The 72,089-nt window shown below is 31.3% G+C and overlaps 6 protein-coding genes across 8 annotated transcripts in view; 3 read left to right on the top strand and 3 right to left on the bottom strand.

Annotated features, from left to right (window-relative positions):
• Nucleotides 1–8,781: 8,781 nt before the first annotated feature.
• LOC133029185 (uncharacterized) lies at nt 8,782–10,646 on the bottom strand. Its single transcript, XM_061101678.1, has 2 exons — nt 9,724–10,646; nt 8,782–9,616 (listed from the first exon to the last, which is right to left on the bottom strand). The coding sequence occupies exons 1-2, from the start codon at nt 10,598–10,600 to the stop codon at nt 9,588–9,590; spliced, it is 906 nt and encodes a 301-aa protein (XP_060957661.1). The 5' UTR covers nt 10,601–10,646; the 3' UTR covers nt 8,782–9,587.
• A 14,257-nt stretch (nt 10,647–24,903) lies between these two features.
• On the bottom strand, nt 24,904–29,195 carry LOC115711224 (myb family transcription factor MOF1-like). Its single transcript, XM_061106645.1, has 3 exons — nt 28,577–29,195; nt 28,398–28,474; nt 24,904–25,531 (listed from the first exon to the last, which is right to left on the bottom strand). The coding sequence occupies exons 1-3, from the start codon at nt 28,701–28,703 to the stop codon at nt 25,403–25,405; spliced, it is 333 nt and encodes a 110-aa protein (XP_060962628.1). The 5' UTR covers nt 28,704–29,195; the 3' UTR covers nt 24,904–25,402.
• A 14,587-nt stretch (nt 29,196–43,782) lies between these two features.
• On the top strand, nt 43,783–48,563 carry LOC133032620 (uncharacterized). Of its 3 annotated transcripts, XM_061106652.1 has the most exons (3): nt 43,783–47,762; nt 47,861–47,987; nt 48,131–48,563. In XM_061106652.1, exons 1-3 carry the CDS (start codon nt 47,590–47,592, stop codon nt 48,434–48,436), a joined length of 606 nt encoding a protein of 201 aa, XP_060962635.1. In that variant the 5' UTR covers nt 43,783–47,589; the 3' UTR covers nt 48,437–48,563. The 3 variants fall into 3 exon arrangements, 1 of the variants encoding a protein (XP_060962635.1); XR_009685211.1 differs by having other exon boundaries at nt 43,784–47,987; XR_009685210.1 differs by having other exon boundaries at nt 43,784–47,762; nt 47,861–48,563.
• An 8,650-nt stretch (nt 48,564–57,213) lies between these two features.
• On the top strand, nt 57,214–61,624 carry LOC115705098 (wax ester synthase/diacylglycerol acyltransferase 11). The gene is made up of 7 exons (XM_030632336.2): nt 57,214–57,650; nt 57,737–58,345; nt 58,762–58,828; nt 60,476–60,588; nt 60,699–60,908; nt 61,012–61,149; nt 61,237–61,624. Exons 1-7 carry the CDS (start codon nt 57,348–57,350, stop codon nt 61,408–61,410), a joined length of 1,614 nt encoding a protein of 537 aa, XP_030488196.2. The 5' UTR covers nt 57,214–57,347; the 3' UTR covers nt 61,411–61,624.
• Nucleotides 61,625–61,886: 262 nt separating this feature from the next.
• Nucleotides 61,887–63,934, top strand: LOC115706852 (uncharacterized). The gene is made up of 2 exons (XM_030634609.2): nt 61,887–62,235; nt 62,841–63,934. The coding sequence occupies exons 1-2, from the start codon at nt 62,167–62,169 to the stop codon at nt 63,549–63,551; spliced, it is 780 nt and encodes a 259-aa protein (XP_030490469.2). The 5' UTR covers nt 61,887–62,166; the 3' UTR covers nt 63,552–63,934.
• Nucleotides 63,935–64,654: 720 nt separating this feature from the next.
• LOC115705563 (protein REDUCED CHLOROPLAST COVERAGE 1) overlaps nt 64,655–72,089 on the bottom strand; it is an 11,976-nt gene continuing 4,541 nt past the window's right edge. Inside the window, exons 12-25 of the mRNA XM_030632930.2 lie at nt 71,758–72,089; nt 71,614–71,676; nt 71,422–71,523; nt 70,752–71,069; nt 70,487–70,579; nt 70,273–70,374; nt 70,098–70,202; nt 69,823–69,956; nt 69,312–69,495; nt 68,879–69,010; nt 68,587–68,699; nt 67,825–67,909; nt 65,222–67,452; nt 64,655–65,041 (exon numbers count right to left, since the gene is read on the bottom strand). The exon at nt 71,758–72,089 is cut by the window's right edge and continues 185 nt beyond it. Coding sequence (XP_030488790.2) covers nt 65,377–67,452; nt 67,825–67,909; nt 68,587–68,699; nt 68,879–69,010; nt 69,312–69,495; nt 69,823–69,956; nt 70,098–70,202; nt 70,273–70,374; nt 70,487–70,579; nt 70,752–71,069; nt 71,422–71,523; nt 71,614–71,676; nt 71,758–72,089 — 3,839 coding nt within the window. The 3' untranslated portion in view covers nt 64,655–65,041; nt 65,222–65,376. The remainder of the gene's footprint in view (nt 65,042–65,221; nt 67,453–67,824; nt 67,910–68,586; nt 68,700–68,878; nt 69,011–69,311; nt 69,496–69,822; nt 69,957–70,097; nt 70,203–70,272; nt 70,375–70,486; nt 70,580–70,751; nt 71,070–71,421; nt 71,524–71,613; nt 71,677–71,757) is intronic.

The following is a 72,089-nucleotide window of genomic DNA, read 5'->3' on the forward strand; positions in this document are numbered from 1 at the left end:
GTGCCGGTCAGCCTGAGTGGAAGTGCAGCTCGACGTTTTATTGGGCCCTAAACCATAATGTTCAAAATCCGATGAGAGACTCGCTAAAACACTTATCGGGGATTTAAAATAGAAACTAAACTTAACCCTATCGATAAATAGGATGCCAATACCCTAAATTACTTAAAAACGGGAAAAACTAGGGCTCGGGAAAAAGCCCCAACCGGCAGGCCGGTTCCCAACCGGAAGTCCGGTTCCTGGGACCAACCGGTCGACCGGTTGCAACAGGGCCCCAGGAACCGGAATTCCGGTTCTGAGCTGGGAACCCCAAAAATTCCTCCCCTTTACTCAAATCAAAACCAAATCTTCTAAAAACTTCCAGAATACCTGCATACACTATTCTAAACCAAACCCAAGCTACAAATCACAACAATTCATTCAAATTCCAAAAACACCATTAGAGAGCTAAGTTTGAGTTCTCAAACTCTAACTTTGCTCAAACCTCAATTCAATTCATAATTTATGTTCAAAATAGCTCAAATTACATCAAACAATCTCCAGAATACTAAATTAAACCACCATAGACCATACAACAACATAACACCCAAATTTCTTCAAAAAAAACTAACTTAGGTTAAGGAAAGCTTAAGGAAGAAGAATAGGGGAAATTACCTTGAATTGGAACCTTAGAACTCAATTAGAATTCTTGATATTCAGCTGAAAATTCACAGCCCCATGCTGCCTAGGAAAATCGAGAGAGAGAGAGAGGGAGAAGAAGGTTGAGGGAAAAGTGATGGCTTTCTCTAGTATTTTCTAATTTTCTCAAGAATAAAGGTTAATGACTCTTTTCTATAAATGTAATATTTTTATAATCAGAATAAAAAATAAAATAAAATAAAAGAATAAAGGTTAATAACTATCCCTTAATTAACTACCAATAACTTAATAAAAGGGTTTCTAAGGCATTTTAATCACCAAAATATCCCAACTAATAACCAATACTATTAAACCTACAATAATGCCCCGGAATAAAACAATGCTATAACATACAACATACAACTCTCTAAAGGCCCAACGCCGCTTTCCACCGCTTCCGAACACCAACACAACAATTGAGAAATTTACATAAATAGCATAATAAATATATACGAACTCAGATAAATTCCCATAATTGTATTATTATTAATAATAATAAAATCTCATACATAAATCCTAACTATTTAATAATTCAAGGTATTAACCATATGCGGTCTTTACATAAGGCCCCTAAATGACCACTCAGTGATAAAGGAGGTAGGGGTGCAGAGACAGCCAGGAGCAACCACCCTTAAAAGAGTGCGTAATAGCTCACTGATGGAGCGCTCTTACGCCGAAGATGAACGGGGCTAAGCGATCTGTCGAAGCTGTCGGATGTAAAAATGCATCGGTAGGGGAGCGTTCCGCCTAGAGGGAAGCACCTCGCGAGCAGTGGTAGACGAAGCGGAAGCGAGAATGTCGGCTTGAGTAACGCAAACATTGGTGAGAATCCAATGCCCTGAAAACCTAAGGGTTCCTTTGCAAGGTTCGTCCACGGAGGGTGAGTCAGGGCCTAAGATCAAGCCGAAAGGCATAGTCGATGGACAACAGGTGAATATTCCTGTACTACCCCTTGTTGCACCCGAGGGACGGAGGAGGCTAGGTTAGCCGAAAGATGGTTATCGGTTCAAGGACGCAAAGTGCCCCTATTTTTTCAAGGTAAGAAGGGGTAGAGAAAATGCCTCAAGCCAATGTTCGAGTACCAAGGCGCTACGACGCTGAAGTAACCCATGCCATACTCCCAGGAAAAGCTCGAACGACCTTCAACAGGATTTCTATATAGAATTTCGTAAAAATGCAAAGAAAATTATTTTGAAGTGTAAAAATGAAAAGGCCCCTTTATTTTATACATTGTGTATTAGAATATAATTATAAATAGTGAGCTAAATATAATATAAATTAAATTTTTATGTCAAATTTAACATAAATTTTACATCTTAGGTGTAACAAATTAGTGTATATATTTTTACCTTAATTCATCTTTATGCGTAAATTAAGTGCTCCAAAAATTAATAATTTACCTTTTTTTTGTGTGTGTTAAGACAAAATGATATTGGGGACCTATTACAGTTTAGAAATTAAGAGTGAGAATCCAACTCATAAGAAAACAGATTTTGGGATCAGATTAATATGGTTTGAAAATTATGGTTGGGAACCAACTCATGAAAAATAGATATTTTGGGATCTTATTAAGTAAGTGTAAAGGATGGAGCTGAAATTTTTCAATTTTGTAAGATGAACTTTCTCATGAGATAATAATATTGATTCCATATACACCATTATTGTATCAATTAATTCATATAAAGAGTAGCATTAACTTCTGCTAAAAAAAAAAAAGAAAAATATATATTTTTCATTTTTCAATCCTTATCACTCCTTTTTTAAAAAAAAAAGAAAATCAAAAAATCAAAATCACTTGATTGAAGCCAGGACCATAGATATTGAATAATATATAAATGCAGTTGCTAGTTGCAACGAAATAGAATAGGTCCTCATTAAATCATATTAAATGACAAAAACAAAAACAAATTAGCCCATTTATAATGTGCTGCTCATTTCTTGGTGTGTATAGACGTGTTTCAAATAAATAAATAAGAAAGTATTATGACTGAAATAACAAGAAAAGTAGTCATTGTGGGATTAATTTTAAAATTTCGTTCTACAAAGTAAGAGTGTTAAGGGCCCGGTTGGTACGCAGGATTGGACTGAAAAGGATTGGACTGGACTGAACAAGATTGAATTATGCTGAAAGTAATCCTGTGTTTGGTTTAAGAATAGACTGGACTATTTTATTTAGGGACATTTTTAATTACTAGTTGGGTCTAACGTGCTTCGCACGTGAGCCCATAGTTCAAATATTTTTTCAATAAATTTGCAATATGTTACTTTTTTAGACCATCTCTAATGAGAGATGTAAAAGTTGATTTATATTTGGTACAAATAATGATTTCGTAATATTTTTGTATCAATTTTTACTAATATGCTCTAATGTATTATTATAAATTTTAATGCAAAATTTAATATATGATTAAATATTCATCTAACAATTTATTAAAAATATAAAATAATAATGCAAATAAACATGCTAACTAAACTTTTATAATAAAATATTGAAAATAGCATAATAGTAATTATAAAATCATAGCATTCATTGTAATACAAATTTTACATTATACTATATTGTGATCTAAATTTAGATCACTTTTTGTTATGTGAGATACTTGCATTATAATTTGACATACCATTAGAGTAGACTTTTGACAAAGTATGCTACATTTTATATTTGCATTACTTATATTTTGCATCTCCATTCTAGATGTGTTCTTAGTCTTCATTGTTTTTTGTAAATTAACAAGGGCCAAAATTATTTATTAATTTTGTGGCTCTTAAAAATATTTAGGATCTTTTACACATTCTATTTTTGTAAAATCGAATACTTTAGATTTTTTTGAAGAGAGAAATAATCAATACATAAAATACCTAATTAATTTTATAAAATAAATAATACATAAGGTTTTTATCAAGTTTGATTTTTTTTTTAAGAAGTATACATGTGTAAATAGAACTTCAAAATTATTAACAATTTTATTACAATTATACATTATAGATAAATATTGTCTCAATTTAATTATACATACTAATAAATTCATTTATTATATGGTATGATTATTAGTATATATATTGGTTATATAATTATCAAATGCAAAATATTCACTTCAAAGCATAAAGAAACCTTATTAATTTAAAATTTATTTATAACTGAGAGACTTTGATAAAATAATCACCTCCACAAATATTTCACATAAGATAAAATGTCAATTAGATGACAAACTTATTTAGCATTAACCTTAAGAAGTAGTATAGTGTAATGTGGTACTTGTTTTATCAATTTTTTTTTTTTTTTTGTAATTTAATATGTGTTGAAGGCTAATTATGTAATTCAATTAGAGGATGTCCAAAAATATTTTCACTTTTTATGTATGATATAAATATATAGTGTTCTTTTTTTAAAAAAAAATTAACATCTTATATACACTAATTATACATGTATAAGCAAACTTCTATTTTTTTTAATAAAATAATAAATAAACCATTTTCTAATTAGATGTAATTGAGTTAGATGATTATAATATAATATTTTTTTTTTGAAAGATATAATATTTTTTTTTTGAAAGCATAAAAAAATATTAATGGGTTTGTTGTTCATCAAAAAAAATAACATTGTAATTTAATATTTAATGAAGGTTAATTATGTAATTTATATAGAGAAAGCCTAAAAACATTCTCACTTTTATAGTAGTTATAGATGTACGTGTATTTGTAAATAATTACAAAAATATCTTTAACCTAAATAATCTCTTATGAAATACCGCTAGTGCTGCTCTGCTTATGCCGAAATCAATGTTTATGCTGAAAGTACTGTTTCGCAATTTGATTCTCAATTGTTTCTTTTTTTCTTCTTCTTTTTTTTTTAATTCGGGTAAATACCATTTCGGACCCTGTGTTTTGCAAAAGTTACAGATTGGATCCTGTGTTTTGTTAAATGACAAAATGGACCCTGTATTTTTTAAAATAGTAAAAGTAGGACCCTGAGCTTAATTTTTGATAACTTTTTTTAATACAACCAACTTGAAGACAATGCTTATTACGAACAGATACAAAAAATGTAAACAGTTTTGTCATATAGCACTTTTAGATCGGATTATAATTAAACTTTATTTTGACAAAAAATCAATTCAGGGTCCTCTTTGTACTATTTTAGAAAATACAGGGTCCATTTTATTATTTAACAAAATACAGGGTCCAATTGGTAATTTTTTTAAAACAGAGGGTCCAAAATGGTATTTACCCTTTTAATTCTTTCTTATAATTTCTATAATCTCGATGGTTTTTTTTTCTCTCTCTTGTGTGTATTCTTCCTTTTCTTTTCTAAAAATTGTTTCCCCTCTTTGCTCTCATTACACTCTGTACTTCTTATTCTTATTATTTTTATTTTTATTTTATTTTTTTAAAGAAATATGAAAAATAATTCCATCATGTGTTAAACTTTCTACATATTATGAGCTAACAAAAATACATTAAATGCTAATCTTTATTGTTAGACATTTATATGTATAAACTGAAATATATATGTTTATGTATAAAATGCGGAATTAAATCAAACATATATACACTATATGAATATAGGATCGAAATACCTCCAGCCATTGAATCTTTGGCTTTAGTCCCACATAAGCTTGATCTGCAAAAGAAACCGATTGATGTGGGTAATCGGGCTTCCTCGCTCTCTCAACTCTCTTTAGATGGAATTTGCTGTTATGAACAGAATGAGTGAGGAGCTCGGGGACCGAGACCCTATATTTATAGGTGAGATACTCCATCAGTATCTGCGCCACATTAATTGTCAGAATATTTTGACAATTAATTCAGGAAATCAAATCAGGTAATGAATATAGAAATCTGACCATATATAGAATATTACGTAATTGATTCTGTCCAGATTCAATGAATATAAAATATTCATTTATCAGAATCAATAATATTATTTTATTTCCTTAATTAGAAATATTCTAATATTTATTACTCATAATCATCAACCAAGATCAATATTTATTTAGAGCATCAAATTCATAAATACACATACCTCCCAATCCATCCACATGAGTCATTTTGCTTGAATGCCTCCAACAAGAATCACCAACAAGTTTTCAAGATTGAACCCAAACCCTTAGAGCCACAATGTGGAGCAATCCCCTATTTTCTTATTACCATACACCTTAAAACCACTCTACCATCAATGACATATATATACATACATCTCATACCCTTATAACCCTAAGGGGTTACTCACTAATAGGGCTTAAGTGGTCCTTTTATGGTATACTATAATTTAATGGGCCAATTATAATATAAAGGGTGCTCTCATGTGCCTCTAATACATAATTAATTTATCAACCATCCCATTATGGTTATGAACAAATATTGGGCACATAGTTAATGATTGTGTTTATGGTATTAAGCTTATGATTATATTAGTCCACAATATTAATTCTAACATTCTCCCACTTGGACAATATAATTAATCACCATAACATTGTCTACCACACATAAGGTAACCAATTAAAAACATACATAGTATCATATCGACGGGATATATATTATGTATGAATTGACCTTGAAGACATTTTAATTCAATAACAATCATTAACAATCAAACCAAACATGCATGAGGTACAACAAAATTGAGACTATGCGCATTCATCTCCATTTGTACCTGTCACTTCAATAAACAACACATATATGCATGTATATGTCAACAATAACTAGAAGTGACTACAATATCATTATGCATGTTCAAAAACGCAAATCATAAGCATTTCATACAAGATACTAGCATGTTCAATACATAATAGAAAAACTCCCACTGAGCTCAACAGCTAGGCTCCTAATAATCCCATTCGAGCAACATGCTCCAAAAATACACATATGGGTAAGCCTTTCGTTAGTGGGTCTGCTAACATGCCAGTGCTAGGCGTGTATTCAATGGAAATAAGAGACTCTGTAACTTTCTCTTTAACAAAATAGTACTTTATGTCAATGTGTTTCGAACGGAAAGTACTTCTAACATTTCTAGAGAAAGCTACTGCTGCGGAATTATCACAATACAATTTCAGCGGTCTCGAGATAGAGTCCATAACACCCAATGCTGAAATCTGCAGCCATATTGCCTGACAAGTGCCTCATAACACGCCATATACTCTGCCTCCATTGTTGAGGGTGCTGTGAGTGTCTGTTTGACACTTTTCCACGAAACAGCTCCTCCAGCCATCATAAAAATGTAGCCTGATGTAGATTTCTTATCATCCACGCATCATGCATAATCGGCGTCACTAAACCCAACTATATCAAGAGTGTCAGCTCGCCGATAGGTCAACACATGATTCTTGGTACCCTGAAGATACCGCATGACCTTCTTAGCCGCTTTCCAATGGCTAAGTCCAGGATCACTCAAGTATCTACCCAACACGCCAACAACAAAAGCAATGTCAGGACGTGTGCATACTTGAGCGTACATCAGGCTACCCACAACTGACGCATAAGGAACCACTTTCATTTCATCTCTCTCTTTGTCATTTTGTGGACATTGGCCCTTTGAGAATTTATCACCTTTCACTATTGGCGCCATTCCAGGTGAACAAGTATGCATATTGAATCTTTTCAAAATCCGATCAATGTAAGTTCTCTGAGACAACCGAAGAATACCTTTAGTTCTATCCCAAAGGATATGTATCCCAAGTACATATGAAGCCTCACCAAGATCTTTCATATCAAAATGGTCAGATAATAATTGCTTTGTCTCAGACAATAGATTTTTATCATTAGAAGCAAGCAAAATATCATCAACATACAGTACCATGAAGATGAAGCTGCTCCCACTGACCTTCATATATATACATTGATCAACTTTATTCTCCATGAAACCATTTGCAGTGACAACTGCATCAAACTTGAGATACCACTGTCTTGATGCTTGTTTAAGTCCATAAATAGACTTATTGAGCTTGCAAACCATATGCTCCTTGCCAGGCTCCTCAAAACCAACAGGTTGAGTCATGTAGATATCTTCATACAAATCTCCATTTAGAAAGGCAGTTTTTACATCCATTTGTTCAAGTTCCAAATCAAAATGAGCAACTATAGCCAAGATGATTCGCAAAGAATCTTTGGTAGAGACAGGTGAGAATGTTTCTTTGAAATCAATACCTTCTCTCTGGCTATATCCTTTAGCAACAAGTCTAGCCTTATACTTTACTGGCTGCCCACTTGAATCATATTTAATCTTGTAAACCCATTTGCACCCAATGGGTCTGCAACCTTCTGGTAGGACAACTAAATTCCATACTTTGTTTCGGGACATGAAACTTGACTCATCTGTCATTGCATTCAACCATAACTTAGATTGAGGACTCCTCATGGCTTCTTGGTAGGTAACTGGTTCAGAAGCGTCTCCCACATCATAATCATGTTCTTGCAAATAAACAAGGTAGTCATCATGAATAGCAGGTTTGCGAGCTCTCTCTGATCTTCTCAATACAACTTCATCACCCTCAATATCAGGATTTTCATCTTGGATATGATTCTGAGGTTCGTCATGAGCTTCTGTTGGAATTTGTTCAATCACAGGATCAATAGTAGGAGCGGAAGCGGAAGCAACGGGTACAGGGACATAAATACATTCTTCCCTGAACACAATTTCTCTTGACCCTTGACTTGAACCAAATTCATCTTCAAAATAGACAGCTCTATCTGATTCTATCACCCTGGTGGTGTGAGAAGGACAATAGAATCTAGAACCCCTCGAACCAATAGTGTAGCCTACAAAATAGCCGCTAATAGTCTTCGGATCAAGCTTCTTAGATTGTGGATTACAGAGCCTTACCTCAGCTTTACATCCCCAAACATGAAAATGACGCAAACTCGATTTCTTGCCTGGCCACAACTCGTATGGTGTCTTTGGGACAGATTTGCTAGGTACTTGATTCAAGATATAAGCTGCAGTCCTTAATGCCTCACCCCACAAAAATTCTGGCAAGCTAGAATGAATCAACATACAACGTACCATGTCAAGAAGTGTGCGATTCCTTCTTTCAACAATTCCATTTTACTGGGGTGTCCCTGGCATTGTATATCTTGCATCAATACCACATTCTTGCAAGTATTTGGCAAAAGGCCCGGGGTTCCTTCCAGTTTCATCATAACGCCCATAATACTCACCACCTCTATCAGAATTGACAGCTTTAATTTTCTTTCCCTTTTGAAGCTCAACATTCGTCTTGAAAATCTTGAAAGCATCTAAATATTCAAATTTTTCACGAATGAGCTCAACATGGCCATATCGGGAAAAATCATCGATGAAGGTGATAAAGTATTTATAACCACCCATAGCAGGTGGAACAAAAGGCCCACAAATATCAGTATGGATAAGCTCTAACACATCTGCACATCTGTCTGACTTACTTTTTCTAACCTTGGCAGTCAACTTTCCTTTTATACAATCAACACAGGCAGTAAAATCAGAAAAATCAAGATCCTGAAGCACACCATCTTTCACCAATCTTTCCATTCTATCTCTAGAAATATGGCCCAAACGTTTGTGCCAAAGCATGGAAGATTTCAAATCTGATCTTGCACGTTTAGAACGAACAACAGCATTAAGAGAAGAAGAAGATGGACAAGAGGGAGAAGTAATAGGAACAACATCATGTAAATCAAGCTTATATAAGTTTCCACATAAAGTTCCATTTCCAATCAACATAGAGTCACGATACAAAGTCAGTTTTCCAGTTCCAAAATGAAGACTATAACCTAGTCTATCCAAAATAGATACAGAGATCAAATTCCTCCTCATAGAGGGTAAATAAGCAACATCATGCAATTCCAAAAAATGCCCAGTATTCAGCTGCAGATTAACAGTCCCAAAAAATTCAACTCTGACTTTAGTATCGTCTCCCATGTACACATACTCCTCCAACCTACTCGGCCTTCTTCGACTTGTCACTGCCTACAAAGAATTCGTAACATGAATTGTAGCACCAGTATCTAACCACCAAGTGTTTGAGGGCACATCAATAATATTGGATTCCAAACAAACCATCACAAGACAATTACCTTTCTTCTCTAAGTGAGCTTTGAGCTTTCGGCAATCAGCTTTCTTATGCCCGAAGCATTGACAAAAGTTGCACTTCCCTTCGAAAAATTCATTCTTATGACCAGATGAAGAAGAGCTTGCTTGTCCATTTCCCTTAGGATTGGTGGCTTTCTTCTTATGAAACCTTTGGTCACTAGAGTTGTTGGGAGCGAACTTTCTCTTGTGAGAATTGTTTGGATTGGTCACCATGGAGATACTTCTTGCTCTCCCCTTTTTCATGTCCTCTTCTTCTTTGGCAAGAATAGAAGTCATCTCCTCAATGGTCCACTGCTCCTTTTGAGCATTGTAGCTTGATCTGATCGAATCAAATTGAGAAGGAATAGTTTCCATCACAAACCATACCATGTAATCCTCACCAAGATCCAATCCCATGCCCTTGAGCTTTTGGTAACAACCCATGAGCTTGTCAATGTGGGCTTTAATATCACCCGTATTGGCATAATTAGTGCGATGGAACAAAGTCAAGCACTCATTTTTCTCATTCTTTGAGAACTTTTTGTACTTTTCCTTAATGGCAGCAAGAAAATCCTTTGCATTTTCAATCTGAGGAATACTATCACGAATGGACTCATCCATGTGATATCTCATAAGCATCAAACAACAGCGATTGGAATGCTCCCAATCCTCATAGGACTTCTTGTCCTTTTCAGTGGCATCATCAGCGGGTTTAGGCGGTGCATCCATTCTCAAGGCCAAGTCCACTCTCATAAGAGTCAAATTTAGCATGAGGGATTCAACCCACTGCTTGTGGTTGGTTCCATTTAGCGTCAACATGGCAGAGTTTCTTGGAACGCTCAAAGCTGAATGAGAAACAAGAGCAATAACCATTAAATGCATGTTACAACAAAATCATGTCATTTGTGCTCTTTCTCTCATAAATAAATGATCGCAAAATAACAAATGATCATCATGTATGCTAGAGTTCTTAGAAAAAATTAATAAAGTAGAACTCATATACAGGTAAGAACAATCTATTAAATATTATAATCAAATACATTAATTTACTATCGAAATGATAGATAAATTGTGATTCATAATATTTAATAAAATTTTCTTCACCATATTAAGCATCCTTAGCAAACAATTATTATCAATAGGATAATTAATTATTTATAAGGATCTTAATTATTATCCTCATTACCAAATAATTTTCCATACTTAATCTTAGTAAGAAAATAAGCATTAATTGTTTAAATAAACATTAATTTATGCCATAACAAGATAATATTAATAACTAAGATTATGAATAAATTCATGAATTAATATTATGCATAAAATAATGATGTGAGAATGATAGAATGCTAAAAAATGGAAAAAAAAATTGGTGAAAAATGGTCCAAAAAAGACCCTGCACGCGCCCCCACGCTCCTGCCTTTTTTCCTTTTTTTTTTTTGAATCTGACGTACGACGTGTCGTTTATGAAAAACGACATGTCGTTTGCTGAAAACGACATGCAGCTGGGTCATAAACGACCCGTCGTTTTTCGCTGCAAAGGGCTGAGTCTCCCGTTAGTACGACACGTCGTTTTTTGGAAACGACATGTCGTTCAACGCGAACGACAACCAGAGCCCCAATAAAACGACATGTCGTTTTTTGCTCGTGGGGGGCTGAACCGAAGGGCGTACGACATGTCGTTTTTGCCCGACAGTGGCAAACGACATGTCATTTCTGTCGTCCCTGTCACCAAAAAAACCCACACTCGGGTCCGCGGGTCTGCAAGCCGGATCGGCGCGACCCGGTTCGTGACCCGAACGGATATACCACCTCCGGCCACCAAATTTGACGCCGTTTGAGGGGTTTTGTTCCATTTTCAACCCTCTATTATTTTCCAACACCCATTTAATTCAAAAAACACAAAATGATATACCAAAAATGGTAAATCTGAAATGGGTTCCTCCATTGTTAAGCTTCCATGTACCTCCATGGAAAATATATAAAAAAAAAGTTCCCAAAACATATATGAACACATTTAAAATCACAGAACTCATATTTATACAACATTAACACATTAATCCGAAAATAATTATCACAAATTTCAGATTTGAATAAAAAAGGGTTTATGAAAAATTTGAGCTCTAAAATCAATAATTTGGCTCTTGATACCAATTGTTAAACTTTCTACATATTATGAGCTAACAAAAATACATTAAATGCTAATCTTTATTACTCATAATCATCAACCAAGATCAATATTTATTTAGAGCATCAAATTCATAAATACACATACCTCCCAATCCATCCACATGAGTCATTTTGCTTGAATGCCTCCAACAAGAATCACCAACAAGTTTTCAAGATTGAACCCAAACCCTTAGAGCCATAATGTGGAGCAATCCCCTATTTTCTTATTACCATACACCTTAAAATCACTCTACCATCAATGACATATATATACATACATCTCATACCCTTATAACCCTAAGGGGTTACTCACTAATAGGGCTTAAGTGGTCCTTTTATGGTGTACTATAATTTACTGGGCCAATTATAATATAAAGGGTGCTCTCATGTGCCTCTAATACATAATTAATTTATCAACCATCCCATTATGGTTATGAACAAATATTGGGCACATAGTTAATGATTGTGTTTATGGTATTAAGCTTATGATTATATTAGTCCACAATATTAATTCTAACATCATGTTCTACTTTTTAAAATATGAAAAATATAATTTTTTTTAATTTACAGAGAAATATGATCAATATAAACAACTTTTCAGTTTCTTTAATAATTTATTAATAAACAACTAACCAAATTATTCTCTAAGAAAAACAATTAGCCAAATTATAAATTTAAATAAAATTTAAAATGCAAATTAATTTTATAAAGAACTATACAAACTTTATTATTTTATATTTAAAGTTATCTCTGTAAATAAACTTATTTTATAGAACAATGTATTTTCAAAAATACTTATAAAGAAACTAATGGTATCTTAAACATTTTGAAAATAATATATATTACAAAAACTTAATTTTAGCCTTTTAGGTATACTATGTTATCTTTTATTTAAGATACTTTTACGTTATCTTTTTTCATTAAGAATAGTGTTTTACTTAAATAAATTATTAATAAATATAAGCACTTACTATATAATTTATAAAAAAAATTAGTATATGTTATAAATATTAATAATTATGTGGATGTCCAAATCTTTTATTTATTACCATTAATTGTAATCAACATTCCTCTTTTTTCTGGTTTCCCTTTTTCTTAAATTCTTAATATCTCACTCTTGTATTTGTATAAATAGGGATTCACCCCATTGGAATAAACAACTTAGAAATTCTCATTCTCATTCACTTTCTCTTTCTCTCTTCATCTTCTTCTTCTTTCTTCTCATCTATTCTATATTATGTTATATTATTTTATAACACGTTATCAGCACGAGTCTCTGCCCAAGCTTCAAGCATGAGTCTCTGCCCAAGTCCCAATGTAAGTATTTTGTTAAAGTTCTTGAATTGTTTCAAAGTCACGATACACTAAATATATATTTATATATATACTTATCTGACTGAAACAATTTCAAGAATCTTTGTTTACTTTTTCTTTTTATCTATGTATCTATATATTATATATGTATGTATATATTTTTATATATTTATTATTGATGTCATATATATATATATTATGTTCTTATCATTCATAATATTTACAATATATGTGTGCCTATGATTAGAGATGGAAATTTATACCGCGGGGATGGGTAACCGCGGGGACCCGCCCCTAATGAGGTGGGGATTCTCCATAGGCTATGATATGATAGAGAAAAATCTATATAAATTATACATATATCCAGAAGATTATGTATCATCGATAAAATATTGCATATATCCTAAAGATTATGCATCATCGATAAAATATTGCATATATCCTAAAGATTATGCATCATCGATAAAATATTGCATATATCCTGAAGATTATGCATCATCGATAAAATATTGCATATATCCTGATGATTATGCGTCCTCAATAAAATCTTGCATATATCCTGAAGATTATGCAAACGTAATATTCATTATATAGTTGATGGATATATAATGAAAGAGATGAATACATATTTATATATATGTTCTTGTATTCTTTGAGGACAATGAAAAGTAATCTAATATCGATATACATTTTGACAAACATTTCCTGAAGTAAATGTTTTATATTTGTCAAAAAAAATGATTGTATTTATGTGAATACAACTAAAGAATCATTAAAAATGATTATTATTGATGCAATTTTATAGTGGGTTTTGAATACCTAAAAGGAATATTAAGAAAATTGCATTGAAACATCAAAGTATAAGAATAATAGTGAATTCAACTACTTTTAAAGATTGTTTGTATTAGTCATGTTACTATACATTGTTATTACTTGCAATGTTGGAAATTATTGCATGTGACATATATTAAAGATCAAATTTTGCATACATCTTGTAGATTATGCAAAAATTGTATTCATATATTCTTTGAAATATTATTAAAGAAATTGTTGAGTAATTTTTTTTTATATATGAACAAGTAATAAATTTTTAAGAAATTTATAATAATGTTCTACTTGTTCAACGTCATTCCCCGAAGTGAATGTAATGATTTAAAATAATCGATGGCATCATTTACTACTCAAATATTTCCAAAAGAAAGTGGAAACAACCAAAAGATGAGATACCACACACAATCAAAGTGTATAAAATCTATATATCATGTGTGGAATTGAATAATAGTACTCGCATACCTGTAGTACGGACACACTTATAATCAAGATAAAAGTATATTTGATTATTGAATAGAATGTGAATTGTGTACAAACTTATTGTACATTTAGAATATTTAAATATCATTCCCTAAAGAGAATGAATAGACATGAAATTCTATTTCAAAGAATATAGATTTCACATATATTGGCAATGCCAAAAGTAAATTAATATATATGTTATAAAATAATATAAAATAATATAAAGTAGATGAGAAGAAAGAAGTAGAAGATGAAAAGAGAAAGAGAAAGTGAATGAGAATTTTTGAGTTGTTTATTCCAATGGGGTGAACCCCTATTTATACAAATACAAGAGTGAGATATTAAGAAACTAAGAAAAAGGGAAACTAAGAAAAGAGGAATGTTAATTACAATTAATGGTAATAAATAAAAAATTTGGACATCCACATAATTATTAATATTTATAACACTCCCCCTTGGATGTCCATAATAACTGCCTTAATAAAAATCTTGCTGAAAACTTAATCAAAAGAAAAAGAGTATAGTGTAAACTAACTCCCCCTCATTTGGGCATTTGTGGAGATCTTCTAATCGACAAATTTCGATCTTGTTTGCCGTCTTCTCAAATGTTGATGTTGGTAATAACTTTGTGAATAAGTTTGCAAGATTGACACTTGATTGAATATGTTGAACACCAATATGCATTTTCTTGAAGCGTATAAAGAAGAATTTGGTGAAATGTGTTCTAACTCTATCTCCTTCAATGTACCCTCCTTTTAGTTGAGCGATGCAAGCAGTATTATCTTCATAGAGAACTGTTTGGGTTGATACTTCTTTATTGAGTGCAATCCATATGTTTCCCAAATATGCTATGTCAATGATCTCACTCACACACATTCTCTACTTGCTTCATAAAATGCAAGTATGTTAACATGATTTATAGTTGCCTCGTTAAAAACCTTGCCAGAAAAACCCAGTGGGACAAAATCTGAGCTAGGGAAAAAGATTACAATATATATTTCATATTCATAACTATTTGTAAGTTGCCTCATTAAAAACCTTGCCAGGAAAACCCAGTGGGACAAAACCTGAACTAAGGGAAAAAGAGTGCAACATAAATATGTCTCCCCCTCATGCACATATGATCCATAACTCTTTTGGTGATAATAGATCTCATGAGATTATTGTTGTCACTTTCAAAATATCATCATATACAATCTTTGATCATATATTTTCTATAACTCTTCCAGAGTATGTATGGACTTCTAAATTATAGATGAGGGGTCCGTGGAACATTAGTCTTTATCCAACTAATTGTATCATTCATGTGTGTACACAACTTTGTTCATACGAAAATTTAAAATTTCAAGTAGATATGAACATAACACATTAATGGTACTATAAATTTTCATTTGTGACAATGATGGTACTCCAAGACCATATATTTGTTCCATCTTGTTGTATGATCTTAATTTCCATATCAAAAGATCATATATCTATAATTCTTGATACATATGAAGTACTTTAGGACTTCAATACTAATGAACAAACTTTATACATTAATATTTCTCGAAATACAAAAGAAATAAAAGTTTGTTCTTCAATTAATCAAAAACTCTTCAAGAGTCTATCACAACGTATAATTTACGAATTTATATTGCATAGACAACCATAGGTATTTTTCAAATAATAATTTACTTACATGTCTTTATTTCATACAAAGATCTTTGTCATATAGTGCGCGCGACTTTGAATTTATATCACTTAAGACATATATTAAATTCTTCTGGAATTTTTAGATAAGGCTTATTTCAAATTCTCACTATATTAGGAGCTCCAAATAAATAACCTTTTGTTGCAACATTTATGTGACGCTTATAAATCCTCATAAAATATATTCCAGGTTATAATTAAATCATGATTATATTTTTTCAATATTTAAGCCTTACTTCAATCAATCTCATGTCTATGCAAACTTTGTACAAGAATTCATTATGTACAAATACATATATGCAAATTTCTCATCAGAAATATTTATTTGCACACCCTACAGGTCTTACTTCACTTTATGTGAGTAAATTTGCCTGGACTGCGTCATAATATTTTGGCCAAAAATTAAAATGTATGTCGATAATTCTCGACAAATCTAATACCATGATCCTTGCTATCTCATGTTAGTTTATTGCATATGCAAACATTCAACATCTATTGTATACAAAAATTTCATTATATGATAATTTCCTCCCATATTGACATAACTTATAGAGATCTCTTTAAATTACATATTTTTCAAATATGTTTATCATTTATAGGTACCTATATAGAATCACTTCAGGGATTTAATTATGATCAAATGTGTTATGTCTAACTTCTCTTGGGAGTCTCTTCTAGAGTACCGTTTCATCACGGTTATCATTTTTAAATCATCAATACTTTATAACATTAAGGTATCTTCATGAGTACCTCTAGATTTAACAATTTCAGGACAAATCAAATGAACATTTACTAATAATTTCTATATTGTTCATTTACGCTTCAGGCGTTTTCAACTCATTCTATCTCAACTTTGAATAATATTGATTTGCAGTTGGTATATATCATTTTAAACTATATTGTTCTTATATACTTTGTGCAAGGATCATTTTCAAAAATTATTATCGATCCCAACTGCTTCTCTCCCCCTGATCGAGAGAATTTTTAAAAATTGTGATATCTAATAATATTAATATACCTGTAGGGATTTCAGTATATCACAATGAATCAATATTTATTTAAACTCATATATACTATATGACATTGAACTTCAGGTTCAATAAACTTTAGTTTCAAGTTCAATCCTTATGAACTTAATTCATTTCTAAGAATGAGTCATACATGTATAATTAGAAATACATAAATTTACACATTTTGTAAATACATGATCATATAATCTTATCACATCGATAAGAAACTATGCAATACAAATCTAATAATAGCTCAAGACTGTTAAAGAAATATAATTTAAATATTTTCTGTGTGCAAATATATGCACATTCTTCTTTTGAGCCTTATAAATTAACAATGAGAAGAATCTTCTGGTTCTTCAACAAAATTTAGTCAAATTCTTTGACAATTTATTGCATATGATTGATCATGTCAAAAAAATTCAATTCATGAACTTCAGGTTCACTATAATTTGTATTTCAATGAAACTTTCAAAAAGTAATGTAAATTCATTACAACATAATCATTACAAGTTTCATTTTTATATACACGAATAATATAATTATATTATTCTCCAAAACATATACACTCTTCAGGAGTCACTATTATGTTTATCAAACTTTATATTTCTTCAGGAATCACTATCATCAATTCAATGATGTGTATAATTTGAAAAATACATGACAACTTCATCATGTTATTGTAATTGTCAAATAGATATAACCGTAATATATCATTCATTTTTCCTGGTATCTTTTTAACAAGTCGTCTAATTTATTAATAGACTATTCATCAGTCTAATTATCATGACTTGATATATTACATATTTAAATGTACAATAAGTACATATAATAAGTTATTTCTTATTACTTTCATAACTAGATAAAAGTTATACATCTAGGTACGTACAAAGATATTTTACTACTCAAAGTAGCAATTGTATGTAAGACTTCTTCAGGAAGCTTTTCAAATAATCATTTTGTGATTCTTTATCACTTTGATTATATTGGATCACTAACAAATATTAGTAAGTTATATATTCACTTCTGGGAATATGCAAACTGAATTATATAGTAACTATATATATACATATCCTGTACCAATAATAGTTTGAAACTATTGATTTCAAGAAATAATAAAATATGTATATATAAATTTACTTCTGGCATTGCCAATGTATGTGAAATCTATATTCTTTGAAATAGAATTTCATGTTTATTCATTCTCTTCAGGGAATGATATTTAAATATTCTAAATGTACAATAAATTTGTACAATTCACATTCTATTCAATAATCAAATATACTTTTATCTTGATTATAAGTGTGTCCGTACTACAGGTACGCGACTACTATTATTCAATTCCACACATGATATATAGATCTTATACACTTTGATTGTGTGTGGTATCTCATCTTTTGGTTGTTTCCACTTTCTTCTGGAAATATTTGAGTAAATAATGCCATCGATTGTTTAAAATCATTACATTCACTTCGGGGAATGACGTTGAACAAGTAGAACATTATTATAAATTTCTTAAAAATTTATTACTTGTTCATATATAAAAAGAAATTACTCAGCAATTTCTTTAACAATATTTCAAAGAATATATGAATACAATTTTTGCATAATCTCCAAGATGTATGCAAAATTTGATCTTTAATATATGTCACATGCAATAATTTCCAACATTGCAAGTAATAACAATGTATAGTAACATGACTAATACAAACAATCTTTAAAAGTAGTTGAATTCAATTCGTATCATTCTCTGCAGGGAATGATGAACAATAAATACATGTCTCATGTATTTAAATAACATTAGTCATGCTCACTGTTATTCTTATACTTTGATGTTTTAATGCAATTTTCTTAACATTCTGTTTAGGTATTCAAAACCCACTATAAAATTGCATCAATAATAATCATTTTTAATGATTCTTTAGTTGTATTCACATAAATACAATCATTTTTTTTTTACAAATATAAAACATTTACTTCAGGAAATGTTTGTCAATATCTATATCGATATTAGATTACTTTTCATTGTCCTCAAAGAATACAAGAACATATATATAAATATGTATTCATCTCTTTCATTATATATCCATCAACTATATAATGAATATTACGTTTGCATAATCTTCAGGATATATGCAAGATTTTATTGAGGACGCATAATCATCAAGATATATGCAATATTTTATCGAGGATGCATAATCTTCAGGATATATGCAATATTTTATCGATGATGCATAATTTTTAAGATATATGCAATATTTTATCGAGGATACATAATCTTCAGGATATATGTATAATTTATATAGATTTTCTCTATAATATCATAAGCAAGCATATATTGTAAATATTATGAATGATAAGAATATAATATGTATATATATATATGAAATCAATAGTAAATATATAAAAATATATACATACATATATAATATATAGATATATAGATAAAAAGAAAAGAGATTCTTGAAATTGTTTCAGTCAGATAAGTATATATATATAAATATATATTTAGTGTATCTTGACTTTGAAACAATTCAAGAACTTTAACAAAATACTTACATTGGGACTTGGGCAGAGACTCATACTTGAAGCTTGGGCAGAGACTCGTGCTGATAACGTGTTATAAAATAATATAAAATAATATAAAGTAGATGAGAAGAAAGAAGTAGAAGATGAAAAGAGAAAGAGAAAGTGAATGAGAATTTTTGAGTTGTTTATTCCAATGGGGTGAACCCCTATTTATACAAATACAAGAGTGAGATATTAAGAAACTAAGAAAAAGGGAAACTAAGAAAAGAGGAATGTTAATTACAATTAATGGTAATAAATAAAAAATTTGGACATCCACATAATTATTAATATTTATAACAATATACATATTTTATTATTTCTTGAAATCAATAGTTTCAAACTATTGTTGGTACAGGATATGTATATATATAGTTACTATATAATTCAATTTGCATATTCCCAGAAGTGAATATATAACTTACTAATATTTGTTAGTGATCAAATATAATCAAAGTGATAAAGAATCACAAAATGATTATTTGAAAAGCTTCCTGAAGAAGTCTTACATACAATTGCTACTTTGAGTAGTAAAATATCTTTGTATGTACCTAGATGTATAACTTTTATCTAGTTATGAAAGTGATAATAAATAACTTATTATATGTACTTGTTGTACATTTAAATATATAATATATCAAGTCATGATAATTAGACTGATGAATAGTCTATTAATAAATTAGACGACTTGTTAAAAAGATACCAGGAAAAATGAATGATATAGTATGGTTATATCTATTTGACCATTATAACAGCATGATGAAGTTGTTATGTACATTTTATATAATACACATCATTAGATTGATGATAGTGATTCCTGAAGAAATATAAAATTTGATAAACATAATAGTGACTCCTGAAGAGTGTATATGTTTTGGAGAATAATATAATTATATTATTCGTGTATATAAAAATGAAACTTATAATGATTATGTTGTAATGAATTTACATTTACTTTTGAAAGTTTCATTGAAATACAAATTATAGTGAACCTGAAGTTCATTAATTGAATTATTTTGACATGATAAATCATATGCAATAAATTGTCAAAGAATTTGACTAAATTTGAAGAACCAGAAGATTCTTCTCATTGTTAATTTATAAGGCTCAAAAGAAGAATGTGCATATATTTGCACATAGAAAATATTTAAATTATATTTCTTTAACAATCTTGAGCCATTGTTAGATTTTTATTGCATAGTTTCTTATCGATGTGATAAGATTATATTATCATGCATTTACAAAATGTGTAAATTTATGTATTTCTAATTATACACGTATGACTCATTCTTAGAAATGAATTAAGTTCATAAGTATTAAACTTGAAACTGAAGTTATTGAACCTGAAGTTCAATGTCATATAATATATATGAGTTTAAATAGATATTGATTCATTGTGATATATTGAAATCCCTACAGGTTTATTAATATTATTAGATATCACAATTTCTTAAAATTCTCTCGATCAGGGGGAGAGAAGCAGTTGGGATCGATGATAATTTTTGAAAAATGATCCTTGCACAAAGTATATAAGAACAATATAGTTCAAAATGATATATACCAACTGCAAATCAATATTATTCAAAGTTGAGATAGAATGAGTTGAAAACGCCTGAAGGGTAAATGAACAATGTAGAAATTATTAGTAAATGTTCATTTGATTTGTCCTGAAGTTGTTAAATCTGGAGGTACTCATGGAGATACCTTAATGTTATAAAGTATTAAAATGATAACTGTGATGAAAACGGTACTTGAAGAGACTCCCAAGAGAAGTTAGACATAACACATTTCATCATAATTGAATCCCTGAAGTGATTCTCTATAGGTACCTATAAATCATAAACATATTTGAAAAATATGTAATTTAAAGAGATCTCTATAAGTTATGTCAATATGGGAGAAAATTATCATTTATTAAAATTTTTGTCGACAATAAATATTGAATGTGTGCATATGCAATAAACTAACATAAGATAACAAGGATCATTGTATTAAATTTGTCGAGAATTATCGACATACATTTTGATTTTTGGCCAAAATATTATGACGCAGTCCAGGCAAATTTATTCGCATAAAGTGAAGTAAGACTTGTAGGGTGTGCAAATAAATATTTCTGATGAGAAATTTGCATATATGTATTTGTACATAATGAATTGTTGTACAAAGTTTGCATAGACATGAGATTGATTGAAGTAAGGCTTAAATATTGAGAAAATATAATCATGATTTGATTATAGCCTGGAATATATTTTATGAGGATTTATAGGCGTCACATAAATGTTGCAACAAAAAGTTATTCATTTGGAGCTCCTAATATAGTGAGAATTTGAAATAAGCCTTATCTAAAAATTCTAGAAGAATTTAATACATGTCTTAAGTGATATAAATTCTAAGTCGCGCGCATTATATGACAAAGATCTTTGTATGAAATAAAGACATGTAAGTAAATTATTATTTGAAAAATACGTATGGTTGTCTATGCAGTATAAATACGTAAATTATACGTTGTGATAGAATCTTGAAGATTTTTTTATTAATTGCAAAACAAACTTTTATTTCTTTTGTATATCGAGAAATATTAAATGTATAAAGTTTGTTCATTAGTATTGAAGTCCTGAAGTACTTCATATGTATTAAGAATTATAGATATATGATCATTTGATATGAAAATTAAGATCATACAACAAGATGGAACAAATATATGGTCTTGGAGTACGATCATTGTCACAAACGAAAATTTATATTATCATTAATGTGTTATGTTCATGTCTACTTGAAATGTTAAATTTTAGTATGAACAAGATTGTATATACACATGAATGATACAATTAGTTGGATAAAGATTAATGTTCCACGAACCCCTCATCTATAATTTAGAAGTCCATACATACTCTGGAAGAGTTATAGAAAATATATGATCAAAGATTGTATATTGTGATATTTTAAAAGTGATAACAATAATCTTATGAGATTTATTATCACCAAAAGAATTATGGATCATATGTGCATGAGGGGGAGACATATTCATGTTGCACTCTTTTTTCCTTAGCTCAAGTTTTGTCCCACTGGGTTTTCCTGGCAAGGTTTTTAACGAGCCAACTTGTAAATAGTTATGAATATGAAATATATATTGTACTCTTTTTCCGTAGCTCAGATTTTGTCCCACTGGGTTTTTCTGGCAAGGTTTTTAACGAGGCAACTATAAATCATGTTAACATACTTGCATTTTATGAAGCAAGTAGAGAATGTGTGTGAGTGAGATCATTGACATAGCATATTCGGGAAACATATGGATTGCACTCAATAAAGAAGTATCAACCCAAGCAATTCTCTATGGATAATACTGCTTGCATCGTTCAACTAAAAGGAGGTACATTGAAGGAGATAGAGTTAGAACACATTCCACGAAATTCTTCTTTATACGCTTCAAGAAAATGCATATTGGTGTTCAACATATTCAATCAAGTGTCAATCTTACAAACTTATTCACAAAGTTATTACCAACATCAACATTTGAGAAGACGGCAGATAAGATCGAAATTCGTCGATTAGAAGATCTCCACAAATGCCTAAATGATGAGGAGTTAGTTTACACTATACTCTTTTTCCTTTGATCAAGTTTTCAGCAAGATTTTTAATAAGGCAATTATTATGGACATCCAAGGGGGAGTGTTATAAATATTAATAATTATGTGGATGTCCAAATCTTTTATTTATTACCATTAATTGTAATCAACATTCCTCTTTTTTCTGGTTTCCCTTTTTCTTAGTTTCTTAATATCTCACTCTTGTATTTGTATAAATAGGGGTTCACCCCATTGGAATAAACAACTTAGAAATTCTCATTCACTTTCTCTTTCTCTCTTCATCTTCTTCTTCTTTCTTCTCATCTATTCTATATTATGTTATATTATTTTATAACAGTATATATAATAATTTTCATAGTGTAACTAATTCTATTATGTGTAAGATATTATTTGGTAACTTTAAAAAATTTTATATTAACATATCAAAATTGTTTTATTAAATAAATTTTTTATTAGTGTACCATATTGTAACTTTCAAATATAACATAACGAAAGACTTTATAGTAATTTATAATGTACTTGATATGTTGAATTTTATGATTTTTGTTAAAAAAGTTATTAAAAAAGAAATGAAAAAGTTACTTTTAATGTTGGTCGTCCTTTTTAAGAGACGGTAAAAAAATATATACTTCCTACATATATTAATTTTATTTTTTTTTAAAAAAAAAACTTTATTTCAAGATAATTTTGTCTTAAATATATTTGGCTACTTATTTCATGGTTAACTTTAAAATTATAGTTTTAATTTAAATTTTTTTAAGTTATATCATGTTATTTTATTGTTTAAGATATCTTGGTGTTACTTTTTTCAAACATCGTTTACATTAATTTTAAACATAATTAAGAAATAAATAAGTTATAATAAAGTATAAAAAATTATTATAAAGTTTACAAGTAAAATTAGTGTAATTTTTTTAATGTAACTCATATGATGTTTAAACTATTTTAGAAGTCTATCAAAATTAATTTATAAAATAAGTTTAATTGGAATACAATACTTATATTTTCCAAAAAAATATATATATATTTATTACTTATTAGTTAACTAAATAAAAAAAACTAAAATGTCACTTTAAATTTTGGTCATTTTCTACGATGAAACATATATACTTTTAATACATTGAAATGATCATTTTAATGAGTAGACTAAAATAATAAAAATTTTGAGACCAACTAATTATTTATGTAGTCAAAAAAATATTTTAAATTTAAGAAAAGAAAATATGAAAAAAAAAATATCTTTTTAATATATAAATTTAGTATTGTACTAGTTAGAAGTTACGTGCCGAGGCACGTAAATATCCGTTTTAGTTAAGTTTAGTTCTTTATTTTTATTTAAATTTTTGTAACTAAAGGTATGATTATGCGAATGATTTGTTTTATTAAAGTAATATTTGTGCTATTATATTTAGTTAATAAAATATAATTGGGTATGTATAAGTTATAACAAAATAATATTTATTATTTACTTATAGAAAATTTAGAGGAACAAGATATAAATTTTGCAAAATTTAAAGCAAACATTATGTAACAAAATTAAAGAAAATATGCAATCTTAAAATAGAAAAAAAAATTATTAAAAAAAGTCTTAATATATGGAATATTATTAGAAAAACTAAAAAGAGTATAGTGAAACTTCTTCCTAATCTTCCATTAGTTCAGCTGCTTGAATGGTGAATTGATTGTACTTTGAACTCATCATTCGTTTTGGATCTACGTACAACTTATTAGGGATAAGAATTGGAAAAGTCTCTAGGTAGTATTCAAATTTTGCATTAGACTACACATTCTCTTGAAAATTCTAGGTAGTATCACCTAACAACAAATGCTGCAATCCAAAACGGAAGAAACTAAGGCAGGAGCGGAAAAGAACGTATAAGTGTGTGCATAAGTTTACAACTCAATCTTATTGTCTATTGTGAACTTAAAAATATAAAATCATCAGTCAAAAAAGGAGATATATGAGCAACAAGACTGCACAAACTATGGTCAAGAAGAGAATGACATTAAAGTTTCTAGAATATAATGCCAAGTTGATAGAGAACGCTTTAAATTTAAAATGAGGATGTCATATTGAAAATGCACTGCAAGAAAACACCAACATAACTGATAACAAGCTTGAAAACCTGCAGCCTTTTCAAAAGTGGCAATCTTGTGCACAAACATATGGAACTCAGAGTCGACTTCAAGAATATATACCCCAAAACAAAACAAAAAAAAAATAGAAATAATACAAAATTTGGTAGTAAAAATAGAAGAAAAAAAAAACATTTAAGAAATTAATTAATATTAATAAATAATAAAGATGGATGTGACTGAGGATGTAGTTTTCATCAATAATGCTAATATTAGAAGATTTAAATAGAGATATTGATCTTTTTCTCTCACCTAATTTTGGCACAGTGTAAATATTATTTCAAAAATGAACCAATAATAAATAAATGAAGCCAATCTTATATATGCAAAGATGGGAAAGGTCATAGGATTTAATTTTAAGCTTTGTAGAAGCACTTTAATGGAAAGTACATATATATAATAGGTATATCCAGTCTATATATGTAAAGCCTGCTTAGTTAATTTGGAAATTATCAGTTGTTTATGATTAATTATGAAATTATTTATAGCTATTTAATAATTTATTATACTGTTATTTATGGATTTCAGAAATGCATGATTATGTCATCAGTAGTTTTTCTTATGTTGCATTTCCGGTGCCCGGTATTTGGAACTCGGCGTTTGGCTCAGTAGAAATCACAACTTAGTATGTTAGTAGTTTGGAGACGGGTTTTAGACATTGGGAATGTCGGGAATGGCCGGGAATTTAGAATTTCCCAAAAATACCCCTTTAGTATGATTTATGTGATTTTATGGTGGAGGGGCAAAATGGTCTTTTTGCCCCAATGACTTTTGTCTTTTAGTGACTTTTTATTTGGAAATTAAATGTTTATTTTAATTGTTATTTGGCTGAAATAAATGAGATAAATGGCTTTGATTTATTCCCCATTTTTACAAAAATTAGACTAAGTGTTGAAAATAGAAACTTTGAAAAAAAAAAAAGAAACTCTCTCTTTCTTTCCCTTCCATTTTCGGCCAAGCTTCGAGCAGCAAGGAGTGGGTTTTTCTCCTTTGATTTTTACTTGTTGATTCATCTCATCCTAAGATCCTTTGCAAGCTAGGTTAGCTCATCTTCTCCTTTCCTTAATTTCTTGAGTTTTTAATGAAAAAATATGAGTAAATGCATGTTAATTTGGATGTTGTTGCTACTGCTTGTGATTGTTGTTTTTATGTTCAAAATGTTGGATTATTTATGTTTAGTTAGGTTGGAATGCATGCTAGTTGTGTTGTTCAAAGCTTTGAGATTTTTTAAGCTTAAATATGTGATTTTGGTGAAAATATTGTGAATCTGTAGCTGGGTTGTTGTGTATGATTTTACTTGATTTCAGAGGCTTATTCATGCATATTTGCGTAGAATTAACTAGGTTTGAATGCATGTTTGTGGGAATTGCTCAAGTTTGAGTTTAGAACTCAAAGCTTGAGCTTTAATGGCATTTTGTGTATCTGTGAATTCTGGGTTAGTTTGATGCCTTAGATTTGTTCTTTGGGGTATTTAGAGCAGGTCTGGAAGGTTTGGAACCAATTGGGTTTGATTTGGTTGAGTTAGGAATTTTTGAAAAATTCCTGCGAGGAACCGGAATTCCGGTTGTGCAACCGGAATTCCGGATGGGTGTCCAGTAATTCCCAGAACCGGAATTCCGGTTGGGCAACCGGTCTACCGGTTGGGGAATTTTCAGAAACCCTAGTTTTCCTCGTTTTTATGTTTTTAGGGGTATTGCCATGCTTTTTATCGATAGGGAAACTTTTAGTTCCTAGTTTTAGTCCCCGGGAAGTGATTTAGCGTGTCACTTATAGCGTTGTGATTTTTATGGTTTAGGAGCCAGTAATCCGCCGCTCAGCTTCAGTTCCAGTCAGGTTGACCGGCACACCTGAAATCGGAATCCAGGTAAGATTAGTATAACAGTATGCATATGTAGATTACATGTTTAGCGTGCATGTAGGAAGCCTGCTAGATTACATTAGTTATGTATATAGGCTTCGAACCATCCAACCCTGTCACGTCGGTACAGGCTGGAGTATGACCAGCAGCCGGAGTATGACCGGTTCGACCGATCAGGCTGACATTTGGTTGGTGGTTCCGTGCTATTGACCTATCCCGTCGGTACAGGCTGGAGTATGACCAGCAGCCGGAGTATGACCGGTTCGACCGATCAGGAGGATACTTGTCAATAGTACCGTCCCTGTGAACGTTCAAAACTCAGTACCATGTTGGACATGGCAGTAGTGGCTCAGTACCATGTTGGACATGGCAGTAGCGGGACTCAGTATCGTGTTGGACACGGCAGTTAGAATTATGTATGTTATTATTATGCTTTTCTTACTGAGTCTGTCGACTCACAGTTTACGTTTATGTGTAGGTAAAGGCAAGGCTATAGCTGATGGACCGTGAGCGAGCTTATGAGATTGTACATGTCGGGGCGGTTAGGCCTGGAGCGTACGATCCTCGGGACAGCAAGGCTGAATTTTTGTAACTGGTCGTTAGACGACTTTTATTTTATGTAACAGTTAAACAGTTGAAACTTTTTGTAAATGATTTTATAATCGGGATCCCGAGTCTTTTGTAATATGGTTTATAAATTTAATTAAAAAGCAAAATTTTAATTAACCACGTTTTTCCATAAACTTCGTTGATTAGCAACGAGCTGCACAGTACGTTTGAAAATCACGTAATACGCCTAAGTTAGTTAGGGTGTTACAATATATATAGATATATGTATCATATAGCTCTCTAGGTCTTTATAAGAAAATTATTGTTTAACCAAATCGCCTCTTATGCTTCTATACATCTGATTTAAACAAAAGAAGAAAAACCCTAAAAACAAAAATATAATTAAAGAAAGCCAACAAAAACAAAAAGAGTAAAATATCCCAAAAAGAAAAATAAAATATAATAATTAAATATTTTTAGGAAAATTAAAAAAGAAATGAATGAACCTGGAGATGGCTTTTGACATGTGAAATGGTGAGTTCTTTAACATCCATTAATTGAAGAACAAGCTTAGGTGTAGCCTCTACACAAATTAAAATTAATTAGAATATAATCAAACAATAATTAAATGATAAATATCTTGTATATTATATATATATATATATATATATATATCTGAACTAACTTTTATGGCCACCAAGTCTTTCAATTGCATGAACAAAACAGTGATGAAGCTCAGGAGTCCATCTCAGACAAGGCACCTTCAATCTTATATACTGTCTTACAGCACCACTTCTTCCACAACTACTCATATTTTTCTTTCCTTCTCTCCCCAAACAGAAAATGAAAAAAGAAAACACTCTTCTCTAATTGAAATGGGTTTTCTCACTATCTGTGGTGTTTCCCATAGCCTTCAACAAAATACACAATTTTCTCTCCATATATTGGGCTACAACAACACCTATTCTATTTAATACCGAAGATCTATATTAATTAATTAGGTGGAGATCTATATTAAGTGCAAAGAACATATGAATAATCCATAAGATCTTTCACATTATTCTAAAAGAATATTCCACTATTTTAGTGAGAAAGGACAAGTCTTCTATCAATTAAGAACAATCAATTTTAAAATCTTACACATAAATAAGACAGATGAATATATATATATATATATATATATAATTTCTTAACTATATTAAAAAGAAAAAAAAATCTAATAGTTATTCTTGTAGCCATTTTTACAAACACTTTGAGTGCAACTAAATGATTCCTCTCACTACTTTTATTTAGCTCAGTGCACAACTAAATTATTTCTCTTTTGTTTTGTCTCAGGAAAGATTTGAGAGGAGATTCTCGATGCTTGAGTACCGCATGTTTAACCAAAATCGCACTATCAGAAAAAATTAATGAGCTTCGTTCATAATTACAAAAACTTAAAATACCAATTTAAGAAATTCATAATACTCACAATTATTTATCTATTTATGTATACAATGAAAATTGAAAGTTATGGTTTTTTTTTTTAAAAAAAAAATATAAACTGAGAGAGAATTAATCTCAAGGAGAAGTTAATGTATCAGTGATCATTAACTACTTTCCAAAATTTTAGGTTGTAGCTAAATTATATATTATTTTTTTATCTTTTCAGTTAACGATTGAAAAGAATATGTATAATTTTTATTTTTTTATTAAAATAATATAAAATTAATTATGGATATTCTGTTAAAGAATGGTATATTCTGTTAAAATAAACAGATAACCCAAAAAGAATTGTTAAACCAAGAATTGTCGTTAGATAGACACTTTTAATATATAAAGATACGTAAGAAAACGAAAAGTAATAAAAACAAAATTGGAGTACTGTGTAGTGATGGGAATTTAATAAAAAAATAAAAAATAAAAAGGCTTCTCGTGAAGCTTTCAACGTGTATGCGTGGAGTGATGGAAATTCAATTACTTTGGTATACGTGTCTAATATATATTTAAAATAAATCGGTATTTAAATATTCAACAATAAATTTGTAAATAACTTCAATTGTCTCACCTAAGTAACTCTTTTATTTATTTCCTTTTAGAAAAAAAAAAACTTAAATTAAAACAAAAATATATAATAATAAATTAAAACTAAAATATATAATAATAAATAAATAAAAATAAATAATTCAAAACAAAAAATAAAAAAAAATTATAAAATAAAATAATATATCATATATATAATTAATTAAGTATATATCATAAATATATAATAAAATATTTTATCATATTTGTTATTTAATAAATAATTAAATAGTAAAATAAAAATACTTGAATAATATAAAATTATTTATCTTAAACACTAATTTAATATAAATATTAATTTTTTAAAATATTTATATAAATTTTTTAGTAATTTAAAAATAATATATAATTTTAATTTTATTGTCATATTGTTTTTCTTAGAATCAATTTAAGTAACTATTGTTTAATTAATAATATTTTAAATTTTAAAAACTTATGTATAGTAATTCAAAATTATACATTTTCACTAATTTTAATGAATAAGTTTTTGATAAAAAAAATATATAAAAAAATGTGTGATAATTCCTTTAAATTCTTATTAAATTTAGGGGTTTTTTTAATATTATACCAAAAAATTATTTTATTTATAAAAATACCTTTAAGAAAAATATTTGCACAAATACCGTTGTGCCACGTCAGCATACATACCGAATTCCAAAAAAATTACCGAAAATGGAATAAATTAGAAAATCTCGTTTCCAAAATTTTTCGCTTTTTGGGTTTTGAAAAAAGTAACATTTTAGTTACTTTTGATGTGAATAAGATATCAATTGGTTACTTTCCTATTAACAAATTTATTTTAGAATTTTATACATTTATAAATTATAAAATAATCATTTTAAAATGTGAGAAATATATGTTTTTCTGTCTCCAAAAAATGACGACTAATATTAAAAGAAACTTTTTTGTTTCTTTTTTATGTTTTCAAGCTATATTATGTTATTTTATTGTTTAAGATACATTGAGGTTATTTTTTTTTTAATGTAACTCATATGATGTTTTAGATAACCAACAACAACAATTTCCTAAACAATTTGATATTTCCATGTTGAGATGTAATTAATTCTAAAAAATATAGAGTAACTTGTGATGGTGGTTGTTGTATTGAATTTTAAGTACTATGATTGCCATATATTTATTTTAGAAACATATCAAAATTGTTACAAAATAAGCTAATTGTATAAGTTTATTATTTAGTAACTTATAAAATTGGTTGATATATTAAATTTGGTTTAAGTTAAAAGTTTAATTATTTTTGTTAGCTAGATATATAGAAAAGAAACTTAAAAGTTACTCTTTCCGGTCATTTATTTTTGTAGCGGCAAAAAAAATATATGCTTCTCACATATCAAAATGATCATCATAAAAAATAGATTATAATTGTGCAATTTTTGAGTCAAAATAATAAATAGTTTAGCTGAAAAAACTTTTTAAAGTTTTGGAAAAGAAAAAATATATATATATATATATATATATATATATATATATATATGTGTGCGGTTTACCTCTATTTACACAAAAAACAAAATGGTTTTAGCTACTAGCTAGGAGAGAGAAAAAAGAGTAGAAGAAAAAATATAAAAAAAAAACTCAGGGGTTACTGTAATAGAAGAAAAAAATATTTTTTAATTTCAGTATACGTTTAAAAAATAATACAAAGATATAACGGTATTTGAAGCAATAAAATGGACAGAGTCAAATTCATAAATACTTTGAAAATGATGTTGGTATGTGCAATTAATTCTTAAATTTAAAATATATTAATAAAATTAAATTAAAAAAAACGATAAAAAAAAAAAATCTCACCTGCATGGGATTATTTATCCCACCCTGCTGGATGGAATAAATAATCCTAGACAGATGAGCTGGATTAGTTATTCAGACTTCTAACATACCCAAACACTCAATTGGATAAATTAGCCTGTCTAATCCAATCTAGTCCTGCGTACCAAACGGGCCCTAAGGGAACTCTCTATCCCACTTTCTTTTGCACTCTCTCTTTAATATGATGACAAATGTCATATTTTTAGCAAGAATTATTTTTACTTAATAATTAGTTATGATATTCTAATGTTATTACAATAGTGTCATTACTACTTCTAATCTAATTATTACACTAATTTTTTATTTATAAAATAATTAACCACGTTAAAAATAAAAATAAAAAAAAATATATACATATATTTTAAAATAAAACAAAGTAACAATTAATATTTATACAAAAATTATAAGTTTTTTTTCTTTTTAAGAAATTATGCAGAATAAAATTAATACAACCTAAATCTTTTTTTTTCTGAAAAATTAATAATTTTCTTAATGATTATTATAATTATATTATTTATCAATATAAATACACCAATAAACTATCTAATATATTTATATATGTAATTAAATACTTTTATTTATTTCTTTTGTGGTATTTACTTGTATAATATTTGAACAACAATTTTTATTTTATTTTAAATAATCAGTTTCTGACGCACATATTATTTTATTATTTTCATAACTGGTTTTTTTAAGTAACTAGTTTTCATAACTGGTTTTTTTTATTGTTGTTCATAATTGAGTTTTAAGTTTCAATTTTTTATTTGATTATTTCAAGAAACTAGCTTTTATTTGTTTGTTGTTATTTTGGTTGTTTTACTAATTGGTTTCTCACATTTCACTGTTTTTTTTTGTTATTCTTTTATAGTTTTTATTACAATTTCGTCTCTTTAATTTTCTTTGTTTCTTTTTTTCTCTTTGATTTTAATTTCTGTTTCTATTTGTTATATTTGCTACATAATGTATGTTTAAATCAATTCTACTTTTTGAGCAAGCAAATAAAAATTAAATGCCAAAATAAAGAATGAAGTTAGAAGTTTGGTTATTAGGTATTCATATAAAATTTATATGTTCAAAACTGGTTTTTAAATTTAGTATCGTTTGTAAAAGTTTAGTTATTAGGCATTGTGTATTTTTCATTATGTTTTTTATGAAACTATTTTTTTTTTTTTGCCTCTTTTAATGAAATAATTAGTTTCTTTTAATATTGATGAAACTCGTTTTTAAAGTTAATATCGTTTTTAGATTGTAATTTTTTTCATTATCTTGTTAATGAAATTATTTTTTTTATTATTTTAATGAAATCATTATAGTTTCTTTCAATGTTGATGAAACTAGTTTTTAAAGTTTGTATTATTTTTAGATTGTGATTTTTTATATTGTTTTTTTTTTTCATAATGATGTTGATGAAACTTGTTTTTTTTTTTTTGCTGTTTTTAATAAAATAATTAGTTTTTAACAAAAATAAATAAATAAATAGTAGCTTAAATATAAAAAAAAAAAAAAAAAAGTTTAATTCCGTAAAAAAAAATAAGATACAAAAATATACACTTATTATATATATTTATATATATACAAAGAAAAAAAAAATAGTTTGAGAAAAAAAAATTTAAAAAAAAAAAAAGACACAAAGAGAAATTAGAAAAAAAAAATAAAAAAGAAAATTAGAGAGAGAGAAGAGAAATAAAGAAAAAAAAATCAGCAACTGACTTAAAAAATGAAAAGAAAAAAGAGAGTCAAAATTGACTAAAAAATATATATGAAAAAGACAAAAATAAAAGTTTTTAAAGCTTTAATAAGTTAAAAACAGTAAAAAAGGAAAAAAAATTAAGAAAAGTATAAATGTAAAAATTTCTTTGTCAAATTATAAATGTAATGTTTGAAAAAAAAAATTAGTATTTGGTGTAAATTTTCTAAATAGAAAGAAACCTTAAAATGTAAATGTAAAATAAACTAAAAAATAACAAAACTAATTTAGTTAGGAACAAAAACATGAAATATGGGTTTGGATAATAGGTTTACAAAAATATAGCATATCAAATACCATAAAAAATATTAAATGTGAAAAAATATCATAGAAGAGTGGCAAACCTATAAATGCCATATTTTTGTAACTTTTTTACAAAATCTCATATTTAATGTAATTTTCACAAAGATATGTCATGCTGCAGGCCGCTGCCCAATCCTTCAGGCTTTTAGTCCAGGGCTAAATTGAAAATTATCATTTTTTATTGGAGTTTTTTCTTAAATATAGGAAAATGTGGTTGAATTTATTTTTTATATGTCATAACTAAATAATGCAAAAAAAAAAAATATAGGATTAAAAAATAATTAAAGTTTAAAATGTGAAAAAAAAATTATAAATAAAGTCACCGAAAAAATTACTAGAAAAGTCGTCGGGAAAGTTATTGTCGCTGGAAAGTCACCAGAAAAGTTACCGAAAAAATCACTAGAAAAGTCACCAGAATTGAAGTAGATTTATCAAATATAAATAAAAATAGAATTGGTTCTATAACATAATGAATAAAAACAAATATCTGAAACAGATTATAATTGAAATATAACCAGTTCCGTAACATAATAAATAAAAACAAATAACACAAAATAACTTAAACTAGTTATAATTAAAATAGAACCGGTTCTATAACAGTGTTATAATGAATAAAAATAAATAATACAAAATAACTCAAATCGGTTATAACTAAAATAGAACCGGTTATATAACATAATGAAGACAAACAAGTAACACGCAATAACTCAAACCGATTACAATTAAAAAATAATAAAAAAATCAGTTCCTAAAACACTGAAATATAAATTAAAAACAGAACTAGTTCCACGATAAAACACCTCATAACACATAATACCTCATAAAATCAGTTATATTTTTTTTAAAAAAAAAAAAAAGTAGGGATCAATTCCAAAAAATATTGAGACATAAATATGAAAAGAACTGGTTCCATAACAAAATAAATAAACACAAATAATAACACACAATAACTCAAATATAATATAAAAAATCAATAATATTTATCACCTAGTTAAAAATTTGAGACAAAAACTAGTTCTGTAAAGAACAAAGATAAAAATTCACACACAAAAACCAGTTAAATAAAATAACTCAAACAAAAATATCCATTCAACATGTTCTAACCTAATAAATAATTACACTCATACCATATCTACCCCAATAATACCCATTCACTATGTTATATAAGGTTGAGCATCGGTCGGTTTGGTCAGTTTTTTTTTATATAAAAATCCAAAAATTCGGTTTTTGGTTTGGATTGGTGCAATACGAAAACCGACCGACCAATCTAGAACATATCTTAAAACCGACCGTTTTGAACCTCAGTTTGGTCGGTTTAAACCACCCAAACTGAACTTTTTTTTTTAAAAAAAAATAATCCAATTTATTCTATAAATACATTATTTAATATTTTATAACTACAAACATATAAATTAATTGTTCAAAAACTAATTATCTTATTCTTTTAACTTTAATATTAATAAAAAAAATAATATATTATTTTTATATATTATTAGTAACTACAATACATGAAAAAAAAACTTCATAAATTAATATATATATAACGGTCGGTTTCGATTTTTTCAGTCAGTTTATTACCAAAAAAAAACCAACCGTTTAATGTCGATTTAAACCGTTAGCAGTTTTTTCGGTTTTCAATTTTGTGGGTTTCGGTTCCAACGGTGTTCGGTAGGTCGGTTTGAACGGCTTTTTCGGTTTTCCGGATTTTATGCTCATCCCTAATGTTATATTGATACTTAATTTTACTGCAAGCGTACAGTGTTGTTATAGCAAAGTTTTAATACTAAAAAAGTTGTCGAACCCACAGGGATTGATTATTAAATTTTCCTAATTATTATACTTTTCAATTTTATACTTTAATTAGATAACACAAAGTAAATTATAATTAAGAAATAAATAATAAGATAAATAGACAAATAACGATTTTTAATCAGAAAGTAAAAAAACTTGGAGCATTGATTTCCCTATTTCAAACTATGAATCTCAATTTACCGATTATCCCAATTTATCCTATAATTTGTAGTTTCAAGAATCCTAATGTAACATATTAACCTCTCTCGAACGATGATAGATTTAACTTAGAATAACTAACACGATATCTCTATTCAATGTTAATCAAATAAGCACTCATAAAGCAATATGATTCTCTTTAAATGAAACTCATAGAATTAGTGAAATTTTTTCAATCTCACACTTTTTCCTAATGTCATGTAATTCTAAGTCCGATTTTAGATTACCTCTCTCAAGTGTAAAACTTAAATTCTCTATACTAATTAATGGTGATCAAGCATTAAGAAGATGATAATTAGCACAAAATTGCAGAAACAAATAATAAGAACAAATATGGGAATAATCTAAAAACTTATATTCATAATCTAAAATAGTTCCACCAACACTCTAGAATGAGTGTTTAGTTCATAATCACAAACATAATAACCAAAATAATCATGTTCATAATTAAATAACTAAGCAAAAGAATAAAGAAGAAGAAGAAGAAGAAAAGAACTCTAATGATGATATTAGTTGATGATGATTGCTTGAAGTCTCTTCTCTCTTGCTCTTCAATGTGTTTTCTAATCGCATAGTTGCTTGTTTCTATCTCTCTAGTCGTCTCTTTTAATCTGAATTGCATCCTTCTTTACATAGGTCAACAAAGATAGATCGATCCTCTTAGAATAAGGAATTTTTAAAAAAAAAAAATGATACGTGCTGCGCTATAGCGCCTAAGAGAAAAATTTCTGAACCCGTGTTGAAATTATCTTTTTTTTTCCGTAAAAAATCATTTTTTTCCAGCCGGGCGCTATAGCGCAGACCCCCTGCACTATAGCGCACAACACTAATTTTTTCTGCTTCGATATTGCTCAGTAAATCATGCATAACTTTTGCGTCTGGACTCTAAATAAGATGAGTTAACATGTTTTGGAAAGTTGGGAACGAGCTCTATCATTTTGGGTTTCATAAACTCTTCGAGAAAATGATGAAATCATTGTCAAAAATGGGCTCAAAAATCTCAGTCCATCACAAAATGTCTTTTCAGCACAAACCTACACACTTGGAGAAAACACATCAAATCTATACAAAAATAAATACTAATTCATCTAATAATTGACTAAGAATGAGTGTACAAATGTGGAATCATCATATATAATCGATTTTATTTTAGTTATAACTGGTATGAGTTATTTCGTGTTATTTGTTTTTATTCATTGTAATACTGTTATAAAATCGATTCTGCTTTAATTATAATTAGTTTGAGTTATTTTGTGTTATTTATTTTTGTTCATTATGTTACAGAACAAGTTATATTTCAATTATAACCGGTTTGAGTTATTTCGTGTTATTTGTTTTTATTCATTATGTTATAGAATCGATTCTATTTTTATTTATATCTGAGACATCTACTTCAGATGACTTTTTCAGTGATTTTTCCGGTGACAGTAACTTTTTCGACGACTTTTTCGATAACTTTTTCAGCGACGGTAACTTTTTCGGCGATAATAACTTTTTCGATAACTTTTTCGGCAAAACTTATTATTGTTTTACAAATATGGGATTTCCATCTTTTTTTACAAAAATATATCATAAAAAAGTCCACATAAATGTAAAAAAAAAAAAAAAACCCATGATATTATTTATTTATGCCATAAAAACGTAAACTCTTATAATTTTCTCATATATTGTGTAATTTCAACTTTTTTATTACATATTAATCAAATATAACTACAAAATAATTTTAATTAATAAATATCCTCTTTTATAATCAAAGTACCAAATATAACCTCACATAATTTTTTAAAATTAGAATCCCTAATGCACAAATGGGATATGACCTATAAAAATGGGTAAAGAGTGATAAAAAAAAATTAAAAATAGGAAAAAAAAAAATTAGTATAAAGTGTCATGAACTTTTTTTTTAAAAACTTTAAGAGGGGAATTCGAACTTGAAACTTTCACATTGTGACAGAAGTGTGAAACAGACTTAAAAAAAGAAAAAACATAAATCTCTCTTATATTAAATATGACTATCTAACAAAAAAATTTCGTTTAATAATTATTTATTTTAATTTTTCGTTAAATTTAATGGTTAAAACTAACATTAATTAATTAATCAATTAATTATTTATTTTAAAAAAAAATAATTTTAAATATTAAAATTTAATTATTTATTAAAATATAACTTAAATAATTATTTAAAAATATCAATAAAATTAATTTATTATTTTTTATATAAACTTTAATTTAAATATCAATAAAATTAATTTATTATTTTTTTATATAAACTTTAATTTAAATTTAAATTAAAAGTTAATTTAATTAATTTATCATACTTTATAAAAAAAAGGGAGTATCGCTACCCAATCGCTAGGCGACATATCTAGAGGTGCTAGGCACCACTAGTACCCAATAATAATACTCAATTATATGGTGGAAAATGCTCTGAAATTTGCAGCTGCCTCCGCGGATGAAGCTTTTTGGGTGGCAGTTATGCCACAACTGGCTGCCAGCAAAGACCAACCTGATTCATCGAGGCATGAAGGTAAGTCCAATGTGTTATCTTTGTGGAAGAGATGCTGAAACACTTACTCATGCTATGTGGAACTGTGATAAAGTTAAAGTAGTTTGGAAAGTCCTTCCTTGCTATAAACATTATGGGAATTTGGGTACCGGTTCCATGTTCGATTTGTTCATGATGGTCTTACGGGTGAAGCTCTCAAAGAGTGAATTCGAAGATGTGATAAGAGTTTTGTGGGCTCTTTGGGAAAATCGCAACAGGAAGTGGAACCATTTACCTGTCATGAATGGAGTTCAGTTGTTAGATTGGGTCTTCACTTCTTATCCGGCCTCGACGAGAAAAAGTGGTGAAGCTCTGAATCCTCTTGTGACCTCCCCCCCAATCCCGATGTATTGGAAGGCCCCCTACAAGAAGAATCTGTGCTGATTGTGATGCAGCTATTAAACTAGGGCAGGCGGAGTGTGGGCGTTGGGTTTTTATGGCGTGACTGGGAAGGTAATTTGATTTCAGCTAGGATGGTGTACATTCCCAGCCAGTGTTCGGTGGCTGTGGCGGAGGCCTGGGTGATCCTGGAAGCTTTGAAGGTGCTGCCTAGGACTGAAACCAGACCTTACGAGATACAACTGGACTGCAAAATGGTGGTGGAGGCTCTCGAGAACCCGAAAAACCAGCTTAGTGCAGTGGGCACTATTCTACACCAGATAAAGTTTCTAATGGAGGACTCTAATTTTTCAAACATTACTTTTGTAAATAGAAACTATCAAAGTTAGTTGTTCAGTTAGAAGAATTTGTTAGAGTTAGTTTGATTAGTTTCATTGTTGGTTAGAGGCAGTTAGATTGCCAACTGTATGATTGTATTTCTTGAGCTATATAAGCTTAGTCACTGTACACATTCACAATTAATGAAAAATACTCTGTTTTTCTCATTCACTTTCTCTCTGTTTTTCCCTCTCTTTCTTTACACACTTCCGCAACTAATATGGTATCAGAGCAGGGCTCTAAGTAAATTCCATTGCATCAGTCACCTCCATGGCTCGTGGAGGAGCTCAGACTCGAAGTTCATCAGAAAATTCCAACCGGTTCTCGGCTCTCGACAGCAATGTCAGATCTTACTCTGATGAAGCTTGAAATCCTTACTGTTTGTCCAATAGTGACCATCCTGGAGCTAGCTTGGTTCCAAAAGTTCTTACTGGCTGTGAAAATTATAGCTCATGGCGAAGAGCTATGACAGTCGCACTTGTTGCGAGAAACAAACTCAAGTTTGTTAATGGCAAACTTCCTCCTCCGGACGAAGATGATGAAGATTTCGAGCTATGGAATCACTGCAACAGTATTGTTATCTCATGGATTCTCCATGCGATTTCGAACGAGATAGCTGAAAGTGTTATGTACATGGATGATGCCACTCAGATCTGGTTGAATCTTGAAGAACGATTCAATCAGAAGAATGCTCCTAGGGTTTTTGAAGCTATTCGTACGAAGCAGTCTCTTGCACAAGGATCCAATAGTGTTACAAGTTACTTTACTAGACTCAAATCTCTTTGGGATTTGATTCAAGAGTATCGACCACAACCGATTTGCACCTGTGGAGCTATGAAAATGATTCAAGGTTACCAGGAAGAAGATAGAGTCCTTGAGTTCTTGGTTGGCTTGAATGAATCTTACGCCAGTACTCAATCTCAGATCTTGATGCAAGATCCATTGCCAAACATCAATAAGGCGTATGCCTCTGTCATTCAAGAAGAGAGCCAAAGGTGTTTGTCTATTGTTCCAGCTGAAAATGACAAGAACAAATCTGGCAATGGATCAGGAACAAGCTCCAACTCAGTTCAGTTTTCTGGAAGTATTGAGCCTCATCGTTCTAAAATGGTCAGTACTCATTGTGGCATCACAGGACATACTATGGCTAAGTGTTTTCGGATTCACGGATATCCTCCTGGACATAAGTTGCACGGGAAATTTCCTAACAAGAATGACAATCGCAATACCAGTAATAGCTCGGGAAAACCTTCTGCTGCAAACTTTACAACCAGTTCTGAAAGCAGTGAAGGAAATAATGGAGACAATGTTGTTAGAGATCAGAACCTGATTGCTAGCCTAACTGCTGTGTAGTGTCAAAGACTTATGGCATTTCTATCTCAGAGAACTTCAGATCAACAAGCAATGCACCTGTTGAGCCTCCTATGGTGTCACATTTTTCAGGTAAAAAATCTTTGATCCCTAACTCTAAATGGATCATTGACACAGGTGCTACTCACCATGTGTGCAATGACATTTCTTTGTTCAAAGATATACAATTTGATCAGTCTATACCTTCTATCAAATTGCCTAATGGAAATTTTGCTAAAGTTGCAAACATTGGTACAGTTTACATTTCACAAGATCTTTCTTTGTTTAATGTTCTTCGTGTACCAAAGTTTCATTGCAATCTCCTATCTATTTCTGAACTAACTAACCGTGGCAATTATTCCTTTCATTTTTATCCTAATCATTGTGAAATACAGGACAATTTGAAGAAGCAAATGATTGGGATGGGTGAGAGAATAGGCAGATTGTCTTATCTCATTTCAGGTGTAAAAAATGTCATTCCTTATGCTCTTTCTGTTATTTTAGATTCTAAAATAAGAGATGACACAGTCTGGCATTATAGACTTGGACACTCTTCTTGTATCAAAGATCACTCATTGAATAAAGCTTTACATTTTCACTCAAATTCTTCCAATGATTTTCACTGTTCTGTGTGTCATCATGCCAAACGGAAAAAGCTGCCTTTTGTTTCAAATCATAACATGTCTACTGCACCATTTGATTTAATTCATGTTGATATATTGGGACCTTTTAGTACCCTAACTATAGATGGCTGCAAGTATTTCATCACCATTGTTGATGATTATAGTAGGTACACTTGGACACATTTAATTAAAGCCAAATCTGAAGCTCAAACTGTCCTACCCAATTTTTTTAAGCTTGTTAGCACTCAATTTGGTGCTAAAATCAAAGGCGTTAGGTCAGATAATGCTAAAGAATTGGACTTTAAAGATTTTTTTGCCTCTTTAGGTGTCATTCATTACCATTCATGTGTCCAAAGACCTCAACAAAATTCCGTTGTTGAAAGAAAACATCAACATCTCTTAAATGTTACTAGAGCTCTATTATTTCAATCTTACATACCTTTGGTCTATTGGGATGATTGTATTGCCACAGCTACATACCTCATCAATCGAACACCAACCCCCAACTTAAAGTTCAAAACCCATTTTGAGAAGATTCATTCCAAACCACCAGCTTATGAGCATCTTAGAGCTTTTGGTTGCCTTGCTTATGCTTGCACTTTATCTCAAGGAAGGTCCAAATTTTCACCTAGGGCAGTTCCTTGCATCTTTATAGGCTATCCCATAGGCATGAAAGCTTATAAGTTGTTAGATTTAAACACAAATAGAGTCTTTTGTTCAAGAGATGTTGTTTTTCATGAAAAGATATTTCCTTTTGTGCACACTACTAATATTCCACCTGATTTGCAGAATTTTTTTCCTGCTTCTACTCCTACTATTACAGCAGCCACATCTCCTCATTTAGCAGCCACATCAGACCCCATATCAGCTCCCAAATCTCCTACTGTTACAGCAGCCACATCTCCTCATTTAGCAGCCACATCAGACCCCATATCAGCTCCCAAATCTCCACCCAAACAGCCCAAATCAAGACCCTCTCGAACTGTCATGAAACCTTCTTACCTAAATGATTACCACTGTTTTTTGGCTGCTAATAATGTTGCTGTTTGTTCTCAAGATGCAATGCCAGTCACTGCACATGCTCCCTCTCAAGTGCTTAATTACTCCAAGTTGTCTCCCAAGTTTCGACTATTGTATTGTCTATTTCCAGCCACTTTGAACCGGTACTTTCAACCAAGCTAGAGGGATCTGAGTGGGATAATGCAATGGATAATGAAATTGATGCATTGGAGAAGAATCACACTTGGATAGTGGTTACTCTACCTGCCGATCAGCATGTCATTGATTGTAAGTGGGTTTACAAGATTATATACAATGTTGATGGCTCTATTGAAAGGTTTAAAGCAAGACTTGTGGCTAAAGGGTACAACCAACTTGAAGGTATTGACTACCATGACACTTTTGCTCCTGTCACCAAGTTGCTTTCTGTGAAACTCATTCTTGCTTTGGCTGCTATCCATGGCTGGTTTTTACATCAGCTTGATGTCAATAATGCATTTCTTCATGGAGATCTTCATGAAGATGTATATATGACTCTACCTCCTGGGTATATTCCTAAGGGGAATAACAAATTACCTCCAAATGCAGTATGCAAGCTTCAAAATTCCTTGTATGGTCTAAAGCAAGCATCAAGATAATGGTTTGCCAAGTTCTCTACAACCCTTATAGAAGAAGGTTTCTCTCATTCAGCTACTGACCATTCCATGTTTATAAGGCATTCCTCTACTAGTTTCATCATCGTACTTGTCTATGTAGATGATGTTATTCTAGCTAGCAATAACTTGAGTGAGTTGGAAGCCTTAAAACTAAGGCTGAATGATAGATTCAAACTCAAGGATTTGGGGAATTTGAAGTATTTTCTAGGACTTGAAATAGCAAGGTCCAGCAAGGGCATCTTTGTGTCTCAAAGGCCATATGCTCTTCAAGTTTTAGAGGAACTTGGATATTTGGGAAGCAAACCAGTGAGCACACCAATGGAGCCTAATCTAAAGTTGTCTCAAGATGAGAAAGACAAGCCAGCAGACCCTACACTTTATAGAATGATCATTGGCAAGTTGCAATACCTTGTTATCACTAGACCTGATATAGCTTATTCAGTTAATAAGCTTAGTCAGTTCTTGACCATACCAAGAGCAAAGCACCTTGTTGCTGCCCAAAGAATCCTTCAGTACATAAAATCGAGCCCAGGACAAGGTATACTCCTTGTTGCAAACTCAGAAATTCAGCTAAGAGCTTTCACGGATGCTGATTGGGCTGCTTGTATTGACACTAGGAGATCTACAACAGGTTTTTGCATCTTTCTTGGAGATTCCATTATCTCTTGGAAAAGCAAAAAGCAACATACCGTGTCAAGATCTTCTGCTGAAGCTGAATATCGAGCAATGGCAAATACAACTAGCGAGCTGATTTGGTTATTGTCTTTGCTCAAGGAGCTTAAAATAGAACACAAAGGGCCTGCCTTGATGTACTGTGACAACAAAGCTGCACAACACATTGCAGCCAATCCCGTGTTTCATGAAAGAACGAAACACATTGAGATTGACTGCCACCTTGTGAGAGAAAAGGTTCAACAAGGACTAATCAAGACTATACATGTTTCTACCAAAGAACAACTAGCTGATATCATGACTAAAGCCTTATTTCCTAATCAGTTTAAGGTTCTTAAAGACAAGATTGGATTGGTAGACATATACCATCCATCTTGAGGGGGAGTATCAAAGTTAGTTGTTCAGTTAGAAGAATTTGTTAGAGTTAGTTTGATTGTTGGTTAAAGGCAGTTAGTTATGGCAGTTAGATTGCCAACTGTATGATTGTATTTCTTGAGCTATATAAGCTCAGTCACTGTACACATTCACAATTAATGAAAAATACTCTGTTTTTCTCATTCACTTTCTCTCTGTTTTTCCCTCTCTTTCTTTACACACTTCCGCAACTAATAGAAACAATAATGAGTGTGCTAATTTGTTAGCTAGAAAATGCCTAGCTGGTAAAACCTCTACTTTTTTTGCTCTTTCTTTCCCTGGTTGGTTAGCCAAGTTTTGTAAGGCCGATCTTCATAGTGTGGTGTAGTTCTGGTTTCCGTCAATAAATTTTCTCTTTCAAACAAAAAATAATAGAAATTTTTACATGAAAAATCCATTTTACACAATTTATTACAAAATTACTCGCACACGCCTATGACTACATTTTTACTTACAAAGTTGCTTTTATTACACAATTACCACTTACTCATCATTCCATGCATACACGTGTGCTCTCCCCATCCATCATCAATCAAATCCTACTCTCTTCCCTCTCTTTTTTCATTTTCTTTTCATTTCATTTTCGATTCTTCATTTCTATTTTCTAAGTTCATTTGAATTCAAGTAACCTCCATTAACCACCCATAATTTATCACGTTTTTCTCTCTTCTTTTTGGTTCATCCACGAATTTTCAACTTCCTCTTAGCCCACGATTTAGCAACTGTTTTTCCCTCTCTGTTTCAGTTTTTTTCAATCTTATTTATAAGATGGCAATCACTCGTTCATCATCATCCCCTTCTCCAGTTCTCAAACAGAAATAAAAAATGGGCAAGAAATCGTTGGCCAACAAATCCAAGGGTAAACGCCCAATCATTGAAGATTTTGATTCTGATTTTGAAGCTCCAATGCCCAAGCGTGGGAGACCCCATTCTTCGAAGAAAACGAAGCTCAACTTGGAGGAGCACACGGTTCCAGAAATTTCTGGGAAAAAAACTATTGCACATGCTGAAGATCGGACTCAGGTTGGTTTTTAGTTTTATTTTCGTTTCCCCCTTTCCTTCATTTATACTTTACCCAGATTTTGGCATTTTTATGTTCATTCTGCTTTGTGTAATTTTAGGGTTTCATTTGCGCATTTTGTTTCATGTTTTTAAATTTTTTAGTTATTTATTGTTGGTTTTGAACATTTCATTTGATTCTGGTCTGGGTGTTGTTCTTTAATTTGGTTTTGTTTTCTTTATTTTCAGTGTTTTTTTGTGCTTACAGGTTATGTGTTTTGTTTTCGTTTTTAGTGTTTTCAATCAGTCGTCTGTAGTTTCTTATCAGTTTTTTAATAGTTTGTTAATGGTATGTTTTGATGTGTTTTCGATTTTCATTAGGTTTAGTTGTTTGCTGTTATATTTTAGGTTTCAAAACGATTTTCAAATCTTTGCTCTATATTTTTCTATAGTTGTATATGTTTTGTAGTTTGTTTGTTGTTTTTATATAGTTTTATTGTTCTTTTTATATTGTATTTTTTGATTTCCTTTAGGGTTAGTTGTTTACTGTTTTTTTTATGTTTCCAAACGATTTCAGGTCTTTACTGTTTTTTTCTGTGTAGTTGTTTGTCATTGATAGTTTGTTTGTAGTTTGTTTGTAGTTGTATTACAGTTTTCATACTGTTTTATTCAGGATTTATAATTTATTTTGGCCATTTTCGTTATGTTGCAGGTTTGGGACTGTAAATTTAGTCCTTCTGATTTTTACAGATCTAAGTGTGTATGCACCAGTGTTTATTCCGTGATAGATAATATTAAGAACACTTTATCTGTTAATTTGCTTTCTTTGTTTTGTCAAACTCAGTTTGGGCATTTTCTGGATATGCCTGAGTTTGTTTTTCATCCGCAAGTCGTACATAGTTTATTACTAAGGGAAGTTTTACAGCCCAATCCTAAAGAGTTTTGGGCTAAGGTTGCTGGCCGTTGCATACGGTTTAGTGCCGAAGAATTTTACCTGATTTCTGGTTTAGATTGTTTCGGTGATTGCAACAAGTTGTTGTTTTCACAGGAAACAAATCAATTGGTAGAAACATGTTTCCGTGGTGTAAAAACTATTGACCACAAAGCCATCGAGGATGCTTTTTTGGGTAGTCGGTGGGGTTTGGATGAGTCTATTGGTTTGAAAATGGCTGTTTTGTATTTCATTCAGTGTTTTCTTCTTAGCAATACTCCTGACAAAGAAGTATCTAGGTTTGTTTTAGATGTAGTTGATAGCGGTCGGTGGGATGAGTATTGTTGGGGTAGGGAATCATTTGAATTGACAATTGACTCATTCAAAGGTAGGATCGAGCATGGGATCATTATGAAAAATAGAAAGGCAGAGAAGGGAGGCCAATATGATGGCTGGTATAGGGCATTGGGATGTCCTTGGGTTTTCACGGTTTGGTTTTATGAATGTTGTCCTGCAATGGTGAACTCTTTCTGTAAGAGAGTTTCATCTTCTATTCCAATGATTCTGAACTGGAGCAACATCATCGTCACCAAAAATCCAACCCTTCGAGACTTGAAGGGCAAGATTTTTTATTTATCTTTGGAGAAGGTAATTTACAGTTTCTTTACTGTTTCTTTACTGTTTCTTTTCAGTTTTATTTATGTTGTTAATTTTTGGTTTTTCCAATTGTTTTAATTTTTTTTTTCATATTATGTTTGATTATGTTGTTCAGTTGAAGATAAAAAACATGCGTCCTACTGATGAAGAGAGGCAGCAGCTTCAACTTGACGGTTTATTTCTCGATGAATCTATTGATGACCGTGGTGTAGCGAAGCAATCCTTCGAGGGTGGGTCATCTTCAAAGAAGTCTGATTCAGCAGATATTAATTGGATGAAATCTAAGCTGGAGATGCTCATTTCGAATCAATCATCATTGGCTGAGGACTTCATTTCATTGAGGTGTTTTGTTGATTTTAATTTCAAGTCTGTAATGACTGTAATTAAGGATATCCAGGAGAAGGTTAATGCCATTCATCGTCGTCCTTCTGATGAGGTATTTATTCTTATTTTATTGTTTAGGTTTCTTCATATTTTTTTTTTAAAGTTTCTTTACTGTTTTATTTAAGTTTCATTTATGTTGGTTGATACAGGGAAAGTCATCGGATGAATTAGTAACTCAAGATTCTGATGATGATGCTGATGATGATGATGATGATGATGATGCCGAGGATGATGAGAAGCAATTGCCTGATCCAGAAAATATTGATTCCGACTCCGACGATGGTGGTGAGTTGGTTAAAGTTGGTAGGGATGTTGATGATGCTGACAAGGCTGTTACTGTTGTTCCTTCTGCTGATGTGAATCCATCTGAGGCTGTTGGAGGGAGTGATAAAAATGTTAAGGATGTTGAGAAGCCGAAGGGCGATGAGTCTCGATTGAAGGTGGACGATTTCTTTGATGGGTTGAGCCAGCTTGAAATAGATGATGATCAAGTTGTGTTGGCTGGCTTGGAGGCTATTGGTAAAATCCATGTAAGTTTACTTTTAATTGTTTTCAAGAAAATTAGGTTTCTTTTTGGTTGCTCATTAGTTTCTAGTATGTTTTGCAACTGTTTTAATGCATTCTTTCTTTTTTAGGTCCCCGCACCCAATCCAGATGTTGTTGGTGAAAAGTCAGATGCCCTTCATACTGATGAAGAAACTGAGGACACTGTCTCTGATACACCTCTGTTGGATAAGAGGAAGCGTGCTCCGGCCTTGAAATCTCCATTTGTTGATTTCGGGTCTGCTGATGTCGGGAGCACTCCAATGGAGCTTATGTCCTCAGGTTCTCAATCAGCTGGGGATGATAGGGATTTCAAAATGGTGACTTATGTGAAGGGCCTTTATGCTCTTAATGATGCTTTTGTTGATCCCGTATCTACCGAGATTGAGGCAAAATTTGACGCTTGGATTGGTGAAGGATTGCTTAAACATCCTAGGTGACTGTTTTTATTAAATCTGTTTTTGTATTATGTTTTTTTTTTCAGTTTTATTCCTGTTTTAATGCTATTTTTTTGCTGTTTTTTTGTTGTTGTAGGCATTATAATTGTTATGAAGACGGCGCAAAGAAATTTACCCCGGGTTTTAGGCTAGGTGTTGATTATGTTGAGGATAAAACTTGGTTTTATCATTTGGCCACATGCGACATGTTTATGAACGACTCGGTAAAGTTTCCAATTTATATTGTAGTTATGATAATTTGTTTTTAGTTGCTTTATAAATGTTTTTTAGTTTTGATACTGCATTTCAGTTTTTTTACAGTTGTTCAACCTTTTCATTTGTGTTTCTGTGTTGTTTTTTTTCTCAGCATATGAACACCATATTCTATTACCTTCGGAAAAAAGGTAAATATTCTTCCGCTGTGACGTTGAATTTCGCAACTACTGATTGTCTGTTTGATGATTCCATCCAAGCATTGTACCACAAATATAACAAGGCCAAGTCAATGAAGACTAAGATGTCACACATTCACGCTGCCCACCCAATAGCGCATTACATCCGAGGTATGCGCATTCCCTGTTCCAAGCCTTGGTATGAAGCCGATCATGTGCTATTCATCATCAATTTAAGAAGGGAAAGTCATTGGGTTTTTGGGCGTCTTGACTTGAACTAAGGGACGTTGTTTCTGTACAATTCTTTGAGGACCGCGAAGATGAATGCCGCAGCTAGGAATGCAATGAAGGCTTATTCCGTGTTGCTGCCTTTGTTTTTCGATTTACTTGGGTTCTGGAAGAATAGAGCACAAGCTCCTGCCTCGGTTCGACCCTACAGCTCCATTCAGAATCGTGGAGCTTAGTGGTCTTGCGTCTCAGCAGAAGAAGTGAGTGTTTCTTTTAAGTTTCTTTTATGTTGTTTTTTAGTTTCTAAATTGTTTACTTTTTCTTTCTGTTTTTTATAGTGATTGCGGGGCATATGTTGCTGCCTTTGCTGAATTCTTTATCCACGGAAAGGATGTCCCTACAGACTTTGACATCGAAGTTTATCGTACCCGACTTGCTTCACTTTTCTTCTCGTACGGCCAAAGGAAAATTGACGAAAGCATTGACAGCGAGGATGAGAAGCAAAGCAAGTCTTCTAAGGCATCTAAATTGAAGAAATAGGATCTTTTAATTTGGTGGCTCTTTTCTGTTATTTGTTGAATCTATTACCAGACAATTTTTAGTGTTGTTGTTTCAATGTAGGTATTATATTTGATTTTATACTATGTACCTGGTTTAAAACTTTTAGGATATTTGACATTTACTCCTTATAATATCTTTATTGTATAGGTTTGTATTTCCCAAAGTTGTTTGTTTTTTTTAATTGTTCAAGTTCTTATATACGGTCGCACAACTATGGAGAAACTATTAACCAACTGAATACAAACTATGTTTTTATTTTTCCTAAATTGTGCTATGAATGTATTTTTATTCTTCGTATTCCATTAATCCTTTTCCCTTTATTCAAGTTATGTTTTATCAATTATTGACTGACTGCCTTTAAAACTGTAAAGAAGAAGTCATTCCGGTACTTAATATTTTACAAAGGGTCGCAACTGTAACAAAACAATTTTGAAACTATTAAAAAACTGTTTCAAATTTCATAAAAATGAAATCCCATGTATTTAGAACATCACAGATCAACCTGTTTGAATTTGCACACAAAATTAAACAATTCAAATATTTCATATGTATCTATTTTATTGCTTGATTGTTGCATGTCTTTCGATTGTGTCCGTGTTGTCCACATTTGCTGCACCTGTTATGTTTTTTTGTATCCCATTCAGATAAAAACCTTCGTTTCCTTGGTCTTCCAGATCTTATTTTTTGGTTTGGTGGCAGAACAATGATATCTTTTATGTTTTGTGGCACATCCCAAGTTGTGTGATTGTGTACCGGATATGTTGAGCCGCTGTATGTTTCAAGCCATGTTCGCGTGGTGTAATAACCCGAACAGTAGTTGTAAACATTCAAGTTCATCTCTTTTATAACAGCAAGCGCATGAGCACACGGTAACTCATCAAGTTGGAATCTGTTGCAACTGCATGTTTTCTCCTTGAGGTTGATGACCCATGATCTGGTTAGTTCAACGACTTCGAACATGGTCTTGTTTATTGGTTTTACCTGCGGATTAAGTGTAAAACTGTTAATATGTATAACAACGACAAACAAACTATTAAGAAACTATAATGCAACTAAAATATTAAACATTTCATTACATTTTCTGTCAATGAGTCCACAAAGTTGTCGACTAATTTCTTCTCTGCTGTAGGTGTTAAAAATGTTGTTGTTTTCTGTGCTTTTTTCCTGTTTGTGTATGTCTATTGTTGAATCAATGCTCTCAATGACTCCATCAGTGTTGTGATTGGTAGTTCTCTAGCTGCCAAGTTTGCTGCATTTAGAGATTCAGCAATGTTTGAAGTCATAGTTGAATACCTGTTGTTTTTGCAGTGGTATCTTGACCATTTGAGGTATCCAACTTGTTGTAAATATGGTCTTACACGGATGTCCAAGCTGTCCAACTCGCTCATATGGTATTCAAATTTCCTCTCTGTGTATGCTCTGGCTGCAGCGAAGAATGGTTTATCCAGCTTGCTTGCATTCTTCTTGAAGGTTGCTTTTAGGTTGCTTAACAGGTGGTATACACAATAGCAATGTGTGATTTCTGGAAATACTTGACAAGCTGCCTTACTTATGCTCTCATGTCTATCTGAGATCAAGCACTGTTCCTCTCTAATCCCATATGTTTCTCTCACTTTTGTGAAAAACCATTGCCATGAGTTGTTGTTTTCTGAGTCCACAACAGAAAAAGCTAGTGGAAAAATGTGCCCATTTGCATCCTGTGTACAAGCAAAGAGCAATGTACCTCCATATGTTGATTTAAGGAAAGTTCCGTCAACAACTATTATAGGTTTGCATTTCTTCCATCCTTTTATTGATGCATCCAGTGCGACAAACAAGTACTTGAAGCTGTTGTCATCCTCTGTTTCCATGTGCACTATTGTTCCGGGATTAGTTTTTTGCAACATGTGCAAAAAACCGGGCAGCAACCTGTATGATTCGTTGGCTTTTCCTCGTAATTCTTCTTGCGCGTGCTCTTTGCTTCTCCATGCTTTCATGTAGTTCATTCTCACCCCATACTTGTGTTTCATTTCTCCTCTGATGTCTTGTGGCGTTTGAGTTGTTTTTATGTTGGTGAACCGTGGCTTGATGTAGTTTCCAATCAATTTCGTTGTAGCTTGTCTCTTGTTGGCAAATCTGATGTTTAGATCACAAGTGTGTATCACCTTTCTGTCGTACTTTCGAATGATGAATGACTTTGTTGGCCCATTTCTGGATGCTGTTAGTGCTCACTTGCATTTTGGATCCAAACAACAAATCTTGTATGTTCTTGCACATGATTTTTTAACTCTGAATTGGAAGTTGTTCCTAATTGCATAGAAACCAAGCACACTCTGCAGTGTTTCTTTGTCTTTGTATATTTGTGCTTCTTCTATTTCAGGATGATGCGGATCTGTGATTAGTAGTTCGTCATAATCTGTGATTTCTGGTTCCTTCTTTCTGTTTTCCGGCTTGCTCAACCATTTCCTCTGCCACAAGTTTTGCATAGTCCATGAAGTCAAAACTTTCTCCCCCAAATTCCGCATCGTAGCTTCAATTATATGTTGTTGATTTGTTGAGTCTTCTGTTGTTGCTGCATTGTATTCGATTGGTTGGAAGGCGCTTGTATGTGTAATTAATGAATTGTCATTTCCAAAGAATGATGCATCGATGGTTGTTGTTGGGTTGTTGATGACATTCACACACATTGGGTATGTTGTGAAGTCGGGGTCTTTCAGTTTGAGTTGTATGTAGAAATGCAGGCTTTGATCATCCTTTATCCTCAATGGTTGGTATCCTTCCTTCACTTGATATTTCAGTTGCAAAACATTGTTTTCTTGGTTGCACTCCAGGACATCTTTGAGTTTCTGTTGCAAATCTTCATAGTTACAATTGGCAGAAATGTAGTGTCAACTGGCTTCATAATTTTCATAATTCATTCGATCATCGAATTGTCCATTGTAGAAGACTAGGAATGGAATGTCTTTCCTTTCCTGTGTTTTTGCAATGGTTATTAGTCCGAGGCAACGAATTTTAAAACTGGTTTGATTCTGTTAAGAAATAGAGTACAAACTTACTTCTATCTCTGTTCCTTTGTTCAAGCATTGTATTTCCTGTCCTGATTCCTGATTTTGCTATTTTTTGGTTGTTAATAAACTACAAAGAAACGAGCATAAAACTATTAAGAAACTTCATTTAAATTTTGGGAAACTAACCATTTCTCAAACTGTTCTGTCCTCTATCTTTTCCACAATAAATTCCTGCAAAAAAAACGTAATGAAACTATTATTAAATGATTATGCAACTGTAAACCAACTTAAAAACCACAATTCTATCCCCAAAATTACATAGTTCTTACTCATTGTCATTTGTCATCATGTTTATTCGAATCAGATCGATTTACAACTATTATAAAACTAATTTGCTACCATTAACATAAATCTTACCTTGTATATATGCTAGCTCTTGGTACTTGTCATTTGACACTTCTTCATGATTTCTAAACCATTTTCAAACGATAATGCAACTGTAAGCCAACGCAAAAAAAAATAAAATACCTTATTAGTATCCCTTGGTTCCTTAATCAGAATCAGTTCTTGTTTATTGGTTTTACCATATGAATTTCCTATTGCACACCAGTGAATCAACCAGAATGCAACTAAAAATGCCGTGTATCATTGTTGAAAAAAAATTTCAGTTCATACCTTTTTTTTTTGGATTTGAGGGGGAGCTCCAGATCTGTTCAATACAGATTTACATTGCTTCAATCTGAATTTTCGACGCTCGTTTGAGTGATATTGCACTATAAAAACCGAAATCAAATGTTGAATTTCAGTTTCTCCACGGTTGTCCTGCTCTTTTTTTAAAAAAAAAATTATGTTTAGATCGTTGGATTTGTTCGTTTCCTATTGAAATTCGACGGGATTTACAGTTGTTTTACGTTCGATCTGGTTTCATTCTGGTTGCGTGGCCGACTGCATCGATGGAGCTTCATTCATCCTCTCCGTTTGTGACGTGCGGCTGAAGGTAAGGGCAAGTGGTATTTTTGTAATATTTTCATTTTGGGCTGTACAAATGTTCATTGGGCCGGCCCACAGTATTGTTGTATTATTTTTCCCTTTTTAGAATATTCCTGTTTTTTTCCCAAAATAATACTCAATTATATTATTTAAAATAGGGTAAATACTATTTTAGCTCCTGTGTTTTGTAAATGTTATTAATTGGACCATCTATTTTGTTAAATGATAAAATAGACCATGTATTTTCTAAAATGGTACAAATAGGACCATGAACTGATTTTTTTATCAAAATAAAATTTAATAATAATCTGATCTAAAATGGTACAATTTCCTATCTAAAAGTATTAGGAAATTGGTTCTATTAAAAAAAATTGTCAAAAATTAAACTCAGGGTCATATTTTTACCATTTTAGAACATAAAAAATTTATTTTATCATTTAACAAAACAGAAAATCCAATTACTAACATTTGCAAAACAAAAATTTCAAAATACTATTTACCCTATAAAATATGTAAGAAACATTTATTCTTTTATGTGTGTTGTTGTTGAACTTGAAGAAAGGCAGAAAACAATTTAATACAGCCAGGTGGAATAAATGTAGGACGTGGACAGCCTGAATCAATGCATGCAAAATTCTGTATCTTGCACCCTTGCCACCTCACTAACCTCACCTACTGCCCAACACACTCACTGACGATGTGTTTTTGTTAAATTTTTAATTAAGAAAAATGTTTAAAAACTTACTATTCTTAGCTGTTTATCATATTTCTCACAAAACAAAGAATTAATAAGCAGTGTAATTCTATATTTTAATATTTTTATAAAAATAGTTACGCTAATTAAATTTAGACAAAAATATAATATTTTGAAATAATTTCAAAAAATACAAAAATAATATAAAAATTACAAAAATATGATTGTACAGAATTTTAAATATTTTTTCGATTTTTAAAATTTTATTTACAAAAAATACGGTCTTTTAATGTACTTTTATATATATTATATTCTTATTGATTTATTGTTGATTTTTTATTATTTGTATTTTATTTTCTGTTAATATTGTTTGGATGTTATTTTCTTGTTACGTTCATGTAGTTTTTGTATTGTATTATAAAAAATCATAAAAAATATATAAAAAAAAAATTAAACTTAAAAATATAAAAAATTACAAAAAAAATAGTAAATCTTAAATTATTTCTAATATTTTACCAAATTCAATACACAATTAATGTATCTTTTTACTTATATCATTACTATTTAGTATTAACGACTTACTTAAATACCACTTTTTTATTATAAAATTGCTGTTATTTTTAAAAAATATATTTAATTTATTAATAATAATTTTTTTTGTCAATTTATATCTTAATTTACTTTTATGTATTAAAATACAATTGCAAAAAGAGTACAAAATATAGCACTTACTAATTTTTTTTTGTGTCAAATATAACATTTATTAATTTTTGTGTCATATTTAACACAATTTGTATTCTATGCATTGGAGATGGTTAGCGATGTGGCGCATTGTAAGTGGTTAACAATTTCCTATATTATTTAAAAGAAAAATACTAAAGGGCACCCCATGATATCTAACACTGTTATAAGGTGTAATATTGTTACTGATGTAATTTAATATCAAGTCTAGGAGTGTGCATAAGTCGATCAAATTCAATGAAAACCGACTTATCCAATTACAACGGACTGCCAAACATTGAATATCCAATTGTAATCGGATCGAATTGGATGTTATTTTTAAATATCCATTAGATCGGACTAGATGGTGAATAGAATGTCTAAAAATCCAATTTGTCCAGCATCTAATCGAACTAATTAGTATTTTTATTTAGTTTGGATAAGTAATTAGATTTTATATTATATAATATACGTAAAATCTATATGTATTATAAAAATTAAAATTAATTTTTTTTTTCTTGGATTAGATGAATCCAGTCTAATTCAATATATACTGGACTTAAAATATTGGATGGGTCCGATCAAAAAAATTCTAGGTATCTAAAATATTGAATAACCCCAAATTAAACCAATAAATAGAAATAAAATACATCCAGTAGATATAACTACATTCAATATCCAGTGGATGTTGGATCGATTGGATGACTAAAATTAATTGGATCGGATCAGCTTAAATGGTAAAAATATTGGATGTAGTCTAATGATCACCCCTAATCAGATTTCACTTATTTTAATTTAATAAATATTATAGAGAACCGCTAACTAATTATAAAACGTCATGTCATACTAGGCACCTTAGTGCCCCATAAGAATATACTCATTATTTAAAGAGAATTGCTAAAAGATATAATTAATTGGTGTCTAATTCCCTCCTCAGTGTTAAATCGCAATCGGTGTAATTAAGTATTGAGTCTCATATAACTTAAAAAAATAACTTTTACAAAATATTACTAACTAATCGTGGAATATTTTCTATAAAAATACTACTAGCACTTAATAGTAATGCTCTTATTTAAAATATGTGACACTAATAAATTACACCAATAATATCTGGCACATTTCTCAATGTATTACTACATTATGCTATATTCACTATTAAATTAGACATTTTATGTGTTTTAATATGATTTATATGCAAAGATATGGGTTTTTTTAATCGAAAAAGTTTTTTAGGGGAAACATTAAAAAAGTACGAGAAAAAAAGTATAAAGTAATTAATTATCTTAAGGATGTTATATTTTTTAATTTTTTTAGATTTATCTAATAAAATAATTTATTCGAAGAAAAGTCATATTTTTTTTAATTCTTCCTTTTTGAACTATTCCCTTTTCTTTTTTTTTCTTATTCTTTGAGTTGTGTCATTTTTCCTTATACATTATAGCATGTTTTTGCACCTATTAGAGAATAATGATCTGAACTTTATTGAATGAAAAAGAAGAGTATTTATACAAAGTATTTGGGTAAAAGAGAAGTAACACATTCTGCTAATCCTAACTGAAAAGTACTGACATATGTATATATCTAATTAAAGGGGTGTTTATTGGATCACATTCAATATTTTTAGGTTTATCCAGATCCGATCTAATTATATATTGGATGTTAGATTTTACCATCCGATCTGATCCAATTGATTTCAGTCATCCAATCAATCCAACATCTAATATTGGATCGGTTCTATCTGTTGGATGTATTTAATATATATTTATTGGTTTAATTTAGATTTATTCAATATTTTAGACTAGTATTTTTTGGATCAGATCGGATCCATCTAATATTTTAGGTCCAATATGTATTGGATTAGACTGGATTTATCCAATCCAAAAAAAAAAGTAAAATTTTAATGTTATGAATTTTTATGTATACATATATTTTTTTTACGTATAATATTATAAAATCTAATTACATATTCAAACTAAATGAAAATACTAATTAGTTTAATTGGATGTTGGATGTATTAAATTTTTAAATACTTCATCCAACATTCGATCCGATCCAATTGGATATTTAAAAATAACATCCAATCCGATTCAATTATAATTGGATATTCAATGTTTGACGATCGATTGTGATTGGATCAATTGGTTATCATTGAGTTGGATCGATTTATGCACACGCTAATATAGAGAAATGTGAACACCTTAATGACAATATTATCATCTATAGGACACCATATATATATGGTAATAATATTTATTGGTAATTTAGTATACGTACAATGAATATACAGTAGAACCTCTATCTAAGAATACACTTAGGACCAAATAAATTATATTCTAATTGAGAGGTTATAATTAAATAGAGTTACACTAGAAGAAAAAAAATTAAAAAACCAAAAAACACCAACGTAACAATAATAAGAATAAATAATCATTAATACTATATCATAATAGAAATATTTTAGAGTAAATATAATATTCATACATGTATTATAATTTAAAATAAAATTATTAATTTTACATAAATAAATTTACAAAATATATATATATATATTTTATTAAGATGTAATTATTCTTATATAGAGGTATACTTTGGTAATACGGGACTTAAAAAATGTATAACTAATTACAATTTAGAGGTTATTCTTATTTATAACTGGCCCAAATTGGGACTTGATTTTTTTATAACAAATTAGAAGTTATTCTTGAATAGAGTATTCTTAAATAGAGATTTTACTGTATATATATATCAATATATTATATATTATATATCTATCTAGAACAAGCCCTTAACTTATTATTTTTGTCTTGGCGTAATTATAAGTTTATTGTACTTATATACGTACAGTTAGACGTTGTACGTTTTTGTTGTATAGCCAAAATATATGCGAAGCTTTAATTTTAAACCATGCATGATGATGAAAGAAATCAGTGTTATATATATATCTAATGACTTGGGCTTCTCGGAAAACAGAAAACACCTCCATAACATTAATTAGATCTCTAACCAACCATTATGGAACCTGAAGAAGGTAGTGTTCGACGGGGAAAGCCAGCCCTGAAACCCATAGAAACAGAAATCAGAGAAATGAACGGAAGAGTTTACAGTACTGATCATCAAAAAAGCAGGAACGACGTCGTTTTTGGAGAAGGAGAAGAAGAAGAGGCAGTGAGTCCAGGAGGTCGTATGTTCCACGAGCCAAACTTCAACGTTCATGTTCTAGCAATCATGGGGTCCAAGTTCAAAATCCAATTAGATGTTGCTAAGGCCAACTTGCCTATTACTCTCCTCAAACACCCCCGCTTCTCCAGTTTGCTGGTAAGTAATTCGTTAAATATTAATTTATATATTTATTAAACTTGTTTGTTTTAATTACTTTATCATTTAATAATGATATTTTCAAGGTTGTGGAAGAAAAAAATAGAGTGAAGAGTATGAAATGGGTTAGAACAGAGGTTGACGTGGACAACCACCTCATAGTTGCTGAAATTGATCCAAACATGAAAATATCTCCAGACGAGTTCGTGGAAAATTACATTTATAACCTCACGAAAACCAGCCTTGACATGTCCAAACCACTCTGGGAGGTCCACGTCATCAACCTGAAGACCTCGGACGCTGAAGGAGTAGTCATTTTCAGGATCCACCACTCGCTGGGGGATGGCACGTCACTCATGTCTCTCCTCTTGGCCTGTACACGTCAGACGGCGGACCCCACTGCCCTTCCGACCCTTCCGACGGCGAAGAGGAGGAAAGATGAGATCAAGGGTGGTGGTGGTGGTGGTTTTATCAGAAGCTACTCGCAGTGCTGCTTCTGGGGTGTTTGGTGGTCTCTTCAGTTGCTTTGGAATACTTTTGTTGATGTTGTCGTTTTTATGGCTACGACGTCGTTTTTGAAAGATACAGATACTCCTGTTTCGGGTCATTCTTGGAGTGTTAGCAATCCACGTCGGATTGTTTATAAAACGGTCTCTTTGGACGATATGAAGTTGATAAAGAACGCAATGAACATGGTAATAATAATAATAATGAGAATAATAAATTACTGAACCGATCTTATATTTTCATTTTTAAGATATTAATTAGTTTTATTATGTTATCTTTTATCTCTCTCTGTTTGATGTCTAATCAGAATTCTTATTTCTTATAATTAGATTTAACACTCTTTTACTTATAACTATTTTTCCTCATCTACTTAATTTGCAATTAATTAAATATAGAATAATTATGATTTTACTTATTGTAATAATAATAATAATAATAATAATCATAATAATATATTTAATTTTTTTGTAGACTTCTATATATACTGTAATATAATATAGTATTGTTTCAAAAAAAAAATTATATATAATATAGTATTATATAATCTATAAATACGTAGGTGACTACATTAATGTGACTCTGTATGGAATGCATTAATTTTCAGACCATAAACGATGTTGCCTTGGGAATCACTCAGGCTGCTTTATCAAAGTATCTCAACAGAAAATACGGTACACGTGGTTTTAACATTAATTGCTATTTAGTTTGTTCTCGACTTTTTCACTGAAATTCAGAGTAGAGTAGGTGTAGGTCCCATCATTGCTATTTAGAACTCTTCAAACATTTGTGATTATATTCTTTCATCTCTCACCTTTTGATATTGAATCGTATTATTTTTAATCATCAAAACTGGTTGTCGTCTCGTGTTCGTTTTATATTTTACGTAACTCGCTTTTATATTTTGTGTCAAGCGTGTCGACTATTTTTTAACTCGTGTCTAATTATCTCAACCCTAACCCAACCCATAAAAAATCGTGTCGTGTTCGTGTTGACTCACTATAACCCATTTTACTATTATTGAAGCTAGAATTGTAAAGAAAAATAATAAATTTAAAATATTCTTAATTTCATGTTAAAAAAAAATAAATTTAAAATTTTTTAATTTAATATTAAATCACTAAATATATATTTTTATATAATTATATTATTAATATTAATTTTTTATTTTATTATATTTAAAAAATCGTGTCAAACTTGTCGTATTCGTGTTAAGCAGGTCGTATCGTGTTCAACCCGTTTTTATTTCGTGTCAAGTCGTGTCGACCCGTTTCGACCCACGTCTGATTTTCCCGACCCTACCCGTAAAATTCGTGTCGAAACTCGTTTTGCCACCTCTACTCACAAATACAATTTTAATTATTAAATCATATAATCTCTTTATATATCACTTATCAATTTTATAAATAGTGTTGTGGCGTTTAGTAATAATTATTTTAAAATTTTTTAATTATAAAAATAAAAGTAAATTTTTTTAAAAAAAAATATATATTTTTGAAAAATAAAAATATGTTCTATAATTACTTTTATTTTTCAATTTAAAAAAATGTATATATAATTTATTTTTATTTTCATTTGTGATTTTATTTAAGTCGGGTGCGGAGTCGCGGTCCGGGTCCAGGTTTGGGGTTGGGATTAGGAATGGGCTCCGAGTCTAGGTTCGAGGCCAGGTCTGGGTTGAGGTCAGGGTTGGGGGTCGGGGTCGGGGTTTAGGGTCTGAGGTTCGGAATTGGGGTCAGGGTTCGTGTCTGAAGTCCCAGTCTAGGGTCTGTGGTTCGGGTTTAGGGCCAGGGTACTGTCTGGGTCTGAGTCCGAGACCGAGTCCAAGGTCGAGGTTCGAGGTCTGAGATCCAAGTCCAGGTCGGGGTTCGGGGTCTGGGTTCGGGTTTGGGTCGGAGTTTGGATCCGAGTTCGGGTTTGGGTTTAGGTTTGGGGTTGGGGTCCGAGTTCAGGTCCCAAAGTCTTAGTTGGGGTTGAAGTCCAAATTATTGATAATAAAAAAAAAATTGTTTAAAAATATTTTGAAAGTAACTTTTTTTAGTTTTTAAAATTTTGATTCTTAAATAAAAAAAAAATTATATAACATAATTAATTTCGGAAATATTTTCAGTTTTTCAATTAAAAAAAATAAAAAACCAAATAAAAAAATACTACCAAATGTAACCTTAATAAATAAATCAGTAAATGTTATCTTAAAATATTTGAACTTAATTATTTGTAAATATTTGAGGTTCTTGGTATGGAATTTTTTCAAAAAAGATTATATTTATTTTCAATATTTATAAGAGTGAAGTATGTTGGTGATGTGTAAATATATGTAGGCAAGCTTAGGAACGATGACGAAGGATCAACAGAGAAGCAAAACAATCTTCCCAAAAATATTCGCCTAAGATCTGTTGTGCTCATAAACCTTAGACCTGCAGCAGGAATTCAGGTCAGTTCTAATAATGCTTATTTTATTAATTTGTAACATTTTATTACATACTATAAAGAAATGCATTAGTTCTTAATTAATAATATGCATTGACCATCCTAATAATATAGGATCTAGCTAATATGATGGAGAAGAATACTGAAGCAAAGTGGGGGAATTGGATTGGTTACGTGCTCCTTCCATTTGATATTTCTTTAAGGGATGACCCCATAGATTACATTCTTAAAGCTAAATCTATCATTGATCGAAAAAAGCATTCTCTTGAGGCTCTCTTTACTTCTTCCATGGCCAAATTAGTTCTTAAACTCTTTGGCATCAAGGTATATATATAATATGTGTACATAAATGTAAAAATAATGACACAAAATGTCCATATATCTAACAAGTAAACATATTTTTGTGATATGTTATTCAATTTAACAGATAGCAAGTGCTATATCCCACAAAGTTTTCTGCAACACCACAATGGCATTCTCCAATTTGGTCGGACCACTTGAGGAAATTGGTATCTACGGCCATACAATGAGTTACCTTGCTTCAAGTTCTTATGGCCAACCACATGTAATAAAGCCATATATATAAATATAAATATCAATACAAGAAGGTTTATATATTACTAGTTAATTGTGTGTGTGTTTGTTTTTGTAGGCATTGGTAGTTAACTTTCAGAGTTATATCAACAAGATGACTGTTGTTCTCTCAGTTGATGAAAGTGTCATTCCAGATCCTCATCAACTATGTGGTGACATTGTAGAATCGCTCAAGCTCCTAAAACACTCTGTAGTTGAGAAATATCAGTCAAAAACTACTGTTATGGAATAATACATATATTAAGAAACTAGCTAATAAATTAATTAGGTGTTCTGTTTCTGAAATTTCTCTTTTCAATAACAAATATGAAAAAGAATAGTATATTGAGAAAATGTAATGGTAGAAGAATGTTTACTTAGAAACCAATGAAAGTCCATTTCCCTTTGAACTTTTGTAATTTGACTTAACTCCTACTTAATTATTGGCCTATGCTTTTCCTTTTTCATTAATTATAATAACCATGATACGTACACAAACATTCACTTGATAAAAAATTGATGATATCTTAAAAATGGTCATCATGTTGAGTGTCCCTTTTTTTGTTCTATTATTTCTTTATTAAAGAGATGAATTTGAAGAGATATAAAGACGCCACCGCGCACCAAAAGATAAAGATAAAGATGATATGTATATTATAACATAATTTACATGATACGTATAATGTGACGAGTTGACCAAATAAACATAAATGAAACTGAAATTTACCCTTTTTAGGAGATGTGTACAGATGTTGTTTCTGCTAAACTTAGCAACCGTTTCATCTCACTCGTTTTGGTTACGCTATTACGACTTGACTTAAAATACAATTGCATATAAATTTCCAATAAACAAACCATACATATTAATTTAGAACAAATAGTAATACATAATATTCTGGAACCAAAAGATAAGGTTTTCAATCGTCTTATTATTCTCCTCTTTTGAGGTTCATGGTTTATTCTTCAATCAATACCTCTGTTCGAAGCTTCGATCAATTTATTTTTTCTAATGGGTAGTACCACCATGGAATGGTCTGCAACATCAGCTACAAGGGCTTATCTTGATACCCTTAAATTGGTCAGTGTTATATTATAAGGAATTTTGTTCCTTTGGTTATTCTCAATTATTTGATTTTCCTATTATGGTGTCTGATAAATCAATGTTGTAATTGATTAAATTATATGTTATTAGGTGGGGTTTCGTATTTGTATAATTATTGAGATAAATGAAAATTGGATTGTGCAGTTTTTTTTTTAGACAATACATTAGGATCTAAAAAAGGTTAAAGATTTTATTTAATTTTTTTTTCCCTGTTTGAGGTGGATGAAATGAAACTATGAAACAACAGATTATTGTTACATGGTTTTAGATTCTTCTAATGAGTGAGAAGATTAAGGATTTGATTGAATTCTTATCTTTTATTGAAACATAATAAACATTGAGATGTCATATATATCTAGGTAGATGTTGATAATTATTAGATTAGCTATAGTATATTCTAGATGATTTACTCTCCAATGCAACACCCTATATGGTTAATGAATCTTGGATCTCATTATATTATTAAATTGCACTAGTGATATGTCATGTTTACACAGCCTAGACTTAGAATGTAGAATTCTCTCTTGATTTTGTTGGTATTTATCTAATAAAAATTGAACAATTTCGTTGTGTATGTACAGTGTAATGATCACAAGAGACGAGTCGAGTCATGGAAGACACAAGAGCTTGGAAGTAACGAATTTGTGTCGGCCTTGGCAGCCGGAATGAGAGCCAAACTGATAGTGGAAGTGACATCAACGGCTTCACCATCGACACTAGCCTTAGCAGCCGCAGCAAGACAAACAGGAGGAAGACTAGTGTGCATTCTACCAGAGCCAGTTCTGGCCGAGTCTAAGAAAGTCATCAAAGAATCGGGTTTAAGGCACGTTGTAGAGTTCAAAACTGGTGACCCTTATGAGCTCTTGTCAAGCTACGAAAACATTGATTTCTCACTTGTTGATTGTAAGAACGAGGACTACACAAGGCTGCTGAATCAGCTAGATGTGAACCCTCGAAGATCAGTGATTGTGGCTAATAACTTGGCAAGTGAAAGGAAAGGTTTGGAAGGCCGTGTCAGGGGAATGTTGGAGGACAAAGTTGCTGTGAGATCTGTTAAGCACCCTATTGGAAAAGGCATGGAAGTTACCATGATTGGGACCACTAATAATATGGATGAGATTAGTAGGAAGAGATCAGGAAGTTGTAGTGGCTGTGGTAATAATAATTATGCTTCTTCTTTTGGGATTGGTAAAAGAGGTGGTTGTGTTAAGAAAAGTGGTAAAAAGAGCAAATGGGTTGTTGAGTTTGATGAGAAAAGTGGTGAAGAACATATCTTTAGATTGCCTAAATAAAGCCCTTTTTTGATGAATTAGACAAGTGTCAAATGGTGAATGAAATTTTATACTGGTCTTCACACTGCCATGTATATATAAAGGGAATGGAAACTATAGTGAGAAGGGGTGTCTGTTAAATTGGAATGTTCTTTTTGCTTGTTTGTTTCCCTTGTTGGAGATCATATATAGTAGGCATAGGCCATTAGGTGATTGTCATTATTACTAGCTGTTTGTAAATGATCAATTTGTTGCTTTTTGTTTATTATCGAATTATGCTAAATTATGTCAAAAATGTCAGGTACCTGCCTTTAATTATGTGAATGTATTTATTACGTTTGTCTAAGGCAATGAACCAGAGACTTTATCTAAATAAATGAAATAAAATCTTTTTTGTTTAAGCATTAACTTGACTTGATTAAAAGAAAATTAGGAATATTAATCATAACACTAGAATATTGGTTATTAGCAAAATTTGACAAGAGAAAGAAGCCTACGAAAGCGCCTTTTATCTCATCACCACACAGTGGTACTCATATTGGCTCTTGCTAGTTGGTACCCAACATGTTCAAGCTCAAATACCACAAGAAGTTCCAGGCCACCAAACCATAGGATCTTCAATTACCCAAGAAATTAGTGATTCAATATATGGAGAGAGGAAATAAAACCCTTTCATCTGATTTTTTATATCGGTTACCATGTTGACTTTTTTTACCGCTGAAATTTCCTTAAAGAAAGTACTTTAGAATAGCTTCTCTTTGTTGATTATCATTTTGAATGACATCTTTTACAATTAAAATTTCTCCGATAACATGACCATCTTTAATTATAAGCCCCTCGTCAATAATAGCCCTTCAACAATAACAAGAGCCTCGTCATCTTCGACATCAGGATCAATATATTACAAACTAACGGACTAAATATTTATCCATGCCAACTAACAAAGATTACTAATAAAATGCAAATATAAATATAATCTTCGTCGTTTTGCATTCATATCAGTTACAACCCAATGAAACTAAGAAACAGTTGGGATAGAGTGAATAAACTATTGCTAAGATTTGAAATGAGAAAGGTAATTGAAATATCTCATTTTGCACTTTTGTTTGTATTCCTGTATCATATAGATGCAACATCAAATATTGTATTCAGATGTTTGTAATTGTACAGAAGGTAAACATATGGGTCTCATCGGTAACAGCTTATTTTGCATTGCCAACAATTCAAAAAGAAAATAAAGCAGATAAGATATTGGCAAACTTGATCAATAAAATATCGTTTGCCTGTCCAAACCACAAAAAACAAAAACTAAAAAGGCAAAATTTGAGGTCGTATACAAAATAATATTAGGAAAAGTCACTGCTATGAAAAAAGGGAAAAGAAAGAAAACTAATTCAAGTATTAAATGTTGTGGTCCAAATAGCAAATTTTCCTATTGTTCAATGAAAGCCAAAATTGTAACCTCAAGAAGGCTCGTGGAAGTCCAAAAGTGAAATTTTCCATTTGTGAATCTGCGAATCAGTTGAAACCCCTTTGATCAGTCAGCATGATTTTTTAGGTGCATTCGCTAGCAAATTTATAGGTGCTATTGTTCTTAAATTGATCATGGAATGATGGAAATACAACTAAACGGGAAAAAGATTGCACTATAATAATAAAAACTTCCAACAATGTTGAATTAGAGAACTAACCTGAATTTTTGCAAGAACAAAGTTTAGATGTTTTGAATATGAAAGCCAAAGAAGATCCGGTCCTGTGCTGTCCCAGTTATGCATATGATAGAAGGTTTAAATTTCTCTCTTCTTTCATAGACTGTTATACCAGGATGGCAAGAATGACAAAGGGGCTACGTAGCACTGGCTGGGCATTCTTCACTTGGAGAAAAGCTGGTTGACTTGGGAGGATCACTCCCTCTGACTACTCTATTGTATATAACTTTGAAGGACTGTGAGCCATATGGTCGACTGAGTAAACTAACAGGCATTCGTAGAGTCTGCTTACGGTTTCTTTTCCCTCTAATCAAAATGCTGAAGGTTTTTTCACCATCCATCTTGCTTACATCACTGCTTCCAGGTTTTCCATTACTGATGTTATTTGGTTCATTTTCAGCATTTTCAGGTCCTACCAGCTTCTGAGGACCATTTTCCTTTACATTCTCAGACCCAACTACATTCATGTTACCCACTGCCTCTGATGCTTGAAGATTCACTTCTCTCTTAACCTCCACCATATTGTCAATGTCTACTGGCAACATTGGAGCAGAATCACCAGGCTGTACTCTTGGCTCCAATACAGGATCAGTAATTGGCTCAACAACAGGTGTCGGAACAGAGAACTCCACAGGATGCCAAACTGGACCAGTAACAAATTCTGGTACATTCAGGTTCATATTGCATTGCCATGGGAAATGGTTGGGATGAAACGCACTGCTTGTTACCGGGAAGGTACTGCTTTGTGGTTGAGTAAAAGGAGGGTACATAAAGGGCAATGGCTGCATCATGTTTGGGGTTGTTGGAGGAGATGGGAATGGATGATGAGGAGAGGAGCACATTGGATTCACAGGGGATATGACAGGCCCTGGGTGAAGATTCATGTTTACTGGCCAGGGAGCAATAGTTGGAACACCACCAGGACCAACAGGAAGAGTAATGTTCATGGAAACAGGAGCAGCACGTGCAATGCCTGGTGAAGGGTTGAAAGGAGCTGCAGATGCTGACAACTTCTTATTTGTAAGTGTGCGTGTATCAACTGAATTTACAGCAGAAGATTTGTCCCTCAACTCCTCTGTTGCTGGAAAGTTGGGGTTTGAATTAACCTGGAGTTCAAAACTGCTGGACGGGTTCTTCTCACACAGTCCCACTTCTGGCACAGCAAAAGAAGTTTGCAACCCATCAATGAGAACACTATCTTCCACCACTTCACGAACTTCAACGCTGCTGCGTCGAAGTCCATCCAGGCTCTCAAACACTCTCAAAGAAGAGTTTTCATCGATTGAATTAGTTGAATGAGTCTGATCTTCTGTTATCACAACTTTTGTTTCCTCTGGTAAACGATGTGAAGAAATATCATTCTTCTCTTCAAGTATATTTTCTACACCTGTAACTATTGGATCAACATTTCTAATGGTTTCGTTTGTTTCCTCTTCATGTTTTTCAACATCACGTTCAAGGTTTTCTTGAACATTTTGGGGCATCCCAACTTGCATCTTTGCAATACTACCTGGTGGAGCCAAAGCTACTTCCTTGTATGAAGGAGATTTTCCAAGACTGACTATAGGATTTTTCAGGCTATTGGTCTCATTTAGTGAAGCATTTCGGTCAGGTTCTACTGGCGAACCCAAACCCGAGCCACTATTTCTAGACGTGTCTGGTGTAGCTGGTTTAGTTGATGAAGGCATTGACTTGACCCTGTAGGCTACAGCCTTCACTATTCTCCGACCATACCTAGTACCCTGGGAGGGATTGACAGTATGCTGATCTGTATAACCTCCATGAGACATTGTCCTTTTCTTTAAAAGGTAATACCTACTATTCTGAGCATTATTCTTTGCTACAGGATACTCAATCTCATTGTCCACATATTTCTTCTGGTAAGTAAGGACTTTGCCAATAGTTGCCCGCCTCTGCTTAAGACGTCGCCCATATGAGTTAGCTGATCTAGGCCTTTGAACTGATTGCCATCCTTCTCCTTCAGCAAGATCATCAGAAGATGCCTCGGTGGAAACATTTGGCTTTTCGACAGTAGCCTCCTCTGAAACAGATAGCTGAGGCTCAACAGGTGCAGACGTGGTCTCCTGGCTGACATCTGGGTCAATTAGTGGTTCAATAATAGGTGTCTCTTCATCTGAAGTCTCTTTTGGTGTTTCTTTCGGAGACTCATCAGAACTTGCTGTGCTGACAGTTTGGTAAGACTTTCCTTTCAACTGGAAGGGAAATTTGAAATAAGTATAAATAAATTGTAGATGAAAAGCATTAACTTGAGACAAAGCAGAGGATGCAGATGCAAAAACAAGAATGAATCAATGGCATGAACATAATTAGAAAGCCTACTCCCAAAGCCTTTTTTAATATTAAAAATTTTGACCCTCATTGAGAAAAGGTTACCTTTCTTACCTTGGCAGCAATAAAGTGCCACGTTGGTCTCCTTTTAAAATTAGAGGATCCTTAATACGGTTCTTGCATTTATTACATTTAGGTGTGGTGCCATGGATAGACATTTTGGCAATATGATTAAACACTTGCCCGCACTTAAAATAAAATAGAAAAGGAAAAATAAAATAATATAAAAATTGTACCTTAAAGTTGTTTTTCCTCCTGGCAACCACATCCCTGCCTTTCCCATCATGATTTGGATTAATGTAATCAAGCAAATCGGATACACTGCCAAGTTAAATTTGGGAGGAATAAAACATCAGTAAATAGACATTATGTTTTGCAAAGAAAATTGCATCTTATGCTCAAACTAGATTAATTGCAAACATAAAACTCATAAGTAGTAAGAACTATCGAGTTCACATCAATCCAACAGGGTTCAAGGTTAAATTGATTTAACTGGCGTCCTGGTATGTTTTCTTAAAAAGAGACAGATCAGGAGACTTCTATTGTTTCCTTCTGTGCACAACAACACGTTTCACATATGAAGATAGCCAAGATCCATTTCAAAACACACCTTAAAATCATTCCATGTGGAAACAAATTTTACATTTTTTCACAGAATATGCACAAGCTTGTCTAATGTAGCAAATAGCATCTTGGAAATTGGATAATTAGAACAAGTGAAAAATTAACTACAACTGCAAGAACCGAGAAGAAATACAACCAAATTTAATTTAAATTCTTGCAATAAGCAAAAATGCATAATTAGAGTATGATTACTCCTAATATGTACACTTACACACTATGATGTGTAAGTAATCTCAAAAATACAATTAAATATGACGTGGTTCATACTAAGATTTCTATAGTTAAGATTAATTACACATTACAATGTGTAGTTTAAGTGTGCAACCGGGAATATATCTAACCTATTCATATCATAAAATGCACTGGAAACTTACCTAAGGTGGCCTTTGCTGGCTATAGAGGCGTCAGGCTTCCGGGTTCCATTTCGTGCAGCTTCTTGTTGTTCAAAAGCCTTCGACTCAAAGTATTCAAGCCAGGCAGCAGCATCCTGAGGCAATTTTTTTACAAATTTCAACTTACAGACTGTCTAGGATTATTAGGAAATGAAAAATCCTAATCACATTTCTTCAAGAAAATTAAAAATATAAATGTAAATTGATTACATCAAAAATTCCTTCCTACGATGATTATTATCAAAAATTATGTTTGCTAACATAAAGAAGATACCTGTGTACGCAGATCATCAGGACCAAGCTTCGCTCGCAGAATTTGCAGGGTTGTCTGCTCATGTTGAACACTCAAAGGGTATGCTTCCATTAATGAGAGAGCAATTGCAATTGCATGGTAACTTGCTGCTGTCTGGAGAATCAATCAAAAAAAGTTACTAAGTAAAAATGAGAAGTTTCAGTCCATGCATATTGTTCATGTCTGACATCCATAGCACTCATTAACAGAAGACCTTATTTATATTTAAAAGAGAGCTAAAGGAGTTCTCCTTTACACCTTTTGCACTATCCTGTTTCAATTTATGACATGCAGAACTATCCAATTATTTTATATTATAAAAATATTATATATCATTAGTTAGAGAGTGCATTTAGCATTTCTATCAAGTTTGTAATTGTGTTAAAAATCAGCAAATCAATGAAAATGAAAAAACCTGAATATGGTCGGGCCCAAGTAACCTTTGGTTACATTTCAGAGCTTTGTGAAGATATCTCAGGGCAATATGCACATTTCCAAGCCCTTCTTCCATCATAGCCACATTAATGTACGTTGCAGCAGTGTTTGGATGAGATGGACCACATGTCAGATGCAGAAGATACAGAGCACGCTTAACATATCTGATCAGCAAAAAGAACGTAGATTTTTAGACAAAAGAAAACTGATCTTCAAAATGAAAAACTTAAACATAATCTTTTTTATCTAGTATTACTAGTATCTACCAATATATCTAAAAATCTAAACAATCACCAAATGAAAATAAAGATCATAACATTTGTACTAATTGAGCATATCACTCTGTGTAAACTCATTCAAGCACCATGAAGTGTCTAGTTTTTGAAGTTCAGTTCATATAATATTATCAATATCTAGTGTGTTTTTAGAAACAGGTCATAGACTATAGAAACAGTTTGCAAAGCTAATAATTATGGAAGAAGAAAGTATACTTGAGAGCTAGCTCTGTATGCTGAAGTCTGTAATAGAACACAGCAAGATCCCCATAACTCTTCATTGTGTCTGGATGATCAAGTCCTAATTCTCTCTCATTTATATCCAGGGCTTTTTGTTGATAAATTGTAGCCTGAAAAATCGAACAAAAAAACTAGACTTGAACACTTACTGAGAAAAAGCTTACATGTTATATAATCTATATTAGGAGATAATGCACTTTCTAGATCTTGTAACGAGGGATTTTTTTAAAATTAGAAAGAAGAAACAAGACCTGATTGAAGTCTCCAGTGTGATACAAAACTACCGCAAGAAGGCTGTAAGCTCCTGCAGTCATCCGATGGTATGGACCACAAACTGCTACAAGCTTTGCAAGAGCCTGCAAGAATAAAATAAGTAAAGCTGGTAATATAATAGAAAACAGGAAAAAGTTTGTAAGCTCCAAACACCTTTGTTCCATATGTAACTGCATCTTCAAGTTTTCCTTTATCCAAAGCAGTTTTTGAAGATTCTAGTAGCTGCCTCCCATCCGCAGAAGAGCATGCAGCTTGCTGCAAATAAAAGAAAAATTGCAGCTAAATTAAATAATAGATACTTAAGAAACCCTTGTCCACTGACATAAAATTAGGTAGACGGTAAATAGTATCATAGTCATTACATTACCTTGTGCACTGGAACTAGGCTGACCACGTCCGACTTTCCGAATGGGTTTGGAGAATCCATGTCAAAATCCCTTGGAACTACCTCAATACCAACCTAAATATCATATTCCACAAAACAATAATAAACAAATGACAACACTGTTAATCCATTAATAGCTACCAGACATGACTTAAAGCTTCTTGTGACATCCAAAATAAGACGCACAAGTTTCTCCATGTCAATATATTTAATATTAAGTACCATGTCCCAAGTTTGGAAAACATACCTTGTGACATAGACCGCGTAAGATTGCAAATTTCCTCAAGTCTTTGTAATTGAAGCTACTAAGATCCCAGTCATATCGCTTTCTCAAGAATACTTCAAGCCATCTCCACACGAGAGAATGGACATGGCAAGACTTATCAAATTCATCTTTTCCAGGAATCCCAAGCATCAGATTCAATGTAGCAGCTATAGATACAGCCATTTTCTCATTGTCTTCAACAGCAGAAATTACTGCTTGAAGAATGTGCTTAAAAGCTCTTACAATCATTTCATGAATGCAAAGTGACTGCACATGAGATAGCTTTTCTGAAAGCTTTACCTGTACAAAGATTAAAAGAAATAGTCAGTCAATATTAGAAGACTTGCATAATTGGATTTTGATACTGACCAATTACTAACTGTTCTGCTTGTTATCAAGTAAATAATTTTTTCTGAAAACTACAAGAAAAATAATGATGGGGATAAAATGAATATTACCAACATAAGATAAAAAAAACTGTTCGAAGTACTATGGGAAACACGCATGTTGGAATGTAGATGACGGAAGAAAAAAAAAGTTCTCTAAGGTTGATAATAATATATAAAAGGGTGGATTGAAAAACAGAGGATCAAGTTGTTCCAAGAAAAGAAACAAAAAAACAAAGGATCAAAGGTTTGCACAGGGCACTTACAACATGTCCCAGAGAACGCATCCGTAGACCCCTAGTATGCATGAAATCAGTCAAAGTTCGACCATCAACTGGTGAAAGTTCTAAAGAACCAAAATCTGCTACCTGTATAAATATAAAAGTAATAGAAACATTAATCACCATAACATATTAGGGAAAGTAAAGGTATTTAACCAAAACATATTCAGTAATTACCAGTTTGGGAAGAGCAACTTCCAAATAATACTTCTGGCATAAATCAATTAGTTCTTGAAGAGACTGCCAAAATAAAAAATAGGTTATTCCGACTACCAAGTATAAAGAAGAATAGTTAGATAGTTCACCTGCAATATACATTACCTTGCAATGAAGCCCAGTATCAGATTCTTTCAGTCGAACAAAGGCTTCATCAGACAGCAACCTCTTCAGAGCAAGCTCATTTTCTTTGCCGCTGATTTCAACATTAAATTCTATAGAAGGTGATGTGGCACCCTCTGCTTCTGCAGTAATGCCATCCGGTTTCTCGAGTTGCATTTTCACATTGCTTCCATCTACTTTCTTCTTGTTCCTTAGCGACCTAAGAGGTGTCCCAAGTCCCTCAACCTTCATCTCATTCCTAGCCTTCTCAGTGGATGGTTTCTTATCTTTGTCCGCATTTTTTTGGTCCTGCAAGTGTTGTATCCAGCAGGCTC

The sequence above is a fragment of the Cannabis sativa genome, chromosome 1, assembly GCF_029168945.1.
Source record: "Cannabis sativa cultivar Pink pepper isolate KNU-18-1 chromosome 1, ASM2916894v1, whole genome shotgun sequence".
NCBI lineage: Eukaryota > Viridiplantae > Streptophyta > Magnoliopsida > Rosales > Cannabaceae > Cannabis > Cannabis sativa.

What these genes read in the sequence shown, in the direction of transcription:
- LOC133029185 (XM_061101678.1), bottom strand. Translation starts at nt 10,600, where the DNA reads ATGCATTTAATGGTTATTGCTCTTGTTTCTCATTCAGCTTTGAGCGTT. An exon ending in AGCTCACTTAGAGAAGAAAG is followed by an intron (nt 9,617 to 9,723) that starts GTAATTGTCTTG and finishes AATTCTTTGTAG; the next exon opens with GCAGTGACAAGTCGAAGAAG.
- LOC115711224 (XM_061106645.1), bottom strand. Translation starts at nt 28,703, where the DNA reads ATGAGTAGTTGTGGAAGAAGTGGTGCTGTAAGACAGTATATAAGATTG. An exon ending in AAGACTTGGTGGCCATAAAA is followed by an intron (nt 28,475 to 28,576) that starts GTTAGTTCAGAT and finishes TAATTTGTGTAG; the next exon opens with AGGCTACACCTAAGCTTGTT. An exon ending in ATGTCAAAAGCCATCTCCAG is followed by an intron (nt 25,532 to 28,397) that starts GTTCATTCATTT and finishes ATATTCTTGAAG; the next exon opens with TCGACTCTGAGTTCCATATG.
- LOC133032620 (XM_061106652.1), top strand. Translation starts at nt 47,590, where the DNA reads ATGGAGCTTATGTCCTCAGGTTCTCAATCAGCTGGGGATGATAGGGAT. An exon ending in GGATTGCTTAAACATCCTAG is followed by an intron (nt 47,763 to 47,860) that starts GTGACTGTTTTT and finishes TTGTTGTTGTAG; the next exon opens with GCATTATAATTGTTATGAAG. An exon ending in ACATGTTTATGAACGACTCG is followed by an intron (nt 47,988 to 48,130) that starts GTAAAGTTTCCA and finishes TTTTTTTCTCAG; the next exon opens with CATATGAACACCATATTCTA.
- LOC115705098 (XM_030632336.2), top strand. Translation starts at nt 57,348, where the DNA reads ATGGAACCTGAAGAAGGTAGTGTTCGACGGGGAAAGCCAGCCCTGAAA. An exon ending in GACCTGCAGCAGGAATTCAG is followed by an intron (nt 60,589 to 60,698) that starts GTCAGTTCTAAT and finishes CTAATAATATAG; the next exon opens with GATCTAGCTAATATGATGGA. An exon ending in TTAAACTCTTTGGCATCAAG is followed by an intron (nt 60,909 to 61,011) that starts GTATATATATAA and finishes TCAATTTAACAG; the next exon opens with ATAGCAAGTGCTATATCCCA.
- LOC115706852 (XM_030634609.2), top strand. Translation starts at nt 62,167, where the DNA reads ATGGGTAGTACCACCATGGAATGGTCTGCAACATCAGCTACAAGGGCT. An exon ending in ATCTTGATACCCTTAAATTG is followed by an intron (nt 62,236 to 62,840) that starts GTCAGTGTTATA and finishes GTGTATGTACAG; the next exon opens with TGTAATGATCACAAGAGACG.